Here is a 65,821-nt window from a genome sequence, read left to right as displayed (position 1 = left end):
GTGCGTCTCTCGAGGCCGGAGCTTGGGGCCCGCTCCGGCACAGCCCGACACAGCTGTGGCGCACAGCAGCTCGGTTTCGTAATAAACCGGTCTTTTAATTGCTATGGGGCAGGAGGAGGGAGGATTAAAAAAAAAAAAGAGGCCAAGGTTTGTTGGCGCGGTTGGCGCCGCTGCAGAGAGAAGAGGCTCTGTTTCTGCAGGGGAGCCGGGCTGCTCGCAGCGACTTAGGTAACACTTCCTGGTGAGCCGGCGGAGGCGGCTTGGGGGGCAGTGCAGCTGGGGGGGGGGGGGCGGGGGCGTGCGGAGGTCCTGGCGTCTCTCAGAGGTGGCAAAAACACAAGCACCCAGAAGCTTTAGAAGTTTATTACGAGGTCATCCTAGAAGTAAAAATGTATGTATCTGTAAGCCTCCCAGGTCTCTCAGTGGTTCAAGTAACAAGTGCAAATAACAAAATAGATGGTCCTTGATGTTCGCAAACTGGGAGTTCCCGGGCACAGAGCAAGGTCAGCCCCGGCTCCCAAGTCCTCAAGTCTCGTCCTGGCAAGGGTGCAGACCCTCGTGCCTGCGAGCCCCATGCAGATGGCAGCGCCGGTCTCAAGAAGGGTGGGGACGCCGTCGGTCTCACTCCACCCCGGGTGTGGAGTCCGGGCCCTCCACTGTGGGGGAGGCCGCCGCTCCCCCACTCCAGCTGCTCTGTCGCAGAGCCTGAGCTCCAGCTTCCCCTCTCCTGCTGGCCCGGGTCCCCCTCTTCTCCTCTCACGGGGGGCCGCAGCGGGCGCTGCTCCCGGCTCACCGCCCTGGGGGCGGCTGCGTGCTCCCCTCTTCTCCGATGATTCTGCCCCCACGGTCTCACAGGTTGGGTTGTTTTGGGGGGTTGTTCTGGGGGGGAGGGGTCAAATATTTATTTTATTTTTATTTTTGGTAGCAACCCAGCAGGTTCCGAAGCTGGGAAGGGTCTCAGCGCTCCTGGAGGGAGATGTAGGGAACCCACTGGTTGTTCCCCCGGCTCTCTTCGCAGTAACTGGCGACCTCCACCAGGCCGTGGCTTTTCCAGGCATCTGTGTGAGGGTTCTGCGGCGGGGGGGGGAAAGAAGGGGTTCAATGGGAGCCCCAGGAGTGGGCAGGGAGCCTCCCTCTCCCAGGGCCCCTCTGGGGAAAACAGGCCAGCTCAAAATAGCTCCCCCGGGAAGGAGGGCCGGCGGGGCTGCCCACGGGACGTTCCGATCGTGGCTGAGCGCTGAGCTGGTGCAAGGCCGGCCAGCTCAACTTTGTTGACAAACAGACCCAGGTGCCTGGACAGGGTGGGGCAAGTCCCAGGCCCGACTCACCGTGACCAAGAGGCAGTGCAGGTCTCGGGGCTCGGTGGTGCCCTGGGTCTCCGCGGGCTCGCCCAGCAGCTGGGCCAGACGCTGCATGCCTGACACCCGGACGATGTTAATGTCGTTGTCACAGCAAAAGGACTGGATGAGTGTGAAGTGGATCTGCAGGGCGATGTCATCCTCCTCCTCCTCATCAATGGCCAGAAGGCACAGGACCACACTGTCAGGGTCCCTAAGGGGGCCAGAGGAAGGAAGGAGATGGGTCAGCTGGGGGCTGAGGAAAAGCCACTGTGCGCAAGGGAGTTTCGAAAAGCAAAGAGAAACCGAAGGCGCCTGAGGGATCGCGTGTGCATGCAGGGGGAGGCGAGGGGGGCAGATGCCCGTTTCGGGATATGTGGGGGGAGCCGCGGAGGCAAATATGGTGGCGGGCACTTGCAACGCTGCAGTCCGGATTCTGCAACCCACCTCCCGAAGCAAGCGCAGAGGCCCTCGCTCCACAGCGGGACGCGTGGGGGAAATCCTAGCCCTGTGCGCGAGAGGGGTGCAGCAGGGGGGGGGGGTGCAGAGCGGAGGGGGTCCCCACCCGCGCCCAGTCCGGGGACGGTGTGTGACTCACACATTCATCAACTTGGCTGACTCGTACACCCCCACGGTGAGGCGGTCCTGGCACTGCGCGGCCACCAGCAGCTCCTCCACCGCGGCGCTCACGGTCTGCATCCTGGGGTCAGGAGAGAAGGACGGTCAGCGCTCCGCCCGGCCGGCCGGCCACCGATCCATCGGGACCCCGCCCGGCCTGGCTGACCTCAGCGGGCCACAGCCCGGGCTACTTACTTCTGCGCCGCGTTGTCGCACGCCACGAGCTCTTCCAAAGTCATGTTGCAGTTATAATCCACAGTGGAAAGCAGCCCAGACAGTCCCAACCGAGAAAATGCACGATCCGAGGCCGCAAAGCCCAAAACCTTCCCACGGAGCCCGCGCGCTCGTTCAAGACCCTCGGAAGGCAGCGAAGTCCTCCCCCAAAGAAGGGGGCGAAAAAGGCAAAATCCTCAGCGAGAGTAATCCGCACCGCCGCAAGCAAACAGACCGCGTCCACGGCTCCAGCGATATGAGCCCGCAGCCGCCGGCGCGGACTTTTATAGACTCGAGCCAGAGGCGTGGCCTCGGCGGCGCGTCCGCCCCTCCTATTGGCGAGCCAACAAAGGCGAGAGAAAGGCCCGCTGTGGTTGGCCGGCGCGGGCAGGGGGCGGAGCGCCGCGCGGGGGGGCGCCCACGTGGGGGCGAGAGCCGGGAGGAGGGCGCGGGGGGGCGGCGGGGAGCGTGAGTGCCAGAAAAGAAAAAAAAGCAGAAGTTTTCCTCCTGATTTCCCGGCAGCTGCACCGCGTTTCGGGGCGCGCGCGGGATTTCCAGCGCGCAAGGCCGGCGCGGACTCCCGGGGGGGGGGGTGCCTGGAATCCCCTCCTGGTCCCGGGAGAGTCCCCGGCCCGCGCCTTTCCCAAGTTCTGCTGAGGGTCTGCAGGAGGAGGGGGCCCGGCTTGCAGTCCGATCCCTCCCAGGCGGTGTGTGTGCGGGGGAGGGGGAGGCTGACTGCGGGGACCCCAGACCCTGAGAGACTTAACCTCTCCGGGACCCTGTGCCCCAACCTAATGGCCCCGCAACGCCGGCCTCACCGGTTTGGAGGGAGCGTTAAGTGCAGTAAACGGTACGCAGTGATCGATAGACGGCGGTGGTCGCAGGAGGCCGCTTCGAGGCCCCCCAAAACTGCGAGCTGCGAAGGCGGCCTCTGTGTCACCTGCCCTATGAGAATGCATCCCGGCCACATGGGGTTGCAGGAAGCATGACATAAAATGAGGGGTACACAGCAAGCGCTCAATAAATGTCAGCAGGCGGCACCGGCTGGCCGCCTCGCGGTCCGCAGAAGAAAGGGCGGCACAGCCCCAGGCACTCTAGGGACCAGACGGTCGCCCCCTCCTCACCCCCCGCGAGTTTCAGGGTGGGGCGCGCGTGGGAGGCGCAGGTGGCGGGGCCGCGGCCGGACCCGCGCCCCCTGGCGGCGACTCGCGCTTCACCCTCTGACCCGCCTCCGCACCTGACGGCGCTGAGACGCCGGCGGCGGAGGAAGCACGGGCCGGCGGTTAGTGCTTGCGCTGCACGCGGCCACATGGCGCCCGCTGGCAGGGACGGTGGCCGCTCTTGCTCCTCCTTCCGGAATGGACGCTGGTAAACACCGAGCGCGTACCGCGCACCGGGCTCCCGGCATCACGGTTCATTTCTTTGTCAAGACCCAAGAAGCAGGGTCCACACTTATCTGCATTAAACAAAAGGGGAAACTGAGGCTTGGGGAGATCACTACGTCCCCAAGCCACTGGCCAGTTGGTGTTGAAGCCACACGTGTGCGACAAGCACGGCCGCACTCAGGGACTGCCGCCGGCCTCCCGGTCTCCCTGGGAAGGCAGTTCACGAGCCTGGCGGGCAGGCCAGCGTGGGATTGCCTCCCACGGGCGATCGGGGGCTCCCGGCTGACTCACAGCTGCGTCCCCTCCCCCGCCAGCCTGGGGTCTGGCCTCAGCCCCGCGACTCGGTTCCCCCGACTCCCGGGCCCGCGGTCCGGCTGACGCATCGCGCCGCCTCCGCGCCGCCCACCGTGGGGGCGCGAAATGTCCCGGGCGCCGAGAGGCGTTCGGGCGCCACCTGGTGGCCACACGCTGTCTCTGCGCCCGACGCGCCGGAAGGGACGGACGGGGGAGGGGGGAGGGGAGGAGGGGGAGAGGAATCAGGCCTGGAGTGACAGTTACGGCATTTTGGATACACAGTATCTTCCATGTGCAACACATGACTTCACAGATGCCGTGTCTCTTAAAAACGGAAAAGACCCGCTACCGCTCGGGGGCGCCTGGCTTATCTTTTACTGCGGAGAACTCATTGTGATCGTTTGTAAACGTGCCATTCAGCGGCCGTTGGTCTGTTCTCCCCGCTGTGAAACCGTCATCACTGTGTAGATCCGAAACTCTGTGCCCACTCAGCAGGAACCCAGACCCTGGCACCCACCATTCCGCTTTCTGTCCCCGTGGGCTTGCCTGTTTTAGGTGCCTCCTATAAATGGAATCAGACCGTGTGTGTCCTTCTGTGTCTGGCTCGTTTCCCGGAGCGCAATGTCCTCAAGGTTCATCTACATTGTAGCAGGTGTTGGGATTTCCTTCCTTTTTTTTTCTTTTTTTCTTTTTTTCATTTTTTTCTTTATAGTAAGCTCTAGCCCCAGGTGGGGTGGACTTACCACCCCAAGATCAAGAGCCATATGCTCTGTGAACTGAGCCATCCAGGTGCCCCAGGATATCCTTACTTCCTTTTTAAGACTTTATTTTTTACTTATTTATTAGAATGAGAGAGAGAGCAAGCACAAGCAGGGGAACGATCAGAGGGAGAGGGACGAGGAGACCCCACAGTCGGGGAGACTCTGACCGGGGGTTAATCCAATGAGCATCAGTGAAATCAGGAGTTCGCCGCTGGACCAGTGGAGCCTGCCAGGCGCCTCTTAACGCTGGGTGATATTGCAGGGTCTGGTCGGACCACAGTTTGCTTATCCATTCATCCGTCCATGGACCCTTGGGTGGCTTCCACCTTTTGGCTATTGTGGACGCCTGTTGACCTCAGTAAAGTCTTAATGGAACCAGGACATGGGATTGGGGTAAAGAACCTGGGGCACTTGCCTCAGACACAACTTTTAAGGGAATGCCACAAAACTCAGTCATCAAGATCTACAGTATTCTAAAGCAGAATTCTTTAAAAAATCAAAACGGATGCCAAATAAAACACCCCACCTATGGCAGACAAAATATCAAGATTTTATTTTATTTTTAAATTTTTTTAAAGATACTTTTAAATTTATTTGACAGACAGAGATCACAGGTAGGCAGAGAGGCAGGCAGAGAGAGAGGAGGAAGAAGGCTCCCCGCTGAGCAGAGAGTCCGATGCGGGGCTCGATCCCAGGACCCTGAGATCATGACCTGAGCCAAAGGCAGAGGCTTTAACCCACTGAGCCACCCAGGCGCCCCAAGATTTTAAATATCCAGTAGGGCGAGGACTGGGGGCAGGGCAGGGAAATGAGCTGTGCAGATACAACATCAGATCCTCTGTTTATGTATAATTTTCCTTTCTGGTTCACCATAGGGGTTTTTTTGGCACTGATTTTCATTTTTAAAAATATGTATCTTGGGGCGCCTGGGTGGCTCAGTGGGTTAAAGCCTCTGCCTTTGGCTCAGGTCATGATCTCAGGGTCCTGGGATCGAGCCCCACATCGGACTCTCTGCTCAGCAAGGAGCCTGCTTCCTCCTCTCTCTCTGCCTGCCTCTTTGCCTGCTTGTGATCTCTCTCTCTGTCAAATAAATAAAATCTTTTAAAAAATATATGTATCTTGATGATTGAGTTTTTGGTGCCCTCTTCAATTTTGTTCCCAAGGCAAGTGGCTTACTCACCTTACCTTTGACCCAGGTCTTGAAGATGTCCCTCTCGGCACCAAGAAGTGGGTCTGTTGGGGATGAGACCACAGCCCCGCCGTGGGAGAATACATGAGTCGGGGGACTTCCCCAGCAAGGGAAACGGGCACGTCCATACCCACCTCAAAAATGAGACCCTTTGGGGCATGTGCCTTGAACTCAGGTCATGATCCCAGGGTCCTGGGCTCCCTGCTTGGCAGGAAGCCTGCTTCTCCCTCTGGCGCTCCCTCTGCTTGTGCTCCCGCTCTCGCTGTGTCTCTCTCTGTCAAATAAATAAATAAAATCTTTTTATTTATTTATTATTTTTTAAAAGAATTTATTTATTTATTTGACAGACAGAGATCACAAGCAGGCAGAGAGGCAGGCAGAGGGGGGCAGGGAGCAGGCTCCCTGCTGAGCAGAGAGCCCTATGCGGGGCTCGATCCCAGGACCCTGAGATCATAACCTGAGCTGAAGGCAGAGGCTTAACCCACTGAGTCACCCAGGCGCCCAATAAAATCTTTTTTTTTTTTTAAGTGAGACCCTTAAAAAAAAATGAGACTCTGTCTCAAGAATCAATAAATGTAACGACATTTTTAAAAGATTTTATGTATTTATTTGTCAGAGAGAAAGCGGGCACAAGCAGAGGGAGCAGCAGGCTCCCTGCTGAGCTGGGAACCCCAGGACCCTGGGATCATGACCTCAGCCCAAGGCAGATGGTTAACCAACTGAGCCGTCCATGCACCCTTGGAACCCCATTTTTTGTAATGTTGCATTGGGTTGAAGGTACTAATAAGACCGAATTTTTATCAGGTGCTTACTACGTGCTGGGCATTTGGTAAGCAGTCTCTCTGCTGGGGGCTCACTCCGCGTTCCCTGCCCGCTAAGTGGCACTTGGCAGCTGGGCCAAGTTCACAGAGGAAGGAATAGAGACTTGGGAAGACAGTGTTATTCGTTCAAGGGCACAGAGCTCAGAGTTCCCTGAGGATATCTCCAGATACTCCAGATATCCCAAGACCCCAGGGGTTAGGACTGGATGTTTGGAGCCTAGAGGGAAAGGACAGGGAGCAGCGGGGGGCACAGAAGAATGGAGGAAACCAGACTGGGAAGGAGAAAAAACAACGGGAGTGCGGAAGGATGAGTGGGTGTTTTCCTGGTGAAGACCGGAGGAGGCCCGCCAGGCAGAGGATACAGCCTGGCCGTTCAGGAAGAGGCTGACTCCTAGGAAGGGTCTGGACATGGATTCTCTGAAGCTCTGCTTTGCTCTGGCTAAGAGGGCAGGCGCGAGGGGGCAGAGAGCATTAACATTCTGGGGTACAAAATTTAAGGGAGCGACAAAAAACTCGGTCACCAAGATGGCTAGTCGTTTCTTCTCTCCTTTAAAAAAATTGAGATCTAATTCTCGTACCAGAAAACTCGCCCTCTTACAGTGTCCAGTTCAGTGGGTTTTGCACAGGGAAAAGCTCCAACGGCTGTCACCGCTCGTCCAGAATGAGATCAACGATTCAATACGATAGTTTGACTCCAATGACTGCTCCCTGAAGTCCGGGCTGGATGGGAGGGTAAAATCCCACGCATCGAGGCAGGATCATTTATGGGAGGCCCAGCCAAAAGGGAAAATCAGTATGACTGATCTGCCCTGATGGAGAATTTTGATTCCGTGTACCCATGGGTTTCTTTCTTTTCTTCCATTTGCTTTACTTTCTTAAAAGCATCAAAATCTCACTTCTTGTCCTGAGTTTCTGCCTCCCCGGTCCAGGCCCTGCTTCTTGGGACCCCGCCTTTAAACCCTCCTCACCTCCCCCTACCCCAAACCCTCCCACGTCCCCCCTCCGTGAAAATCTGGGAGCCACGGGGTTGCTCTTAGTGGATGAAGGAACAAAGCAAGGAGGTTGGGGAGTCAGCCTGCTGCGGGGGGGTGATCCGGGCCCGAGTGCCCCAGGAGGGAAGGCGGGCCTGGGGTGGATGTGGGGACAGGGGTGCCGCCTGGAGGCCCCCATCATTACAGGAGGTGTTAGGGTTCCCTGCACTGAGGCCCCGACCTCCCGTGGGGCGGTACTTGGAGGCGGGGCCTCTGGGGGGCGGTCCTGAGGGTGGAGCCCCGCGGTGGATTAGTGGCCTTATAAGGAGAGGAAGAGAGATCCGCATTTTCCAGACCCTGGAGGGCGTGGTGAGAAGGTGGGGACTGCAGCGGGTGCGGCCCACCCTGCCCGGGGCCTAATCCCCCACTTCCAACTTCCAGGATCTCGAGCGGCTGTGGCTCAAGCCCCCCTAGCCTACCGGGTTTTGTTATGGTGTCCTGAGCTGAGCCGAAGGGGGTGTGAGGGGCGTGGGGGATGGACAGAGCCTCCCGAGCAGCGGATGGAAGGGATGGGATGACCAAGGAGGCTTCGGGTTGCTTGACTTGGAATCCCAGCTTTCTTCCCGTCCAGCTGTGGGAACCTGGGTACGCCATTCCCCTGCTCCGCTCCTGTGCCTCAGTTTCCCTCTCTGCTAACGGATATCATAGCATTACCCAGAATTGTTCCGAGCACCGAACGAGTTCCTTGTGGCCCACACTTAGAAGAGGGCTCCTTGAGCGCTGCATCTTCCTCTCAGTGGGGTGCTTTCTAACTTTGCGGCCCTGATCGAAGGCCCAAGGGATGCTGCTATGGTGCTGGGGGTGGGCACCCCACTTTGGGTGAAGAGGTCAGGGGAGATGGCGCTTGAGCTGAGACCCGAGTGACGTGAAGAAGCCAGGCTGGGGAGCAAGAAGCACGAGTGCTTCCAGCACAACACGTGCAAAGGTCCTGAGGTGGGACTGGCCTGGAATGTTTGCGGAGCCCCCAGGAGGCCCTGGTGGCTGGAGCAGAGTTAGTGAGGGGCAGAGGTGGGGGAGATGCGATCAGAGAGGCGGGCCCTGGGATCTGCGGCGGGGGTGGGGGGGGGGGACTGGATGTGCCAGGAAGTCTCTGGCAAGTTTGAAGAAGGAGAAGAGCTGGCCTCTGACATCATGGGTTTGTTTTTTGTGTTTTTTTTTTTTTTTGCAGAGATGAACAAGACGTGATTCCTGTCCCTAAGGAGAGGCTTCCGGGTGGATGTGAGTCATCCTCTGAAGCTGGAGATGTTGGTAAGACAGGATGGGCTGCAAGGAGGTGGGGCTGATCCCGCGGGTGGTGCAGGTGACAAGAGCAGAGGTCAGGAGGTAAGGAGGCCTGGCAGGTTTGGGTGCTGCTGAGGAGGAGGGAGGGCGGGGTGGGGGAGGGGCGGGCTGGCCGGCAGCAGGTGGCCTGGACGCCTGCCAGCTGCGACATCCTAGGGAGGGGTTGAGGGGGTTCTGCTCTGAGGTCACACTCACCTGGATCGAACCCCATCTGCACCCCTGTTGTGTCCTTGACTTGAGGACATAACCTCTAACTCCCTCTTTTCGGGGAAAGATCCGGCTAGTGAAAGGGTTGCAGGAAAGGACGGCCTAGAAGATGTGTGGCACACGGGAAGCCCCCTGCGTACCCCTGCCCTGCCCTGCCCTGCCCTGCCGGGGTGACCTTGCAATCCACCGGCGGCCACCCTCTCCCTCCCCAGACTCCCATGTCCCCCAGCTGGCCCCCTGCTGCTGCGCTCAGGTCCCTCCTCTGGTCGCCCTCCCCAGATGGAGCACCACCGGGAACCCTTCCTGCTGCCCTTCGAATGTGCCAAACCTGGTCTTGCACACAGACCTTTCCCCGTTCCTCTCCCTGGAGCCCCCTTCCAGCCCGGGGTCATCTTGCCCCTGCCCCCGCTCAGGGGGACTTCCCGACCCCCCAAGATGTTTCACACGCCCCTCCCCGGCGCATTCCAGGCCCCCCTTTTTTCTTCTTAGCAGTTAGCGCCCTGGAACACGCTATGTGTCTTCCCTTCCCGACATCATTGTGTCTGCGCCCTAACGTGGGCTCCGCGCGCCGCAGCGTTCCCAGCACACAGCAGGTGCGCAGTAAAGCTGTGCTGGTTGGAGACAGAAGGGGTCCCCGCCGCTACTGAAGGGAGCAGTGAGATGTCCTGCCCCGCGCAGAGGTCTCACAGGACCGCAGAGCGGCGAGACCATCACCGACATGACCTCATTGGCTGGAGGGCTGGTACTTCGTGGGTGCTTAGCCAATCGCTTGGCTGGAGGGCACAGTCCCCAGAGACCTCCCTCAACTCGGACCCCAGGGGCGAGCGGGGGCAGCGGTGGGGGTGGGCCGTGACCCCCAGAACCTGGGGGGGGGCCTCGGAAGAGTGCCGGATTCACACCCCTAGTGTAGCCGTCTGTGGGGAGCCACGAACAAATACACCGTCCTGGGCAGCTTCCAAGGACAGGGGTCCATTCTCTCCGCTTTCTGGAGAGCAGAGGTCCAAGGTCAAGGTGGCGGCTGGACTGTGGAAGTTCCCAGGGAGAATCTGTCCTGGGCCCCTCTGGTGGTGCTGGTTCTCCTTGGCTCACGGACGCCTGGCTCCCACCTGCCTCTGTCTGGACCTGCACATCTCCCTGAGTGCCTCTGTGTCTTCACAAGGACGCCAGGCACCGGCCTCGGGGCCCACCCGAATCCCAGTGACCTCCTCTTAATTTAACCAATTGTATCTGCAAAGACCCTATTCCCAAACGAGGTCCCACTCATGGGTTCCACTCATGGGTTCCAAGTGGGCAGGAGTTTGCCCAACATTTGCTCCAACACACAGCAAAGATTCGGGGCTCACAGGCCGGAGGAGAGCCAGACATGCAGACAGGCCGGGTGGGCTGGGGGTCCCCTCCCCTCCCCACCCCTCAGCAGCTAACTCCTCAGCTCCAGCTCGGGGACAGATCTCAAATCCATCACTTCCCTCCAGCCTCCAGGGGCACCACCCACGAGCCTGCTTCTAATGTTTGTGGGACCCAGCAAGAATTCGGGGGGCACGCCCAAAACCCACCTCTCAGGGTTCAAAAGCCTGTGCACCAAATAAGAAAATGCCACCCAAGCGGATTCTGTCCTCCCATCGGGACAGAAGCTCCTGGGGATGAGAGACGCGTGTTGGGACCGTCAGCTTCACGGTCACGGGGACAGTTACCATAGGAAACACAGGTGATAACCAGTGCTGGTGAGGATGTGGAGACAGTGGGACCCTCGCACGCGCATGTCCTGGTGGGAACGTAAAGTAGCGCAGCCACCGTGGGAAAGTCTGGGGGTGCGCCTGGGGGGCTCAGTGGGTTAAGCCTCTGCCTTCAGCTCGGGTCATGGTCTCAGGGTCCTGGGATTGAGCCCCACATAGGGCTCTCTGCTCAGCCGGGAGCCTGTTTCCTCCTCTCTCTCTGCCTGCCTCTCCGCCTGCTTGTGATCTCTGTCTGTCAAAGGTTGAATAAAATCCTTTAAAAAAAGAAGGGAAAGTCTGGTAGCTCCTGCAAGGGGTGAGTGTGGAGTTACCATCTGACCTGACCTGTCCACCCTGGAGAGCTGAGAGCCGTGTCTGCGCGAAAGGCTACTTACGAATGTTAATAGCAGCAGCGTTCGTGATGTCCAAAACGGGGAATCAAACCAGACGTCCATCAGCTGATGACGGATGAAAACGTTGTCATTCACCCACACCCCAGAATTCAGGCACCCACGAACAGGGGCGAGGTGTCCATGTGCTGCCCCAGGGACGGACCCGAGCCCACGACGCTCAGGGAGGGAACCAGACACAGAAGGCCACACGGGGTGTGAGTCCACGCGTGTGACACGCTCAGACCAGGCTCCTCCATGGACGGGAGTGGGGCTCGTGGGGGTCGGGGGCTGGAGGAAGGGAAGGAATGGGGCCTCTTTTGGGGGTGACGGAATGTTCAAACGTTGATTGTGGTGAATATAGTACAGCTGTGAATGTGGGAAAAACAACCCCCGAACTGTGCCCTTGAGGGTGTGAGTTGTCTGGTATGTTAATTATATCTCGATAAAGTTATTAGGAAAAAAGGAGAACCCAGCCGCAGCGTCTGGACATTCGTCCCGTGGGCGGACCCTGTTTCCCCCTCCCCTTCAGCACATCTGGGCTGCATCTGAGACTCGCTGACCGAGGGGGCACGAGGGAAGGGGCCCTGCCCACGGCAGGCCTAACTCTCAAGAGGCCTGGAGCTCCTGTCCGGTTCTCGGGGAGTCCTGGGATCCCACCTAAGACGTCCCACTGGCTGCAGCCCTGGGGACATGCGGCCACACAGAAGGGGAGAGAGGCTGCCTGAGGCCCCAGCCCAGCCCACCTGCGAGTTAGACGCCACCGTTGACTCCTGTCACCCCTGCATGGGACAGAAGAACCACTCGGCTGAGCCACGTTCCCGGCTCCCAGAACCGTGGGCAGTGATAGAGTCTGGGGCCGCTGGTTACACGGGGCTAGCCCAGGACTCACCCCTTCAAACCTTCCTGGCAAGTCTGCTCCACAGTTAAAGCTCTCCGTTCCTCGCGGCTCTGCCCGGACCCCGGGGCCTGGAGAGAGCCTGCCCTAGATCCCTGCGGCCTGCCTCTGTTTCTCTCCCAGCAGTTTGTTCGCTGTGAGAAGGGTCCTCACCTGCACACAGGCGGCATCTCCGCGCACGCATCCTCTCCCTCTCCCCCAACAAAAAACCGCCAGCGGCCCTTTGCTGCCGGAGTCCGGGGAGTGTGCCCTTGGGAGGCTGCCCGAGAGGGTGAGAGCCGCCCGGTGCTGGAAACAGGTGATTCTGAGTCCTGGGTATTGGGGTGAAGTCTAGAAGAGGAGGTGTAGGGAGAGGTCCAGAAGGGGACACCAGCCAGGTCTAACTGCACCACCAGCCACCGCCTGGGCCGCCACAGGCCCTCCCCGGGGGGCTTTCCCAGCCTCCGAGTCACCTGCGCTGGCCAGTGGCGAGTAGCTGCGTGTGGCTACTGAGCCCTTAAAATATGGCTGGTGTGACTGAGAAACGCCTTTTTTTTTAAGTTTCATTTTTTAAAAGATTTTATTTATTTATTTGACAGACAGATCACAAGTAGGCAGAGAGGCAGGCAGAGAGAGAGGGGGAAGCAGGCCCCCCGAAGAGCAGAGAGCCCAATGCGGGGCTCGATCCCAGGACCCTGAGATCATGACGTGAGCCAAAGACAGAGGCTTTAACTCACTGAGCCACTCAGGCGCCCCAAGTTTCATTTTTTTAAGTAATCTCTACACCCAACATAGCTCAAATGCATGACCCTGAGATCAAGAGTCGCATGTTCTCCCAACTGAGCTGGGCAGCCATCCTGAAACCAAATTTTATTTTATTTTATTTATTTTTAAATATTTTATTTATTTTTAAAAAAAACATACACCCCAATTTTTTTTTTTAAAGATTTTTGTTTGTTTGTTTGTTTGACAACAGAGATCACAAGTAGGCAGAGACGCAGGCAGAGAGAGAGGGGGAAGCCACGCGGGGCTCGATTCCATTACCCGGAGATCAGGACCTGAGCCGAAAGCAGACACTTAACCTACTGAGCCACCCAGGCGCGCCTATTCTTTTTTTTTTTTTAATTGACATATAATTGACATATAACCATTGTGTAACCTTAAACAACGTGTGCTGATTTGATACATTTAAATATCGCCACGTGCTTAGCACCGTAGTTTACGTAGCACCTCTGTGAGCTCACACAACTACCATTCCTCTTTTGTGGCAGGATAGTCTGTTTCTACTGGGACCACATTGCTCTGCGTAGCAGTCCCAAGGAAGCTTTTTCTTTCTTTCTTTCTTTCTTTTTTTTTTTTTTTTTCATTTTTGAAAGATGAAATCTGTCAGAGAATCACCATCTATAACTTGTATGCCCAGCATATAGAACAGAACGTTCACGACCAGCAGGCTTACAAAATCGAATGTGACCACCAGGTTGAAGCCCCACCCTCTCTCCCCGTCCCCGCGTACCACCACCTCCGTCGCCAGACAAAACCGCTGTGTCCACTTTTCCTTTCAATTTTATCGTGTTTGTAGGACCCCTACATGACACACCGTCAGCCAGCTTCGGAATTCTCATAAACATGGTAGAATAGTGTTGGATTTCTTCTGCACTTTGCTTTCTTTGCACGATCTTACGTCTGGGGGGCCATTCTGTGGATGGGTGTCCCCCGAGGCGCATGCCTCTTCGCCGCTGTATAATATTCCATGGTATAAACATACAAGGAGCTGTGGTTCCATTGTTGGATGGATATTTGGGTTGTTTTTGGTTTTTGGTTCCCTATTACGACAAGCAGTGAGGGTTTCAAAACCCAAACGAGATCCTCTGTTATGGGCTGAGGACTTGAGACAGCCCTCGGACAACAGCCTGTAAGACCCTGACACTCTCAGGCCTATGGATTGCAAGGACTCGAATCCTTCCATCAACAGTGTGAACCAGCTGGAAGGGAATTTTTGTGAAGCCCCGGCCAGAAGACCCGGCTAAGCTGCATTCGGATTCCTGAGCCCTGGAAACGGAGAGAAGAAATGGGAGTTGCTTTAAGCGTCTGCATTTGGGGCTACCTGTTACACAGGCAGTAGCTAGCTACTACGCCAATGTCTGATTACATGTTCGTCTCCCTCTTTAATATCTGTCCCTGAAGCCACTTAAAAGCGTCAAGTTGAGCAAAAATAAAATGGCTGCTCCAAGGTTCGGTGAAGCTTGGTTTTAAAGCAAGCTTTTCCTCTCTTCTGCAAACCTTCCCTCCTCCCTCCTTATCCTTCTCTTTCAGGAACGCAGAACTGCCACGAAAAGGGCTGATAGCACAAACCCAATTCCTGCTGCAACCGGCTAGATCCTGTGCTTCCCCGCAAACACCCCAGCACCTTCTTTGGGGAGGGCCCAAGGTTTCTGAAGGCTGCCGCCAGCCGTAGCCTCCTTTGCCGGGCATCGCAATAAAGTTATCGTCCCTCTTTATCCCAAACTCTTGGCTTGGTGTTACTATGGTGGCCGGAAGCTCCCAGGCTGATTTTGGAGCCTCCACCTGCTGGAAGTTCGCCCCCAGGGCCCTGACCTGCAGGCCTAGACTCAGTGCTGGCCTGGTCCCTTTCCATGGGAGGCTTTCTCTCCGCACGTTCAGACCAGCAGGTTGATCTCCTCCTTGTCTCTGAGTCCTGGCTTAAATGTCAGCTTCTCCAAGACGAAGTCCAGCCTTCTGCAGAGGGACAATTTTAAAACGCATCCCCACATACCCCACTGCCCCCAAACCCCTTCACCTTCTTTCCCCCATTTCCCGTCTTCCCATACTCTATGTCATTTGCTTATTTGTGCTGTGTGTGTCTGTGCCCTGTCTCTGGCTCCCCCCGTGCCCCCTGCCCCTGAGCAGGGATCTTTGTTGGGGCCGAATTGTCCCAGCGCCAGTGCCTGGCTCGGGGAGAAGTTCGCAGTATTCGTCCCTGTCTCTAACGCAGTCCGCTCCCTAAACCCACGGCTGCCTGCCAGCCTCAGCGTCCCCCTTCACGCCCAGATTCCGCCTGCGATCATGGGTTCCAGCCCCCAGGTCCCCGAGGTCGGCTCCTAGACGCCAGGGTTAGCGCAGGGCTCTGGAACCAGGGGTCCGGAGCGCTCAGTCCCCTCCGGGCTCGGGAATACGCCGCAGCGCCCAGCCAGGTCCCGGCGTCCCGCCCTTCCCCGGGCTCCGGAATCCCGGCCCCACAGATCCAGGCTCCGGAATTCAGGATCCGGTGCTCGAGCCGGGCCCGGAGCCAGCGGCAGCCGTTGGACGAGGTTTTTGAAAGGTGTGGCGCCAAACCTGCGCGGGCCGGGCGCGGCGGCGGGAGGGGCGCGGAGCGAAAGGCCGGGCCGGGGCCTGCGGGCGGCACGGGGCGGGGCGGACCCTCCTACCCCGTCCCCGCACCCCCGTCCCCGCAGCAGACCGTCATCCACTCTCTTGCGCCCCGCGGCCGGCGGGTGGGGGGTTCGAGTCCCGCCTGCGCCCCGCCCCGCTGGGGGTCCCGTGCCTTAGTTTCCCCCGCCGGCCTTGCCCCGAGCGTCCTGCTGCGCGCCTGGCGGGGGCAGCCGGCGCAGGGGGCAGCCCAGCCTCGCGGGGCGGCGGGAGGGGGAGCCCGGACCTCCTGGCAGCCGCCGTCCCCGCCCCGCCCGTCCAGCGCCAAAATTTGAAAATTGCGGTCACCTCCCAAACCACGCGGGGGAGGGGAGCCCGGCCCGACCCAGGGGAAGCGCAGGGCTTTCTGGGACTTGGAGTCCAGCCCCGGGGGGCGTCCCGCGTGTGTGTGTGTGTGGGGGGGGGTGCTCCAGGCACCCGCACCCCGCCCAGCGCCGAGAGGTCGGGGTGGGTAGCAGGGGCCAGACTCGTTTTACAGACGCGAGGGCTGAGGCCCAGGCCCGTCCGTGCAGCCCGTGCCGCCGGGAGGGGCCTGGCCTCCGGGCCCGGGAAAGACGGGGAGGCGCGGAGGGGCGAGGGCCGTTCGCGGCGGGGTGGGACCCTGCAGGGCCCTGAGCCGGGGGGGGGGGGGGGGGGGGGGGGGGGGCAGGTCGGCCAGGGCTCTGGGCAGCGGTCAGCGGAGCTCTGGTGAGGAGGGGGCTGCAGCTGGGTCTGGGGCGGGGAGCGTTGGCAAGGTGACCCCAGGCCACCCTCAAACCTCTGTCACTTTCCTCCCGCTCCGGCCCTGCCGCCTGCAGCATCAGGGATTCGTTCTCCCCTCTAAATGCCCTCCCACCCTGCATCCCAGCCACCGGCTCCTCTGTGTCATGACCGCACAGGCAACGGTACCCGCTGTCAAGCGCAAGGTCACTTTTGAGAAGGCAGCTCAGTGACAGTCTAGCTGGGGACTGTTCCTGCCTGGGTTCTAAGGTGGGGCCCTTGGCTTCTGGTAAGAGGGGACTACAGAGTGAGTTTCAGGTGTTGAAGGCAGGTGAGCATCCCGGCCCTGTGGGGGCTGGAAGGGCACTCACGTTCTCCGTGTGACATTTGCAGGAGTCCCCAAGAGAGGCTGTTTCAGCTCAACTCCCCAGGGTGGGATGTCTGGGAAGGAGGAGTTGTCCCCGCAAGTTCCAGGGTGGAGGGGAAGGAAGTGGTTCTCCAGTGGGGGCGGTGGCAGGGGTAAGTGACTAGACATTTGGTTATTGGGACCGGAGTGGGCCAGTGGTGCTGCTGGCATCAGGTGGAGGGCTGGGGCGCCCACAGGGGGTCCTCCACATCCTACCCCACCACAGAGAACAGCGGGGCCCAGGCCGAGCGCCGAGACCGGCCCTATAGATTCCCCTCCTCCGGATGTCTCATATAAGTGGGATTGGGCAGTACGTGGCCCTTTGTGCCTGGCTTCTTTCAGTGAGGTGTTTCTTTTCTTTTCTTAAATTGAAGTGTCATTGACGTGTAACGTTGTGGAAGTTGCAGGTGTACGACCTGCTGATCTGATGTTTGCTACATTGTTGAAATGTTCACAGTAGGTGCGGCTGGTATCCGTCAGCGCACATAGTTACTTTCCGATCTACAATACAATGTTATTAACTATAGCCACCGCGCTGCGCCTCTCATCCCCAGGACTCACTTATTTTATAACCGGAAGTTTGTGTCTTGTGACCGCTTCGCCTGTGTTGCCCACCTCCCACCCCTCCACCGGCAACCTCCAGCAACCTGTTCTCTGCATCTGTGAGCTCAGTTATTTTTTTTTAAGTTAATTAATTTTTTTTCGTAATCTCTACAGCCAAGCGGGGGGCTTGGACTCACAACGCTGGAGTCGTATGCTCTTCGGGCTGAGCCAGCCTGGCGCCGCTGTGAGCTGTTACTTATCTGATCTTACCATTATTTTATTTCGATCGCACATGGAAGCGACATCCCTGAGCGAGTTCGCGAGGTCCCTTCACCTTTAATTTTAACAGGACTCCAAGGAGGGAGGGAGGTCGTACAAGTGGGGAAGGTGTGCATTGGAAAGAAGCCCGCTGTCCCTCGGGGGCGAGCTGGGAGTTGCAGTCCGGGGGTCTGGCCCTGAACGCTAGCGGTTTCAGGAACCGCAATGGACAGAGCGGGAAGCGGAGCGGGAGGGGAGAGGAGCCTTGCGGGCGCGGGAAACTACCGCTCCCGGCTTGCCCCGCGCAGCCGCGACAGACTACACGTCCCAGGCTGCTCCGCGGCGGCGGGCGCCGGGCGCCATCTTGGTCGGCGGCGCGGATTGAATGAGCCCGCCGCGCCGCGGCCGCCGTCCCGAGCCGCGCGGGCCCCGAGCCGCCGCCGCCGCCGCCACCGCCGCCGCCGCCGCCATGGCCACGCCGCTGCCCGGCCGCGGGGGCGGGCCCGCCACGCCGCTGTCGCCCACGCGCCTGTCGCGGCTGCAGGAGAAGGAGGAGCTGCGCGAGCTCAATGACCGCCTGGCGCACTACATCGACCGTGTCCGCGCGCTCGAGCTCGAGAACGACCGGCTGCTGCTCAAGATCTCCGAGAGGGAGGAGGTGACCACGCGCGAGGTGGGCGCGCAGCCGGGGCTCCGGCCTCGGAGGGGCCCCGGGGGTTCCGTGCGCGAGAGGGGACGCCGGGCAGGCCCCGCCCACCGGGGGTCCCCGGGGTTTCGGGGGGGTCCTAGGGGCGCAGGCGGGGCTGGGCCTCGGCCTCTGAGGGTACCGGGGGGGTTCGGGGACCTCCCGTGGGTGGGTGAGGCTCGGAGGCCGGGCGGGCCCTGCCGGCCGAGGGGATCCTCGGGGGGCCCCAGGCGAGTGGTGCAGACTGGGGCAGGCCCCGCCCACCGCGGAGTCCGAGGGAGTTTTCGGGGACCTGGGAGCGAGGGGCGCGCCCTGGAGCAGGCCCCGCCCACCGAAGGTTCCCCGGGGCTTTTCGGGGACCTGGGAGCGAGGGGTGCGCCCTGGGACAAGCCCCGCCCGCCGAGGGGCCCACAGAGGGGTTCGTGATCCCACCGAGTGAGGAGCGCAGTCTGGGGTAGACCCGTCCTCTGAGGGATCCCCCAAGGGATCAGGGGCCCCCTGTGCGAGAGGGGCAGGCCCGAGCCCTGAGTGGTCGGGGGAGATCTGGGGATCCCTTGGCCGGGAGGGTGTGAGCCAGAGAAAGCCCCGCCCCTGAGGGACAGGCGGAGAGTCTCGGGGCTGCGTTAGGGTTTCCTGGCGTCCCGGGTGGGGTTCTCTGGTCTCAGAGGACCCTGGGAGTTCAAGCTCTCTGAAGGGGCCCCGAGGAGGGGTGGAGGGCCTCGTGGGGGAGGTCTCTGGGGGGAGTCACGGTGCTCTTCTCTGCGGAACTCTCCAAGGGTCCTGGGATGGATTCTGGGAGTTGAACTGGGGAGGCATCAGGCTGTAGGCTCCATCTCTTACTGGCACCTGGGGTGGTGGGCACGGGAGGGGAGGGGGTCCGATGCCCCGGGGTCCCGTGGGAAATTTGAGAGGTCCTCAGCTGGGCCCTGGGGCACCCGCTTGGCCGATAGGCTGGAGCCCGGTGGGGATGGGGAGCCGTCTGGTCTTGGGGATCCAATGGGAAGTTTGGGGTTCCAGGTGGGTCCCAGGGCTTCGCTGCAGACTGAGGGAGAAGGGGCTGGGTAGCCCCCCCCCCAGGGGCATGGGAGTGCCTGTGTCTGGGGGTCCTGGGTGGGTTCTTTCCTTGCTTGGGGACTGTGGCTCCAACCCAACTCTCCCCCGTTCCCACAGCCCCAGGCTCTTTTCTCACTTAGCTGGACCCCTGCTGGCCCCTTTCCAAACCCAAGTGTGATTGCTGGGAATCAGGGTGGGGGGGGGAGAGTGCTCACCTTGTGGTTCCCCCTGAGGGCCCCCTGGGAGAGCCAGGCCCCTATCCTGACCGTGGGCCGTGTGACAGTCTTGTGGGGGTCATTTTGGGGAGCCACTTGGGTGACCCTGGGCAAGTCATTTAAACTCCCTGGGTCTCAGTGCCTCTTCTGTAACACGGAGACGACAGAGCCCCGTTTTGTTCTAGCTGGCTGCCCGGGCGTGTTAACGTGCGTTTTGTAGAAGAAAGGACGGGGCGCCCCGGGAACCGTGGGTTCTGTCGCCCCTGTTTAACAGCCAGGACGGGGAACGGCTCAGAAAGTGGCCTGGGTGACGACGGGGAGGAAGAAGTTTCGCTGGAAGGTGGTGCTCTGGGCGTTGCGGGAGTGGGGGGGGGGGGACTGGACCCGAACTCTGATGCGAACTTGGGGAAGTGTTTTCAGGCCGTGTGGCCGTGGGCAGGTTTTGTCATCAATCCAGTGAGACTAGAATTGTCCGCACCCCCCACCCCAGGTGGCCACCTGCCTGAGCGGCGCGGGGGTACTCAGGGTGCTGTCCGGTTCCTGCCTGCTGGGGCACCTCGTCTTCCTCCTGGCCTCGCTCGTGCTGCCTGCAGGTGCGCAGCGCTGAATGCCGAGCAGCCCTTTGAGGGTGATGGGCCTGGTGGGAGCCCCCAGGCGCTGGGTGGGTGTTCAACCTAGAGTGCGGGCGGGAGGGCCTGGGGAACCAGATCCCGCCGTCTGGGGAGGGGTCGTTCCCTTCTCTGCTGGGGAGGTGAGGTCTCCCGGTCTCTGACAGCTCCTGGGAACAAAGGATGTGTTGCCGCCTGTGGTGAACCTGCCCCACCCTGGGCTCAGGGGCTGGCCAGGGGCTCCGGGTGTCCCCGGGCTGAGGGAGGGGCTACCAGCTGGAGCTGGGGACTTGTCACCAGCAGGTGCTCCGGGAGCCCCCAGCTGCCCCTGCGGCCAGGGGATCGATGGAGGGAGCTGGCGCCTGCGGGCGCTGGGCAGTGGGCGTGGGGCTGGGGGTTTCCAGGCTCTTCAGAGTGACCTGGTCGTGGCCTTGGCTACAGGGGGGCCCAGGCTGGAGGGGCCTTGGGAGGTGGGTTGGGCAGAAGCAGGGCGGGTGCTGGGACAGGACGGTGGCTCCAGGAGGAATGTGGGCGGAGCCGGGTGCCTGGTGCCCCCAGGAGGACGGTGGTCATCACGCCCCGGGGCGCTCCTGGCATGGAGTGGGTGGGGGAAGGGGAACTGCTCACTCCCATCCCCCCCAGTGCTCAGGATGGCCCCATCCCAGAGACGTCCCAACCCCAAATCCCATTAGGAGAAGCCACTTAAGGAGCCCTTTGAAGATGCCTTTCACGGTGTCCTAAGTGTGCCACAAGCCTGTAACAAAATCCGGACAGTGGAGGTGCACGCGGGAAGACGGAAGCTTCCGAGCCCTCGCACGCTCTCGCACGCGCCCGCATACGGTCCGCCGGCAGCTCTGTGCTGAAGAGCCACGTGCTCGTGTCGCTTGGAGGGCTTCTGGAGGGGCTGGGGCCAGGCTCGATTTCTGTTTGAGCGGGGTCTTGGGTGCTGGCCGGGAGAGGGGGGAGCCAGGAGGGAGAGGCAGTTCTCCAAGGAGCCTCCCCACTCGGGTGTTAAGTTCCTCCGACCTTCGGTTTCTTTTCTCTCACCTGCCCGGGTGTCCTGTTGCTGCTGGGGGGTGGGGGCAGGTAGGGGGCCCCCCAGGTGGACCCTGGGAGCAGGGGTGGGGTGCGGAGAGCTGGGTGGGAGAAAGTAGCCCTATGGGCTGTCTGTGTCCGGGGATTGCCTGCAGAACCGTGGTTCTCGGCGGGAAGGTTTCATCCCCCGGAGACGCAGGAACAGGGAAAGGCCACCTCGGGTTATCTGGACACCCCCTACCGCCATGCCCCCCCCCCCCGCCAACACATGCTAACACATTTGTTCATTCCTGGCACTTGAAGAATGCCATAAAAGACGAAACAAAAGGCCCAGCCATCGGTCTCCCGTCGGCTGTGGCCGGGCTTCTGCAGGGGCTGTCTCAGGGGCCGGGCGGCTGGGGCCTGCCACCAGAGCACCTGTTGGGGCTCTGACAGACGCTCTGTGTGTGTGTCCTCCGCAAGTTTTCGGACCCGTCCCAGGGCCACACAGTGGGTTGGCAGATGTTCTCTGAAGAGGGCAGGCGTCTGCATTTTCAGCTCTGTCTCCGCCGTGGCTACTCAACTCAGCAGTTGGAGCGGAAGCTGCCACAGACACTATATAAAGGAACGGGCCGGGCTGTGTGCCAATAAAACTTTATTTATAACACTGAGTTCTTGTCATCAGCCTGTGTCGCAAAATCTCTTTCTCCCCCGCCACGTACCGATGTAGAAACTACTCTGGGCTTGCAGGCTGGACACACGCAGAGGGTGGGATGGTTTCCCCGCGGGCCCGAGTGTGCCGGCCCGGCTGCGGATGAGCGCCTCCTGAAGACAAAGGGACGTGCGCCCACATGTGCGCGCCTGCACGCGGGGGCGTGAAACACTGCGTGAACTTAGTACTGGTATCTAGTAATCTCTGTGCCCATGCGGCTCGAACTTCCTACCTGAGATCGAGAGCTGCAGGACAGAGCCGGCCAGGCGCCCCAGAACCTGGGACTTGAACTGGGACACTTGAGGTGACTGCCAGAGCGTGGCCTCGGAGCCCAGAGCAGTCGGGACGAGCGAATCCAGGGGGGACCCAGAAGTCTCAGTCGTGGAGACAAACAATACGATGTATTTTTACTTACTCAACCTTGTCAGGCCAGTATTGGATTTACAGGAAAATGGCCAAGGACGTGCAGAGTCCCGGGTCCCCCAGCACAGTTCCGTTAGCGTCTCACGTTCGTGTCTGTGTCACAGTGGTTTCACCAGTGTTGGCGCCGTAGCGACATCATGGACCAACAGCCATGCTAGTTGGATGTCCTCAGTTTCCCCCACTCCTCTGGCCCGGGACGCCCTCGGGACCTCCCACGGTGTTCAGGTGTCACGTTGCCTTGGGCCCCTCTGGACCGAGAGATTCCCCGAGGTCGACGTCCCCCGGGAGCCATGAGGAGCGCTGGTGGGGAGCTTGGGGTCGGTCTGGTGTTTGCTCGTGGTGAGGCCGGGCAGTGGGCCCGATGATACTTCAGTGGGACGTTTACGAAGTTAAAGTCGGAGGCGCGCCTGGCTGGCTCGGCCGTGGAGTGTGTGCCTCCTGGTCTCAGGGTTGTGAGTCTGAGCCCCATGTTGGGGGTAGAGTTTACTTAAAAAAAAGATAAATGCAGTTAGTGCAGACCCCCCTGGGAATGAAGCTCAGAGAACTTACGTACACTGTCACGACTGCTGGCTTCTCCTGCCCCATGCCCCAGCCTGGCTCAGGGCTTGGTGGCCTTGGTGACTGTCGTGTTGGTCACTAGTCATCCCGGGACCCCTGCCTCGTGAGGGGAAGGTGTGAGAGAAGGGCTGGGGGTCAGGGCAGGGGATCTTGCGCGTGCCCTTCCTCAGGCTCAGGAGAGTTCTGGAAGGTGGCAGGAGGCAGAACGAGGACACGCATAAACCCAGGTACGCTTGGAGATAGGAGCAGTCACGTTTGTGAACTGAGCCTGATTCCAGAATCCAGTTCCCAGAGGTGCAAACATCGGGCGTGGCCACAGGCGACCAGCTCTGTGCGGGGGAGGAGCCTTGCTTTGGGGGGGGGGGGTGGCCGCAGCCGGGACGGGAGGGAGAAGGTTGTCTCTGCTCCCCCATCGCGTGTCCTCCTCTTGGAACCGCCCCAGTGGACATCCTCTGCCCTGCACGCGATGGGTCAGGAGAGACCAGTTTCCTATTCCATGCCTCAGTTTCCCCATCTGTGAGATAGGGCCAGGAGCCCACATCCGGTCTCACCTATGAGATGAAGTGACTGGGAGCTGCTGTCTTGAGGCCCAGGATGCCCAGGCCAGTGGGGGGTGGTGCTCAGACTGGCTGTTAGAACCCCAACTTCTGAAGAGTCCCCGCTCCTGGAGGCCCCTTGGTCCCTGGGCAGCGGGTGCCGCTTACCCGACCGTGCAGCAGGTCGTGGGCCGCTCCCGGCAGCCCCCTCTGCTCTGGGGCCTTCCTGTGGGAGGAGGGGTCCCGGCCTCCCCCGCACCCCCCCACCTGCTGGCTTTGTGTGGTTTCGTGGGAGGGGACGAGCGGCGGCTCTGTGTCGTCCTCCGTCCGCCTTCTCCACCTGCAGGTCACCGGGCTGGAGTTCCCAGCGCCCGTGGCTCGGACGCTCCGCAGGTCAGTGGCGGGTGCGTGGGGGGAGGTGCACAGCCGAACATTGCCGCTTTCCCAGAAGAAGCCCCGTCCCCATCAGTCGTCACCCCCGCGCCCTCCCCAGCCCCCACGAGCCCCCTTCCCGTCCGTGGAGGAGCCTGGTCTGGGCGTGTCACACACGTGGACTCACACCCCACGTGCCCTTCTGTGTCTGGTTCCCTCCCTGCGCGTCGTGGGCTCGGGTCCGTCCCCGGGGCCGCGCGTGGGGGCCTCGCTGCTGCTGGGGCGGGGGACGTCGGGCTCGTTCACACCTCCGCCTGCGGTGGGCTGAGCCACGAACACGCAGCTTCGTGTGCACGTGCGTGCTAATTCTCCGGGCACGGAGGTCCCAGCCGTGGGGTCGCTGGGTTCCAGGGTCCGTTGCCCAGCTGGCTGCCCGGCGCCGGGCCCGTTTCCCACTCCCGCCCGCTGCCCGCAGGGGCCTGAGGTTTCCCGGTGTCGCCGCCTGCGTTTACTACCCTTTGTCTCTTTGACTCTGGCCACCCGAGGGGGACGGAGGGGCTCTCTCATGGCCCTCGTTGGTTCCAGATGTTGTAACACCCGTGCCGGGCCCTCTGCAGCAGACACGGGGGAGGGTTGGGGGCGAGAAGGCGGCAAGAAGCATGAGCTGTGCGCGCAGCTGGCGGGGGACCGGGACCTGGAGAGCTCGGCCGGCTGGGGTCCCCCTGGGGAGGGGGCGGGGGGCCAAGGGCTCAGGAGGAGCCGTGTCCAGGCCGGGGGCGGCCCGCTGTCGGTGGGGAACGGGGTCTGTCCTTGACCTGGGCCTGACTGCAACTCGGCAGGTGAGCGGCATCAAGACACTGTACGAGTCGGAGCTGGCGGATGCCCGCAGGGTGCTGGACGAGACGGCGCGGGAGCGGGCCCGGCTGCAGATCGAGCTGGGGAAGCTGAAGGCGGAGCTGGAGGAGGCCAACAAGGGGTAGGCGTGCGGCCCTCGGGCACCCCGGACACCGTCGTGTCAGGCAGGTCGGGCGGGCTGGCGGCTGGCGGGGACGGGCTCTGTGGCCTGGGCCTCAGCCGGCCCTTCCCACCACCTTTGGTCCCCAGCATCACTCGGCCCAGGGAAGCTTTTAAACCTGAATGGCCGGGGCGCCTGGGTGGCTCAGCGGGTTAAGCCTCTGCCTTCGGCACGGGTCATGATCTCGGGGTCCTGGGATCGAGTCCCGCATCGGGCTCTCTGCTCTGCAGGGAACCTGCTTCCCCCTCTCTCTGCCTGCCTCTCTGCCTCCTTGTGATCTCTTTCTCTGTGTCAAATAAATAAATAAACTCTTTAAAAAATAAAAATAAAAAGTAGACCTGAGCAGCTCCCCCCACTCCCTCAGGGAAAGGACGGCCCCGGGCCAAGCAGCCCAGCCTCCCCTCTCCGCCCTGAGTTCGGGGCCACTGGTGTGCTAGCCCTCCCCACCGCCAGGCCGCGGGTCCCCGGACACCTCGGCGCGCTGCCTCACGTGCGGCGTGGGGACCCTCATCCTCCAAGGCTCCCGTGGGGCTGTGGGGCCGCCCGCCTCCGTCCCCGCCCCACATCCGGGCTGCGCTCCCCGCTGGGCCGGGCTGGCAGCCTTCAGGCTGGGCCTTTTCTCTCCTTCCAAAGCGCTCCTGAGAGACAGGCCCGTGCACTCGGCGTGGAGAGCCACAGGTGCTGCGGCGGGACGGCACCAGACTAAGTGCGGGTAGAGGCCGCCATGACACCACGATGACACCAGGCGGCCACACGTGACCAGGGCGGGACTGTCATTGTCCCCACCTCGGTGTGTGGGGGGTGGTTGCAAACCGGACCAGGGGCCAGGCTTGTCCACGGTCCCTCGGGTTGGCAGTGACCTGGACGGAGGCCTGCCTGGCTCCCAAGTCCCCGTCCACAGTCCCAGCCGCTGACAGAGTCTCCTTCACGTTTCTGGGATGTTTTTTCTTCTCCTCCATTTTTGGGTTTAGGTAGTTTTATGTGTCTAGGAAAATAGGGGGAAAGGCCAGAGTTTCCAAAGTCTCTGCTCTGGTTTCCCCACCCAGTAGCAGGCGAGCTCCGCCGTCGTAACCCACACGCGGCACCCAGGTAACGGCACCAGCCGGAGCCCGAGAGGACATGAGGCTTCTCTCTCAGCAGGGGGTGCCTTCTGCGAGCTCGGACGCCTGCGTCATGAAGACGTGTCCGCCCTTACGGCTTCGCTGCCCTAAAAATCCCATGTTCCCCGTCCCTCCGTCCCGTCCCGGCCACTGCGGTCCTGCCCTTTCCAGAACGTCCCAACCTCGGAGCCCCACAGTATGTGGCCTCAGCCCAGCTGCTCTGGCTCAGGGATGCGCCGCGGGGGTCCCTCCGTGGAGAGCCACAGGGGCGGAAGCGTGCGCGGGGCGGCCCCATGGGGTCCGGAGCCTGGTCCGCCGGGGAGCGACGCTAGACCCGGGGTAGACTGTAGCCTGCCAGTTTCATAGGATTTTTGTTTTTGCTCTTGTTTTTTAAAGATTTTATTTATTTATTTGACAGAGATCACAAGTAGGCAGAGAGAGGGGGAGAGCCCCGATGCGGGGCTCGATCCCAGGACCCTGAGATCATGACCTGAGCCGAAGGCAGAGGCTTAACCCACTGAGCCACCCAGGCGCCCCATTGTAGGTTTTTTAATAAAAAGGGATTTGTACTTCTTGGGGAAGACTGAGGGAATTCCAGAGTCGGCACTGCCCGGGACCCCAGCTGCTTTCCCTGTGGCCACTGAGGATTCCAGAAGCCTCCCCAGGCCTGGGACTCTGGGTGTGGCTCCTTGGCTGGGCCAGAAGTGTTGATTTTTCCTGCTTCGCGGTCCCAGGTGCTCACTGGTGAGAAAGTGGGAAATGCGAGCTGGTTTAGAGAGAAAAGCGAAAGTCTGCAGCAGTCTTCCCCCAGACAGACCGCGTGGCCGGTGTGAGCACCCACACGGCCTTCCGTAAACTCACAGCGGCTGCCGGAGACACCGGCGGGGGTGGGCTTTGGAGGCCACGAGCCTCTCGTGGACGTCCCCCCAGAGTCGTCAGATGTCCTCCGTGCTGGGATTCCGTCCCAGACACCGGGATGTTCCCGCGCCCGGGACAGGTTCACCAGGGGAGCCGTGGCTGTGAGAGGCCGGTCCCATTGTTCTGTGACGGCTTCTGGGGGTGAAAGCTGTGCCCACTGTCCGCCGCTTCCCTTGGCCTGATGCTGGGTGCGGCGGGCGGCAGACAGGACAGGGGAGCGGCCAGTGCAGCGGGGCTGGCGGTAGGGGCTCTGCACGTCTGCGCCGTCACTTTCACCGGAGGCCCCTGCTCCCCTGGGAAGGCCTCCTGTCCGGCGGCCGCTCTCTGGCCAGCAGAGGCTGCAGGCCACACTCCGTCCCCTCGCTTCCTGTCCCACCGCAGGAGCCCTTCCCGGGCAGGGAGCTGGCCGCACGTAGGTCGAGTGGCTTCTCTTCCCGACCCGTTTATCAGCACATCCCGGCGAGGACGGGAGCGCGGGTGGCTGCATAGAGGACCCGACCGATAGGTCAGATGCTCCCACTCACCCCTCTAGGACTGTCCCACAGATGAGGAAGCCGCGTTCAGCCTTGATGGTCGGGACACGTGGCCCGTGGGAGCCCCCAGCACCCCTGCTTTCTGGGCCGTTCTGTGTAGTTTTGCAGAATGCGAATATTGGATGAAGGTGTTGATTTTCCGCATCAAGGCGGCTGGCTGACCCCAGTGGGAGAGCGTGTGTTGGGCTTATTTGTTCAAGCCCCACGGTGGGTGTAGAGATTATTCAAATGAACTTAAAAAAAGACATTTTCCACATCACCTGATGCCTCTGTTCCTCTCAGCCTGGCTTTACGGCTGCTCTTAAACGCGTCGGGTGCGCCTGACCCCAGAGCCTCCGTACTTTTGCTTCTTCTGCCTACGAGCTCCTTCCCGGAAATAATGGATCTGGTTTGTTCTTTTTTTTTTTAAGAGTTTATTTATTTATTTGACAGGCAGAGATCACAGGCAGGCAGAGAGGCAGGCGGGGGGGCGGGGAAGCAGGCTTCCCACGGAGCAGAGAGCCCGATGCGGGACTCGATCCCAGGACCCTGAGATCATGACCTGAGCCGAAGGCAGAGGCTGAACCCACGGAGCCCCCCCGGCGCCCCTGGATCTGACTCGTTCTTAATGCTCCCCTCATCCAGGTCTGTTTCCAGGGCGGCCCCAGGCAGGGCTGTGCGCCTTGAAAGCGGGGTTCCCACGTGGCTAGTGCTCCTCCCTCACTTCCCGCCCCGCTTCTCTGCCCTCCTGAGGTGGGTTCGCGGGCTTCACCGTCCGCTCCACCCATGAGAAAGTTCCACATCAGGAGAGCCCAGTGCTCCCTCTGGTGCGAGGGGGGCCGTCCCCACAAAGCGGGCTCTCGGTGACGGGTTCAGACGAGGTACTCATCTTCCTGAACCCCTGCAGAAGCTGCTCGGGGGGCTGAGGGTTTCAGTCCCACCGTGGGCAGGAGAGCCAGGATCGTGTGGTGCAAGCTCAGGGGTGAGGACTGCGGGGACCCCGTGACCCTCATGGAGGGTGGCGGTCAGAGGCGCGGCTGGAGCTCCGTGTCCCAGGGCTGCTGCCGAGGACACAGCAGCTTGGCGGCCGAAGCCACGGGTCCCTATGCCACCCCCCGCCTCGTGCAGCCAAAGCTGCATCCCCAGCAGTTCTCACTGGGTGTGCGGTTGGGGGGCTGGCCCAGGGATGCTGCTTGGTCCCCATAGCGCCTCTGTGTGAGCAGCGCTTGGGGGAGACTGTCCCCTTGCTGGGGACGGCTCCCTCGGCTCCTAGGTGGGGGGTGGCGCGCATTCAACTCCTGGAAGGTGGTGAATTCCTTTGAGAAACGTCCAGGAGCCCCAGGCCTGTGCTGCAGACAGCTGGGCGTTCAAGAATCTGTTCGCCTCTTTGGTGTCGGGGAAATTGTCTCCTGGGGAGTCAGCTGAACCTGCCTCGAGGAGTTTGTAAGCGAGATCGACTTTTCAAAGGGCAGCCTTGTAACCTGCAACTTTACTAAATTATACGTTTTTTTAAACATCGTTCTCCCCTTCGTTGATTCCCCCCCATGTCCAAAAATTACACAAAAATGACATTAAAGGGGTGTGGCCCCGTGGGTAAAGCCTCTGCCATGGTCTCAGGGTCCTGGGATCGAGCCCCGCGTGGGGCTCTCTGCTCGGTGGGGAGCCTGCTTCCCCCTCTCTCTCTGCCTCTCTGTCTGCTTGTGATTTGTCAAAAAAAAAGAAAAAAGAAAAATGACATTAAAGCTCTTTCCTTGAGGTCTTTTTGAGCGCTCGTACTTGTCGGCTGGTGGAGTCCTGATGTGCAGAGCGGGTCTGAGGAACGGACGCCTTTTGTGCCACCGGCCCAGGGCCTGGTTACCTCAGGGGAGGTGCCCGTGGCTCAGAGGCCGGAGGGAGCCGGTTCCGGGGCTTCCTGGCGCCGCTAGAGGGGCGATAGGGATCCCCCCCCCCCCACGGCTCGCCCCGCCTGCTCCTGGCTAACGCCCGCCCTTGACCCGCAGCTCCAAGAAGAGGGAGGGCGAGCTCGCCGCGGCTCAGGGCCGCGTGAAGGATCTGGAGTCCCTGTTCCACCGCAGCGAGGCAGAGCTGGCCGCCGCCCTCAGTGACAAGCGTGGCCTGGAGAGCGACGTGGCCGAGCTGCGGGCCCAGCTGGCTAAGGTGGGTTTCCAGCGGCCCCAGTGGCGAGTGCCGGGGTCTGGGGTGGCGGCCGGACATCCCGTCGTGGGGGAGCGGCCCAGGGCCAGGATGCCGGTGGCCGCCGGTCTCCAAGCCCTTGACACCCCCTGTTGTGTGTGTGTGTGTGTGTGTGTGTGTGTGTAAGGGGATCTCCGGCCCCGAGAGGCCACACGGTGCGACAGACAGGCTGTCGCCCCAGCTTCTGTCCTGTGTCCCAGGCGGAGGACGGTCACGCAGTGGCCAAAAAGCAGCTCGAGAAGGAGACGCTGATGCGCGTGGACCTGGAGAACCGCTGCCAGAGCCTGCAGGAGGAGCTCGACTTCCGCAAGAACGTCTTCGAGGAGGTGGGCCCGGCGCGTCCTGCCACCTCCTGGAGCCCGGGCCCATGCGGGGGCGGGTCCTGCTGCCTCTCCCAGCCCCCGGGGGGGGGGGGGGGCGGCGGGGGGGGGGCTGTAGGTGCCCCGTGTGGCTCCGTCTTCACGTGCTTCTCCTGTCTGCGCTCTCCTGTCTCTCACGAGGATACTTGTTGGTTTAGGGCCCACCGGGGTGATCCAGAAGGTCTGATTTGGAGACTCTTAACAAATCCCATCTCCAAAGCCCCCTTTTCCAAATAAGGCCACACTCCCGCTTCTGGGGATTCGGACGTGGACACATCTTTTGGGGGTGCCGGCAGACCCTCTCTGTGACAGGGCAGGGGAGGGTCCATCTGCGTCCCTTGCTTCCTGGGTCCCCCCCACCCCTCAAGCTCGGAATCCCTGGCCCCCAGCTCTGGGGTATGGTGGGCCCGCCTGGGAGTGAAGGACGCTCCTGGCAGCGAGAGCTGGGGTTTCTGTGTCTTCCGGGAGGGGATGTGGCGTCGGGACCCCTCCCAGCTCGTCATCACAGAGCTCATTGTCCTGTCACGTCCCAGAACGGAACCCTGGGGCGGCAGCTTCCTGCACTCAGTGCCCCGGGGGCAGGCCGGGGGGCTGGCGGGAACATGCCCATACACCTGAGGAGTGGGCTCCAGCTCCAGCCCGGCCCCCCGAGAGCCAGGGCCAGGACAGCTAGGGGGGAGTCCCTGCGGGAAGCCCCGAAGACATCCACTGGAGACCCCGAGCCTTTGAGGGGGTCCGTACTTGTGAGGAAGGATCCCGGGAAGAGAGCCATGCGGGGACCTTTGAGGGGAGCCCGCAGGACACCCTGGAAGGGCTCCCGGCGGGGCTCCCTGAGGCTGGTGGCCAGGAGCTCCTGGCGGGGAGCCAGCATGGGGGGCGCCGTGAAGGTGGGTGTCCTGGTCCTGCGTTGCCCGAGGTTTACGGGTTCTTTGAGAACAGGACTGGCTTCCTTGAGAAGCATTGCTCTTGGTCTTACACGCTGATGGCGCAGTGTGAGAGGCGGCTGGCTGTGCAGAGCGAGTTTCTCCTTCCCTCGGAGCCCAAGGCTGGGGAACGGCGCCCTCCGCGGGCACCTGTGTCTGGGGCAGCTGTGCTCCGGGCCCAGCCCTCCTGCTGGGTTTAGTGTCGCTGTGGTGTCCCCACGCTGTCCTGATGCCTGGGTCTCTGTGTCTCTGTCCCCAGGTTCCTGGGATGGGCTCAGCAGGAGTTCTTACTTTAAGATTTTATCCACGGGGTTATTTGAGAGCGAGAGGAGTGCCTGAGTGTGCGAGCAGGGGCGAGGCAGAGGGAAGGGGAGCGGGAGAGACTCAGTTTGGGTCCCCACCAAGCGCACAGCCGGATGTGGGGCCGGACCCCCCCACCCTGAGGTCACGATGTGAGCAGAAACCAAGAGTTGGGTGCCCGGCTGAATGAGTCCCCCCAGGAGCCCCTTGTCAGGCGTTCTTTTAACAGTAGCTCTATTGGAGCGTTCCTGTTCTGCGACGCTTGTAAAGTGTACAGTTGGGCCGGCTTTAGTAGTCTGCAGAACCGCGCAATCTTCATCTCTAACCCTAGGCTTTCTGTCGGCCCCAAAGCAGCCCGGTCCCTGTCAGCGTCAGCCCCCCTCCCCCCAGCCCCCAGCGGCTGGATCCCCCTTCCCATCCCGGTCTGGGCGGGTCACCCGCGTGGACTCACCCCCCCCCCCGTGTGGCCTCCTGTGTCTGCTTCCCGCCCTGCGGCGTCGGCTCGGGCCGTTCCGGGGCCCTTCCCGGGGCAGTGCGTGGGGGCGCCCGGTCGCGGCCGGGTAGTGCCCCTGTGGGGGGCGGGGGCACGTTTTATTTACCTGCTTGCCAGTGGGGGACGCCGGGGCCGGGCTGGGGCTGCTCCGCAGCGGTGCGGGCGTGTGGGCGCCCACGCGGACTTGGGGCTCGGGAGGGGGAGAATCGGGGTCGCGGAGGCGGGGGTGCGGGGCCCTGACCGCGGCCCCCCGCGCAGGAGGTGCGGGAGACGCGGCGGCGGCACGAGCGCCGCCTGGTGGAGGTGGACAGCAGCCGGCAGCAGGAGTACGACTTCAGGATGGCCCAGGCGCTGGACGAGCTGCGCAGCCAGCACGACGAGCAGGTGCGCCTGTACAAGCTGGAGCTGGAGCAGACCTACCAGGCCAAGGTGCGGGCCGGCGGGGCCGGCGGGGGCGGCGGGCGGGGGGCGGGGGGCTCCGTGCCCGCGGCCGGCCCCTCACACCGCTGTCCGCGCCCGTCCAGCTCGACAGCGCCAAGCTGAGCTCCGACCAGAACGACAAGGCCGCCAGCGCCGCGCGGGAGGAGCTGAAGGAAGCGCGCATGCGGCTCGAGTCCCTCAGCTACCAGCTGTCCGGCCTCCAGAAGCAGGTGACCCCCGGGGCCTGCCCCCGCGGGCGCGCGCCCCCGGCGTTGGGTGTAGGCGAGCCGGAACGGCATCGTGGGTGACGCGGCACCCCTTCCCCCGGCCCGCGGGGCTGTTGGGCCCACCGGCCTCCGGAGCCCCCGGCCCCACTCCACCAAGGCCGCCTGCCCGCCGTCGGTGCCCGCCCGCGGCCGCAGGAGGCGGGGAAGAGCCCCGCATCCCGGTGCGCTTCTCTGCGGGACCCGCAGAGGCCGGCCTGACCCGGCTGCCCGGAACCCCCCCCGCCCGCCAGGCCAGTGCCGCAGAGGACCGGATTCGCGAGCTGGAGGAGACCATGGCGGGGGAGCGCGACAAGTTCCGCAAGATGCTGGACGCCAAGGAGCAGGAGATGACCGAGATGCGGGACGTGATGCAGCAGCAGCTGGCCGAGTACCAGGAGCTGCTGGACGTCAAGCTGGCGCTGGACATGGAGATCAGCGCCTACCGCAAGCTGCTGGAGGGCGAGGAGGAGAGGTGGGCGTGCCCTGGGGCGGGGGCGGGGCGGAGGGGCGGGGCCGGGCGAGGAGCGCGCCCCCCCCCACCGCGGTTAGCAAATGTGTCCGCGGCCGTCCCCTCCGTCCCGCAGGCTGAAGCTGACCCCCAGCCCGTCGTCGCGGATCGCCGTGTCGCGGGCCACGTCGAGCAGCAGCAGCAGCAGCGTGTCCACGGCCGGGCGCGCGGGCCGCAGCAAGCGCAAGCGGCTGGAGGCGGAGGACTCGCCGGGCCCGGGCTCGAGCGGCATCGGCACGGGCACGGGCAGCAGCAGCGGCAGCAGCACCAGCTTCCACCTGGCGCAGCAGGCCTCGGCCTCGGGCGGCGTCAGCATCGACGAGATCGACCTGGAGGGCAGGTTCGTGCAGCTGAAGAACAGCTCGGACAAGGTGAGGGGCTTCCGGGGACGGGGTGCGGAGCTGGGGGCGCCGTCCCCGAGCTGTGCGTCAGGCGCCGTGTCCGCCGTGCCAGGACCAGTCTCTGGGGAACTGGAGGATCAAGAGGCAGATCCTGGAGGGGGAGGAGATCTCCTACAAGTTCACGCCCAAGTACGTGCTGCGCGCCGGCCAGACGGTCACGGTAGGTGGCGGTGGGAGAGTGGCCACTGGGGGCGGCGGCGCGGGCTGGGATGTGGGGGTTCTCGGGAAGCAGGCAGTGGTTTAGGGTGGGGTGACTTGGCTCTGAGAACAGCTGTGTCCGGTCACTGGTCACCTGTGTGCCATTCTGTCCTTGGACTGTCCCTGGAGCCCTGTGGAGCCCTGGGGTGACCTGTCAGCCTCCCACGCTGGAGGAGGGTCTGGGCTGGCGGGCGCTGGCGGAGACAGAAGATCACAGGTGTGGACCCCTGAGGCTGATGGGCCTCTGGTCACCGCTCAGCCTACATTTACTGACATGAGTCCTTGGCCACCGGACCTCAGTGTCCCCTGTACCCTGTCAACTGTCCTCCATCAGCGGGACCCAGGGGGCAGGGACCGGGAGCTGACTGGTGGCAGGTACCGGGCCCAGAGCCAGCACTGATGGGGAGGCCCTCCGGTGTCCCCAGGTGTGGGCAGCTGGTGCAGGAGTGGCCCACAGCCCCCCCTCAACGCTCGTGTGGAAGAGCCAGGACAGCTGGGGCACGGGCGAGAGCTTCCGCACCGTCCTGGTCAACGCCGACGGGGAGGTAGGTGCCCGAGCCTTGCTGGGGGCTTACCGCCTCCTTGTCCTTGGGTCCCTCCTGGAGGCTCCCTGCCTCACCCTCACTGCACCCCAGGCTGGGCAGGAGCTCTGGGGTGCAGCTTTGGCCCACAGGCCAGGGACCGTGCGACCCGGGGTTCGGGAGGGATGTGGCTCTCGGCCGGAGCATCCCACCTGCCCGTCACCGAGACGGGTGGCCCCCGCTACCCAAGGGGTCAAGCGCTCGTGGCCTTTCTCTGGCGCAGGAGGTGGCCATGAGAACCGTGAAGCAGTCCTCAGTGGTGCGGGAGACGGAGAATGGGGAGGAGGGAGAAGAGGAGGCCGCGGAGTTCGGCGAGGAGGATCTCTTCCACCAGCAGGTAGAGGCCCCCGGGTGGCTCACGTGGACGCATGCTCGGTGCACACGTGCACGCCTGCCCGCCAGGTCCCCCAGGGCTGCCCGCCAGCAGCTTGGCCACCGCCCAGGCCTCCCCCGCCGGCCGACCCCAGGCCGCACCGCCCGCCACCGGAGATGGCCTGTGGGGGACTACCCTCGCCTCTTGGCTGTTGCCCCCGTGTGGACCTCAGGGTTGTGGCCCGGGGCCCTCAGGAGTGGGGTGCTGAACCCCAAGTACCTCCAGGCGGCACCGGTGTAGCCCCGAGGGTCCCCAGTGAGCGGGCTCTGAGACCACTGCTGCTCCTGCCTGGGATCCCCCAGCTTCAGTGATGGTTTTCGGGGGGTGGGGGGTGTGCTCCTGAGGCCTGGGGACGAGCCGCAGCCCCTCTGCGTGGTACGACTGGTGTCTGAACGTTAAGTTGTGATGGCCCGTGGGCTCGGAACAGAAGCAAGGCCGACGTGGAAGGTTGTGGAACAGGGACAGTTGAGGCTGAAGCTCCATCAGCTTGCTGGGAGCTGGTGTCCCTGGGGTGGGGGGTGCAGGCCCTGGTCCCCTCCCTCCGCGGCCGGGATTGGGGGAGCTGCGTGGCCCAGTGGGCTTGCGCGTTCCTCTTAGGCTGCGGGCCTTTCTTTCCAGGGGGACCCCAGGACCACCTCGAGAGGCTGCCGCATGATGTGAACGGAACGCGCCTCATCACTCGTCCTTACCCAGAGCCACTGAAAACTATTTTTCTATCATTGGCTGTCTTTACTCCTTGATACATTTCTAGAGGGTTTTTAAGCGTATACTGCCAGAACGCGGGCGGGTCTCTGGGGTCTTCCTGCGGGTGGGCGTCCTCGGACACGTCCTTCACCGCCACTGGCCAGACGTTTTTTTGGTGCCCCATTTCACCATTCGGTTGAACTCGAGGCCGAGGACGGAATGGCTGACGGCTTGGGTGTGGAGGCAGGAAGGCTGGGCCGGGCTCAGGCACTGCGGTCCCTCTGCCTCCCCCGCACGCTGCCGCTGGGGGCTGCCCTGTGGGCCCCGAGTGCACGGAGAGCAGGGCTGCCCTGTCCAATGAAGCCCCTTAAGATCCCAGTCCAGAAGCCAGGTTCTGACCTGGGGGCGGCAGGCGCATCCCCTGTGGCCTTTTGGTGGCCCGGCCGCAGGTGTGGCAGGGGCCTGGGTGCGGGTTTTGGCTGCTCGGCCTGGGCTCAGGGGCTCTGGTGTACTTCCTGTGTGATGGAAAGCTGCCGCCGGCCACACTGGGGCACTCGGCTGTGGGCCCCTTTTCCCTTCCTGGCTGTCTGGCTCTTGGGTTTCTGGAGCTTTCTGTAGTCCGGTTCCTAAGCTTGCAGGACCACGAGGCAGGAGAGTGAGCTGGAAACCCAGGAACAGGGACAGCTCCGTTTGGAGACTTGTCACCAGGTAATTGGCCAGGGGACAGGTGGAAGGGGAAGCGGGATCACCTGGGAAGCAAGTGTCCCCCTGTCTCAAAGCCACTGTCCACGGGGCACAGCCACGTCCCGCCCTCCCTCGGTGAAGAGGGGGACTCGACGGTGAGCTACTGGGCCGCCCACAAGCTGTTCTCCCACTCTGTGCCTTGTGCATGGGGCTGAGTCCTGACCCCCACCATGTCCCGTGTGCTCTGTGCGTGTCTCGCTGTCTGTCCTAGCTTCTGTGGCGACCTTGCTGAAAGGCTGGTTCTCTGAGGCCAGTGCTGGCTGATTCCACAGGACGGCTCCACGTCCCCCCACCCGGCCGCCGTGCTGCCGCGGCGGTCCCTCGCCGTGTGTACCCCTCCCACACAGATACACAAGTTATTTTTTTAATGGATATTTATTTTTTTACATTGGTCAGTACTCAGATTGCCGGATCCCGCTTCAGGCCTCATGCCAGCGTCCCTGGGACAGCCCCCTCCCAAGGGGCTGGCGTTGAGGGGGGCCATCTCGGTAACCTCAAGGCCCCAGACGGCAAATTCCTTCAGAAAGCGCAGCTCAAGTCTTAAAGACGTCACACTGAGCCACGGAGGCAGCTGCCCCAGAAGGCAGCCCGTTTACAAGCAGTCCGCGTCGGGCCCTTCCCAGCGCGCCCGACGCCGCCCTAGGTCCGCAGCACGCCTGCCTCCTTCCCTCCGAACCTGCTTGTGGCCGGAGGGTCGGAGGCTTTTGCACCAAGAATCCGCCCGCAGCCCCTTGCTTGAGGTCTAGTTCTTCCCCCGGCCGCCCGGTCCCCAGGCCACGAGGTCGGTTCTCGTGGACGAAAACGGCTCACCACCACTCCCCGCCTTCCTGGGGGGCCCTGGGGAGCTCGCCCCGCCCCACGCAGGGCCTTTCCCAGGAGAGCCGCAGGCGGTGCGTCCCCCACCCCCATCCCGCCTCGCACACTGCGGGCCTGGCCTGCACAGGCCGAGGCCGTGGAGCGTGGGGCGGGGGTCGTCCAGACAGTGCGCCCTGGCCTCGGCCGCGTCCCGCGACGTGTCTTGGGAGTGCGGATGGGGGGCTCGTGCGCGGGGAGTGCGCCCCCGGTGCGTGGGTAGGGCTCGCTCCCAGCAGGTGGCTAATGTGCTCCTCCGGCCGGTTCCCCGCCTTACGCCCGCCCCGTGGTGGCCTGACCGGGGTGGGGGGTGGGGGCGCCGGTGAGCCGTGCGGGGTCCCGCGGTCCGCGCCGTAGTTGTTCGCATTCTTAGCTTTAAGCCGCTTTAAAGGACGCGGGGTCGGTTCCCTGGGCCGGGGCCCCGCGGTCTGCCCCGGCGCGCCCCGCCGGAGCACCAGCACGACCGGCCGGCGTCCGTGAACTTGCATGCCAAACGTGTGGTCTGTCCCCTCCCGTGTTTGTAATACGCGTTTTACGACTGGACACTTTTGTACAACACCCAATAAACATTTGGTTTTACTGCTGCCCGCGTCCACTCTGACCACGCGGCCCCGGCCCCGCAGGAGACGCGCGTCGGACACCACCGCGGGTCGGCCGCCGCCTCGGGTCACGTGACGCGCTTGCCGGCCCGCGCGCATGCGCGGCACCCCCTGCAAGGGGAGCGGGGCACGACCTACCGGCTCGCGTAAATATTCCACTCTGCGAGGCTACCCGCTCCCTGCGCTTGCGCGCACGGGTGGAGGGCGCACGGCCTTGTGGTAGTTGTGGTCCGGCTCCTCTACCAGCACACCTGGACTCCATTTCCCGTGGTGCCCTGGGCGGCAGACTTCCGGCGTGGGTACGGGTCGGCGCACGCGGTCACGGTTCGGTTGACTCTGCGGAGCCATGGAGGGTGGCTTCGGCTCCGATTTCGGGAGCTCCGGCGGCGGCAAGCTGGACCCGGGGCTCATCATGGAGCAGGTGAAGGTGCAGATCGCCGTGGCTAACGCGCAGGAGCTGCTGCAGGTCCGGGGTCAGGCCGGGGCGGGCGCCCAGGGCGGTGGGGTCCGCTGGGGGCGGCTGTCGCGGCTGAGCTCGCATGTCCCCACAGAGGATGACGGACAAGTGCTTCCGGAAGTGCATCGGAAAGCCTGGGGGCTCCCTGGACAACTCGGAACAGGTGAGACCGGCGGGGCCGCGGGGAGGCCGCTGCGCGTGCGCAGCCCGCTGCCCTGGGGTGGGGGCGCGGGGTGGGGGCGCGGGCCGGGGCCGGGGCCGGAGCTGAGCCGCGCGCCCTCCCCGCCCGCAGAAGTGCATCGCCATGTGCATGGACCGCTACATGGATGCCTGGAACACCGTATCCCGCGCCTACAACTCGCGGCTGCAGCGAGAACGAGCCAACATGTGACCCCGGCGCGCCGCGCCCGGCCCTCACCCCCGTTCCGTTTCCATAAACGCCCTTTGCGAAGCGGGGCCGCTCGTGCGTCCTTCCTGCTCGTGCTTTTGCGGAGGAGACCGGCGCCGCGGCGCTCGGGACGCTGCTCCCCTCCCGCCTGCCAGCGAGCGCGGCGTGGGTCGGGGGGCCTGGGACTGCGCCAAATGCCGGCAGCCCGCCTCGTGCCTTGCGGAGAACCCGCATGTGGACCTCGCGGGGCGGGGGCGGGGAGAACCCGGGCGGTCCGCCCTGCAGGAGGTCTCTGCGGGAGGGGGTAGCGCGTGTTCCTGGGCGCCCCGCCAGCCTGAGCCTCTTCCTCCCGACCCCCCACCCCGCTTCCCCTCTGCGTGGCTGGGCTTCCGCGATGACCCATGACCGGGAACACAGTGCTTGCGCCAAGGGGACCTTGGAAGACGAGGCTGGCCAGCAGCCAAAGCCTTGGAGGGTGGTCCTCGCCCCAGGAGGCCTCGCTGACCCTCCTGGCATCTTTCCTCCCACCCCGGGCCCGGGCTGAGGGGCGGGCAGGGGCTCCTTGCTGGGACATGGAGGTGCTGAGCCGGCAGGCTTGGGAGAGGGGCTGTTTATTGCAACAAAATACGCAGTAAGACTGCACCCGGTTATCCGTGGCCCCTCACCTCCCGCTCGCGCCCCAGACTCCCCTCCTGGAGCAGAGGGGTCAGCCGCTTCCTGCTGCCTTCACCTCTCTTGTCCACCGGCCGGTCACTCCTGGATGTTCTGCCCGATCCAGCCTCTCACGGCGGCAACCCGGGTGTAGACACCGGGGAAGTGGGGCCGTCCGCAGCCATAGCCCCAGCTGGTGACCCCAGTTAGCACCCACCTGCCAGAGGGCTCCCTGCAGGCCAGGGGTCCCCCAGCGTCACCCTGGAGGAGAGGAAAGGCCTTAGAGCAGCCCAGCACCTCCCCCACCGCAGCGCTTGGGCCAGGGCCCCTTCCGCGGGAGCCTCCTCGTTCCGGAAGTGGGTTCTGTTAGGACCACCTGCTCCTTTGGCTGGGAGACCGTTCTGGACACTGGGCCTTGGTCCCGGGCTGCCCCTGCAGGGCCCAGAAGCAGGATGCCCAATAAACGGTGGTGGACTGAGACTCTGAGGCCAGGATCGGTGCCCTACTTGGCGGACTGCAGAAGCGGGCGCTGGAGGGTGGCACCTGGCTAGTAGGGCCCGCGGCGGTGAGAACTGCGCCCCCGCCCTCCGCTTTGGCCCCGTGCGCTCACCGAGCAGCTGTCCACGCCGCCCTGCGGGAAGCCGGCGCACAGCATGCGGCTGCTGATCTGCACCGGGTAGAAACGACGGCACGTCTGCTCGCTGAGGAGGCGCACAGCCGCCTTCTGCAGCTGCCGTGCCATCGAGCCTGCGGGCGACACGGAGCCGGATGGGCCGGGGGCGTGCTTGACGCCGCCGGGGCCGCGGGGTTGGCTGGGGGTGGGGCGGCCGCACCTACCTCCCTCGCGCACCGAGCCCCAGCCCGTGATGACGCAGCGCGCGCCGTCGGGGGGCCGCGTCGTGGGCTCGGGCAGGCAGATGGGCCGCACCAGGCGGCTGCGGCGCACGGGCCCTGCCAGCTCGAGCAGCGCCACGTCGTAGTCGAGCGTGTAGAGGTTGTAGAAGGGGTGCTTGAAGATGCGCGCCACGCGCTCCAGCTGCCCCTCGGCGCCGCTCAGGAACGGCGTGCCCAGGAAGGCCGCCCACTGCTTGGGGTCCCCGTAGCTGTGGGACGCACGGGACAGGCGTTGGCCGGAGCCCCCGCCCGCTCCCACACACTGGCGGGACCCCACAAGCTGTATCTGGGGGTCTTACATGCCAACCCCCTTGCACCCTGACCCCGGGAGGTGCACAGTGCCCCCTTCTGCTGGCCGTTCCCCTGGAGGATGGGGGCCCTGCCCCTTTGGGTCTGGTGCGAAGTCCCATTGGGGTGAGCCAGGGATGGGAGGACCCGATGGTTCCCCAGAGATGCCCCCGCCCCACCGTGTCCCCACTGGCCTGACCCCAGCTGTTGGGAGAGGCTGTGCCCAGCGTTTGGTGGGGGTCTGGCTCGAGGTGGTTCCTGAGCGGGGGAGGGCTGTATGAAGGGGGAGATGGCCTGGGGCAGCAGGTGCCCGGGGGTTGGGGGTTCTTCATGGCCAAGGCATGGAGGGGTGACTCAGAAAGTCGGCCCGGTGAACCCCACGGGCTGGCCCGACTCACACGTCAAAGCAGTGTGCCGCGGACAGCAGCCACCTCTCCGCCACCAGGACGGCCCCGCAGCGGTGTTCCCGGCGCCGCAGCCACAGGCTCACCTGCCACGGCCACTCCCCCCGGCCCGCGGCGCTGCCGCCCACGATCCTGGTCATCGCTGACACGGGTGCCAGGCCGCAGTCTGCGGGGGAGTCGGGGCACTGCTCAGCGGGGCTCAGAGCCCGGCTCCGATCCCCTGCCTCCCACAGTGCACGTGCCTAGGGCAGGACTAGCCGGCAGAGGGTTGGGGGTCCTGCCGTGGGTAAACCCCCCGGGCGCTTGGTCCTGCAAATGAGCCCTCTCCGGGCGCTTCTGCAGGAACACCTGGACTGCACTTAAACTGGCCGCCTTCCTGGCTGAAGGTCCGGCCCGCACTCCTGTCCCTCTCCAGCCCACGCATCTCCGCGAGCTAGGAGCCAAGTTCCCTGCACTTCTGTGCGCCCTCGGCTGCTGCCCAGCAGGCCCCTGTCCTGTCCCTGCAGCTCCTGCGCTGCCCGGTCTCCCTGGATGCCCTCCCCAGTTCTCCCTCCCAGGGTGCTGACGCCCGCCCAGCCACAGAACAAGGCGCGCTCAGAGCACAGCAGCAGAAAGAACAAAGCGGTGGTTTCAGCAGGTGGGGACCTGCCCGGTCATTCCCACAGGGAATCCTCGTCCTCCAGGATGGCCCCCCTTCCCCAGCCTGCTTTCCCACTCCCCACGTGCCTTCCCTGCCCCCCAGCCGGAGCCGGAAGGGAAGAAGGGGGAGACGAGAGGCCACCCGCCCGGTTCCCTCTCCGTTCCCAGGGCCCCGGCCAAGAAGCCTGGAGGGTCTAATGAAAGTGGCTCCTTTCTGGAAATGCCGCCCCCGCGGAACGAGGCAGCCACGTGCGCCCCTTGCAGGGGCTTCCTCCCCTCTTCTGGACCCCAGGTTCAGAACTGGCGGGCTGTAGCTATGGGAACGGTACGTCACCAAGACAGGAGGCCAGATGCAGAGCCAGGGACACACACGCCTGCTCTCGGAGCGGCTCTGCTGGAAACCGCTGCCGTCTGACCGGCAGCACCCGCCGCGGGGAGTCAGTGGCGGGGAGGGGGGAGCTGCCCCTCTGGCGGGGACGCTGGCCCCGGGCACACTTGCTTTCCAGCCCAGCTGCAGAGCCTCAGGGGGCTCTGGACCAGACGCTCTGCCTCCACTTCGCGGCTCCCCAGGAAACCCAGCGCAGACCCAAGGCCCGCGGTCGACTTCACCCCTAGCCAAGCAAGACGCTTCCTTCCGACATCTCTGTGCACCCAGACCCCGCAGCGGCCTGCCTCTTGCTGTGGCTCTGAGGGCGCACGGGCTGCCCTGAGGCAGGAGCCCGTCCGCCTGACTTCGTGGGGACTGCAGGCCCGGGCGGCTCCAGCTCCTCGGGCCTGGAAACCGGACACACGCGCCAGGGGAAAGAAAGACAGCCTCGGGGACACATCCTAATGGCTGGGATGGGCCAGAGGACTGCGAGCACGTACCCCTGTGTGTCATGGGTCCGCTCACACACACACACCCTGAACACGAGGACGACGGGGACCGAGGGAGGCTTGGGAGGGGACGCTGATGGAGGAGGACAGCAGGGGAAGGTGCGGGGTCAGAGTCTCTGGAGGGAGGCGGTGAGAATGTGGGCGTGGGGCTCGGGACAGTGGGGGATTCTGGGAAGCTCATCAGCAAGAAGGGAATCAGGGGCAGCAATAGACCAGCAGCCCCGTGCGCTGAGCACCTGCTTCTGGGGGCGGCTCCCAGAAGCACGTCTGGTCCCTGCCGACCCGCCTCCCCACCCGAATGAAGCCAGACCAGACACTGTCCCTCAGCTTCCGGGTGAGAGCGGAGAGCTCGAGTCTGCGGGAGCGGGCGGGGGCCGTGTGCACGGAGGGGCCAAGCTGAGGGGTTCTTGCCGGGGCCTTCCTGCTGCTCCTGCCCATGGCCCCTGGTCCCCACCCACCTTCCTGCAGTCCCCCCAACGCCTGGTCCCTTCCAGCTGCCCGTGCCCAGCCCCTGGTCCCCACCCCACCCTGCCTCCCCTTTCTCTGGAGAGCCCGTGTTTAGCAAAAGCACTTGCTTCCCTGAGTCCCGCTCAGGTGACCCTCCCATCTCGCTGACCCGCGCTGGGTGGGAGGAGCGGGCTGGTCGCTGACACGGCTCCGCTATGTGCCCCGCACGAGTTCCCCTGCAGCCAGCGCCTGGGGACGCGTCTCAGCCTGACCTCCAGGAAACGGGCTGCATCCGACGGGTTTTATCTGGGGCCCGTGAACACGTTCCATGCCCTTCTGCTTAATACTCAGTAAAACCTAACTCGGCCCTTGAGAAGCTGAGCTCTCCCGGGCGCGGGGTTGGTCAGCGTCCCACGGGCCAGCTGGGCCGAGCAGGGCTGCGCCTTGGCCAGGGTGTCCCCTGAGGCCCCGCGTGGGAGCCCGTGGGCTGGGCTTGCTCTCCTCACTGCTGCTGCCAGTCCGGTTCCCCACGGCACCCCAGACTTAGCACCAGGCCGCACACGGGAGGGTTTTGTGAACGCCGGTTGGATGGGCAGAGCGGTGGGGACCCTCCCGTAGGGCTGTCTGACCAGGGCCCGTGTCCCCGGCTTTCAGGGCCTGTCGTGGGCTGACTCGTGTCCTCCAGAATCCGACGGCGAAGTCGGAGCCCCCAGGAGCTTAGGATGGGACATGGGGACGCGGGTCTTTAAAGAGACCATGAACAAGGTCCCAGGCGGGCCGTGACAGTGCGGACACGAGACAGAGGGACAAGCCCGTGAGGACAGCATCTACCAGGCTTCTGAGCGCCAGCGCCGGGAGAGAACAAATGTCTGCTGTTGTCACAACGGACGCAAAACCCTGACACCCACAGGTCCCTCCGTCCCTCCCGCTACCTGGTGGCTGGAAGCCCACGGTGGTGCCGGGGACACTTGGAAGCGGCGTCTGTCCCCCTGCGGTGGCACTCGCGGTGGTGGCAGTCCTGCTGGTAGGTTGGCTGATTGTCGGGCTGGTGGCCCGCGGGGTGGCTCTGCTGGCCAGGACTCCTGGGACCGTGGGGACAGCCACCGTCCTGGAGGAAGGTCTGGTGGCGGGCGGGGGTCCTGTGGTGGGCGGGCGAGGGCTGGGCGGGGGGCCCGAGGACATGGTGTCCAGGATCCAGCCCTTCAGCCTGGTGATGCGAGTGTACACGCCCGGCCTCCTGGCCTGGGCGCAGCCGACCCCCCAGCTCACGATCCCGGCCAGGTAAAACACGCCGGGGGCCTCCTCGCAGGCCAGGGGTCCTCCCGAGTCACCCTGCAAGGGAAGGGAGGAGGGGGAGGGTGGGAGCCAGCCCACCGCCATGCTGCCCGCCCAGCGCAGACACGGTGACTGAGGTGGGGAAACCGAGGGCAGGGCTGGCTATGACCGCGGGCCCCGGGTGCCCTCTCCGCCCCGGGCTCTGCCAGGCGCTCCTGTTCCCGCATCACCGCGGTGGGGGCCTAGGACACCTGGCTTCAGCCCCACACCCGCCTGGGTGACCCTGCGTGACCCTGATCCAGTCACTTCTCTCTTTCAGTTGTTCTTGCTTTTGTTTTCCAGACGTAAAGAAAAACGCAGAAAACTCTAAAGACGATCCCGCTCACAGGTATTCCCACCGCCCGGAATTAGTCGCTGCTCGTTCCTGCCAGCCTTGCTCCTGACGGCGGCGAAGGAGGCACACCAGTGACCCAGGGCTTTCCTCCGAGAATTTGGAAGCTTGGGCAAGGCTCAGGCCGCATCTTCCCAGAGCTCAGGAGGGCCTCTCTCTACCCACCTCCCATTCCGCCCGCAGCCCCAGACCGTGGGGACAGCGATGCCGGGTGACTTCCAAAGTAAGGTCAGGCAAACGCTAGCCCCCAAGCTACTTGCTCTTGGAAGCCCACCGCCGCATTTGGAGAGTTCCAGGCAGAGACCCCGTGGGGAGGCCACAGGCAGGGTGCTGCGAGACCCTCGCCCACGGCCGGCGCCCGCAGCGCCAGGGGACGCACCTTCCACTGCTCCGGGCCCACCAGCCTCGGAGCCGCCCTGGCAGAGGCCGCCCTGCGTGGACACCGCACTTGGAAGCCGGCGCCGGGTCGGGAGGAAGCCGGGGACGCCCAGCCCCTGCCGCGTGAGTGCACCCCGGAGGTGGACGTTCTGGCCGAGTCCCCTGGTGACAGCTGGGAGAGCCCGAAACCGGCAGACCCGGGAGCCCGACAGCCCGCGGCAGGGGCTATGGACACCGCCGTTCTCCCCGGGGCGCTGTTCCGTTGCTGTTCCTGGCGGCACATGCAGTCCCCCCATTCTCCTTTATCAGATCACCCGCCCGCCATGTGCGTAGCTTTGCCGAGTCACGGCAGCCGCTGCTGGGACCGGCCTGGGGCTGCACCGGCCTGCAGGGAAAACGGGGAGAAGCGGGTCTTCGTGACGCGGGGTGTTCCAGCCGTCATCATGCTGCTTTTCTATCCGTTCAGACCGTTTGCCTTTCTTCCGCGTATCGTGATTTCCTCCGTGAAAACCCTGAACACCTGGTAGAGGTTACTTCTGGACACCAGCCGGATGCTGTTCCCACCGTCAGCGGGGCCCTCGTCCAGGCCGGCGCTTGCGGGAAGGACCGCTCTCGACCTCATGTGACGCCCTCGCGCAAGCCGGGCGGCTGCACCCGCGAGTCGCCATTTCTCCGCCGGCCCCGTGTGTTTCCAGCGTTTACGGTCTTCCGTTGGGGTGGTCAGATATGTTCCCGCGGGTCACATTCTGTCTACAAACGCCGTCTCTCTCCTTTCCTTCCTCCTGACTTTCTGGGTGAGTCCAGACACGCCTGGCAACAGCAGGCGGCCGTGTCCGAGGAAAGCTGCTTCGCCGCCAAGCTTGGTGTCTGCGGTGGGTTTCTGTTCTCCCGCTCTCGTCGGGCTACGACTGTTTAAAAAGTAATTAGAAATAGTGGCTAAAAACTACCGAGTGCTGGGGCACCTGGGTGGCGCCGACTCTTGGTGCGGCTTGGGGCCAGCGGTCCGGGCTGCGGGATCAGGCCCCGCGCGGGGCTCCGCGTTCAGCAGTCTGCGTGAGTCTCCCTCTGTGCCCCCAAACGTGTACATCTTTTAAGTAGTCAATAAATTATTTTTATTAGATAAATCGCTCTAAAATAAGTCCTTTAAAAAATCATTGAATGCCTTTCTCTGGGGCTGTGGAGACGCCGCCGCGTCTCCCCTTGGGTCCACTGGCGTGATGACCGGCGGTACTGGGTTCTCCTGCGTCCGACCAGCCTTCTTAGGAGACAGACGCACCACAGCTGATTTGTTTTCCTTCTAGCGCCTTCCCAGAGTTCATCTGCCAACGTCTACCGAGGGTTTTGTACTGGCGTTTCCAGGTGAGCCTGTAACCTCTCACCCGGGGACTCCCGGCTCTCCCTGCCGCCCTGCGGCCGAGAGCCGGCCCATGCCGCAGCCTGCACCGGCTGCGCCTGCAGGGAGCGCAGGATCGGGGCGTCTCGGCTTCCTGTGCCTCGAGCACACACTCGGAAAGTGCGTGGAAAGGACATTTCTCTGAACCAACGTTACAGACATCTGGGTTCTCCGCAGGGTTTCCCTGTTCGCTGTGTCCCCAGACAGTTCCTTCCCTGCTGTCCGTGTCCCCCGCCGAGCGCTGTGGAAACCTGGATGGGAGCAAGGAGGAGGGGACCGGCCGGCCGGAAGGGAATGGGCACCTGCATGGCCGCTCACCTGGCAGGAGTCGACCTTGCCCTCCAGGAAGCCCGCGCAGAGCATCCGGTCCGTGAGGGAGAAGTTGTAGAGGGCGCTGCAGGCCTTCTGGTCTATGATGCCCACAGACGCTCTCTGCAGGATGTCGGGCTTGGTGGCTGCGAGGAGAGGAGAGCCCCCCAGACACCGTTCAGCCAGCAGCACCCCCGAGGGGACGCGCCATCCCCTGCCCGTGGACGAACCTGCAGGGGTGCAGGGATTCCTGCCAAGTCACGGGGTGAGAGGGAAGCTGACCCAGGCCCTCCCCACCGCCCCCTGCACTCTCCCCAGCGCCCCAGGTGACCTGCAGGGCGGCCATTCTGAGGCTTCAAAGCTGGCACAAGCTGGGGGAGCTCGGGGCGCTCGGAAGGGCCCAGCACCAGTGAGCCCAGGCTCTTGCGGCAGGAAAGCCCCAGGACGGCCGTAAGCAAGTGGGCAGGGCCGTGGGCGGGCATCCATGGGCCCCGGAGGAGGGGGGAGGCGAGGGGTCTGCAGACGGGGGACCGGGCATGTGGCCGGAGCTCACCGTTGCCCTCCTGCGTGCTGCCCCAGCCGGAGACCACGCAGCGGCGGCCCACCGGGAACTTCTGGATGGCCAGTGGCAGGCACACCGGCTGGATGAACGGGTTGAAACCCAGGGGCCTGGCCAGCTCGAGCACGGCCACGTCGAAGTCCAGGATGCTGGGGTTGTACTGGGGGTGCAGCACCGCCCTCCTGAGCCCCACCTTCACCGGGGAGCCGCCGACGCCCGCGAGGGACGCCGTGCCCAGCTGGGCCCGCACCAGCTCCACCCTCGAGCTGCCAACAGGGGCCGCTCAGACACCCGCCGGCACCCCCGCTGCCCCAGGGAGCTGGGCGCCCCACCCCCGGGCTCTGGGCAGGGCACCGCGAGGACGAGGGCCCACGGGGCTGCTCCCCCAAAGCGCCGGGGCTGGGGGCCAGGCAGGGCAGGAAGCCCTTCCCTTGGGCTGTGACGAGAGCGGGCGGCTCCTGGCGCTCTGGGGCGTCAAGCACAGATGCCGGGAGCCCGGGGGGAGGGGCCCTCGTCCCCTCCTCTACTCAGCCCCCCTCTGTCCCCAGAGGCCAGTTCCACACTCTCCTCCCTAGACGGCCCCCAGAACCCCTCCTCCCGCCTGCTCCTCATGTTGCAGCTGGATAGTCAGACCTCCGTCCTCGAGCCCAGGGCCCCCCAGTGCACAGGGGCAGGAGCTGCGGGGGACACCTGGCCACGGAGGGGCGGGCCTTACTGGTTGAAGCAGTGGGCGGCCGACAGCAGCCAGCGGTCGCCCACCACGGTCGCGCCGCAGAAGTGCCGGGAACCTTCCTTCAGGCTGACCTGCCAGGGCACCTCCCCGGAGGCGGCCCCCAGCCCGCCCACGATCCGCGTGGGCTTCTCCATGGCCGGCCTGGCCCCACACTCTGCGAGGGACGAGAGAGGAGGGTCTTGGCATCGCGACCGGCCCAGAGTGGGAGCACGGGGGCTCGGACCCCAGAGTGCTGCCTCCCATTATATGGATGAAGAAACTGAGGCCTAATGGTGGGCTCGGGTCTTGCAGGAGGAGGTGGCACGGCGGGCACAGGCGGGCCCAGGAGGCGACATGGTCATGAGTGTCTTGGGCCCAAGCCCACCAGACACAGACCTGCGGCCCACGGGGTCGGGCTGACGGCTCACTGCGAGGAGGGAGTGCACGTGGGAGGACCCGGGGGAACTGTGCGCTGCGGGATCTGGGGACAGGGTCGGGGAAGTGACATTTAAACGAAGCGGGGCTCTAACAGGCTCCGCGTCGCGGATCTGGGGGACCATGAAGGCGGACTGGCATCTCGTCTGGGTCCTTGGAGACCAGAGCAGACAGACACAGACCACCGGTCACCGGCGCAGAGGCCGCTGAGGGCTGGAGGCAGGGCGGGGCGGGCTGCGGAGGGCACGGAGCTTCAGGTGGAAAGTTCTGGAGACTCGCTGCACCAGGTCGGCCCGTTTTAGGCGTCTGACGCGGCAGTTAAAAGATCAAATGAAAATTAAAAACCAGATAAGCTGACGTTGCTCCTCTCCTGGAAAAGGAGCGCGCAAACGTGGGCAGGAAAATTGGAGGAAAAAAAAGAGAAACACAGGTTCTCGGATGTTAAAATGTCCGTGTGCACATACGTGTGTGGTGTGTCTGGAAGGACCCGGAGGGCTCCAAGTCACCAGCCCCTGGCCGCCGCGTGAGGACAACCCGTGGGCACGCATCCCCGTGCACTGCCTGACTTGGCCACGCAGTCTAAGGACCCGGCACGCCTCCGCCTATGGCCACGGCAGACGTCACTGGCCCATCCCCCATCTGCTCCCCAGTACCAATCGATCCACCCCTGCAGGGAGTGGACATCTATGGCCACCTGTGTCCCCAGCAAAGACCTTGTGGCTTAGAGGCGGTCACCGGATCAGGAGGCGCCGTGCTGGGACCCCGTGTGGGTCTGGCAGGGGTGTGGACCACCGGGCTCTCGGGACTGGTGCGCCGGGCCGTGCTGGGGGTGGCGGAGGCGGGAGCCACGGCGGGGGCCAGAGGCTCGCTCGCCGCGGCGATGGCCTCCAGGATCCAGTCCCGCAGCCTGGTCACACGGGCGTAGACCCCGGGACGCCGGGCTTCCGCACAGCCAATCCCCCAGCTTACGATGCCGGCCAGGAAGAACCTGCCGGAGGGCTCCTCGCAGACCAGGGGGCCTCCTGAGTCACCCTAGGAGACAAAGGGACGCCTTCAGGGGGAGTCGGGCTCCAGGCCGCAGCCAGCCTACAATCCCAGGCCTACAGAGTCGGACTTCTGAGAGCTGCCTGCCTATGAGCTCGCGGAGCAGAGTTGGGCCGACAGTCCCCAAATCAGAACGTGCTTTCTCTTCTGTAAAATTCAGTGGGCTGCGACTGCTTCCAGTTCCACCGCGGGCAGTTAAAGACCCACCCCAGATAAACACCCGTCCATCTCCTTAGGCCACCAGATGCGTGGCGACGGACAGTTGGACAGGACGGCCGCTGCACTTCCCCAAGGGCCTGCTCCGTGCTCGTGCCCCTGTCCTGCTGTCCTTCCCCTTCTCTGCACCCCTCCGTCTTCCCCAGCGCTCTCTCCGGGCTCCGTTTGTCTGTGGCTTCCTGGCCACCTGCAGCGACCTCCCCCACCTTCTCCCCGTCTGGCAGCTGAGACGAGACCAAGGCCATGAGCTAAAACGAAGGCAGTCCGCAGCCGTGCTCAGAGTCCGGCAGGGGGTGTCTGGGCAGTGGACGGGGCCTGGGGCAGGCGGGGCAGGTGCGGGCCGCCGGCTCACCTGGCAGGAGTCCACCTTCCCGTCCAGGTAGCCGGCACACACCATCCTGTCGGTGAGCGAGTGGCCGTACAGGCTGGCACACAGGCCCTGGTCCAGCAGCTCCACAGTGGCTTTCTGCAGGGTTTCTGGCTTCACCACTGCCCGGGACAGGGAGAGACCGGCAGCATGAGCCTGGGGGACACGGGACGTGTCCGCGCCGACCCCGCGTCCCCCGCTGGAGGGGACGTGCTGCAGCACCCGCTCAGAAACCGGCGGAGGCCACGCGCTACAGTGCTCAGCAGTAACCTCCGGGCCCAGACGGCAAAGAGGCATCCGACTGGACACCTCATCGCCCTCCGAAAACGCCCGCCCGAGCCTCCCCTCACCCGCCTCTGCAGCTCCTCTTGTGCTACTTCGCAGAAAGCGTTCCTCGGCCTGACCCTGGCTGGTTCACCTCTACTAAACGTGAAATCGTTGTGTTGCCCCTCCTCAAATCTCCCGGGGCGCCCCTCCCTCCCCCGCACGAACGGAAAGTCCAAGTCTGACCACCGACCCCAGGGCCTTTGCATATGCCACTCCAGCTGCCTCGAATGTTGTCCCTACAGAATCTGCCGTCTTCCTCCCTCATCTCCTCCCTCAAGAAGCCCCTCCTGACTGCCTCTCTGCCACCACCCCGCCCCTGCCTTACTCTCCTCTGCTGTCTTTGTCCCCATCCGCACTCTTTACAACCTACGTCCCTCTAGAGCTATGCTGTCCAGAACGGTGGCCGCCGGCTATACGTGGCTACTTAAACACAGATCTAAATGCGTTCAAAGGAAATAAAACACAACCACATTTCTGAGCTGCACGCTGCAGGGGCTGGTGGTTAGGAGAGCACGGCCACCCCAACGCAAGCGCTCCTGCATGGCGCCGGTCTGGGCTGAGCCCCACGCAGGGAGGCTCTCTGCTCTGCTCCCGGCCCGGGCCCCGGACCAGTGCTCGGTGAGCCGGGGAGGCCCGAATGTGTCTGGATCGTCTCCTCCTCACAAGGTCCACGTGGCCAACACCTTTCCTTCCCGGAAGGTGTAAGAATCACCCAGCACTTTTCCTTACCTTTACGTCAGGTAGAAAGGGACCCGGGAAAGCCCCAGAACGCAGGCAGCGGGCCGTGCGAGGGAGGTCAGCCGCGCTGGGTCCCCAGAGCCTTCACACAGGGCAGAGCTGCCCCAAACATCGGGGGCCCCAGGGAGCCCCCACTCCCGTGCGCTGTCCATGAAAACCCACACGGCCGCTGAGCCGCTGAGCCGGCCCGTGGCTCGCGGCTACTGTGTTGGCCGGTTCACTCTGGAGCGCTCCAGACGGCATGGGCCGTAGCACGTGCCACCACGATGGGCGAGCTCGCAGCGGGACACCCTCCCGTCCCGCAGTCCTGCCGCCTCTGCCAGCTTGGAGCTGGGGCGTCTGTCCGGGGTCTTCCCTCCAGCGGCCCCCCAGCCCGTCTCGGGTTCCCCACGACATCCCGCCATGTGACACTCGGCTCTCTCCCAAGGCCGTTCCCTTCTGTGCAGTCACTGCAGAGCCCGGGTCCGGAGGCAAGAAGCAAGGCTCGCGGGGATCATGGAGCAGGTTCCTACGAGCCTCTGGTCCCCACGTTTTCACGAACCAATACGGAACCTCATGTTATGCGGTTTCTGCCTAAACGCACCCTCGTTGACGCACACCGGGGGTCGCCCACCTGCACGCGGCCCCCACTCGGCCACGCACACTGACGGCGGCGGACGTACCGCACGTTTCCGCACAGACACACCCCAGCCTCCTCGCACTTCCGGACACCGGCAAGCACCCACCTCTACTCTAGGGGCCCTTTCAGAAGTCACCCTCCGAAAGCACAAAAATGCAAAGGGCATTGCCTTCTGGCCTGAGCTGAAACAGTAGGGTGGCATGATGCCTGGCCAGCCTCGGCCACGAGCACGCTCCTTGTGTACACCAGTGACCCCAAGGGCGCCGCGAGGACCCACCTGGGGCTGTGAACGCACCTCACTGAGCAGGGCACTCCGAGGGCCGAACCGGGACCCCGGAGGCGGCCGGCTGCCGGCCCAGCCGCGGGAGCGCGGTACTTACGGAAGTCCTCCCGGAGGTAGCCCCAGCCAGAGATCAGGCACTTCCTGCGGGGCGGGAAGACGTGCGTGGCGGCGGGCAGGCACACGGGCTGGACGTGCCTGCCGAAGGCCAGCGGCCCGTCCAGCTGCAGCACCGCCACGTCGAAGTCGGCCGTGTCCGGGTTGTACAGCGGGTGCGGGGTGATGTGGGCCACGCGCGCCCGCACCGTGCCGGGCTCTGCGCCGCTCAGATACGTCGTGCCCGCATAGGCCACCCACTCTCTCGGGTCTTGGAATCTGCAGGACAGACAGACCCCGGCTCAGGGGCCCACTCCCGGGACAGGTGGCGGTGGGAGGTGCAGGAGGCGCTCACCCGGGGAGGGGGGGGGGCCGAAACCCAGTCATCACCGCCGGTGCGTCCACGCACACTTGTCAACAACAAACAGACGCAGAAGAAACCCAGCCGGCGCCGACGGTCAACACCCCGGCAAGCACGGCTCTGGGGACAACATGCTAAGGGGCGCCAAGACCACAGACCGGCTGGAAAACAGCCAAAGGCACACTGCAGGCCCCGGGAACGAAGCAGGGACGTCTGACGCAAGCCCGGTGGGTGCGGCCCGGCTCCACTCACCGCCTCGCCCTCCCCAGCCCCAGCCTGCCGGGTCAGCGCTCGACTTCACAACTGGATATTCCGTTCGCTGACTTCCGACCTTGCACTCATTTTGGTATTTCTTGCCACAGAACATGAAATATTACTTGTCACCATGGCGGTTTCTGGCGACCCCCTACGCTTTGCCCTCCCTGGCGAGTGCCTTGCTCTCCTCACCCTAATCCCGGCCCCACGAGGCACCTCTTGGGCCCCACGGCCGGTCACCGGAACAGCGAAGCCCCTGGCAGAAACCCGGGGCACGGCTGGGTCCGCGTCAGAGACCGCCCCGCTTTGCCCACCCTCGCTCAGTGTCTTTACAGACCGTTCTGCTCAGCTCCAGCCCAAACTCTCACTGCCTTAAAAGTGGCTCAAATGGTAAATCTCACATTATCCGTATTAGAGTAAAAAAGAAAAAACAATAGCTGGAACACGCCCTCGGAACGACCGGGGCGAGTGGGATGTGGACCGGGCGCTGGCGGACGGCTGCGGGCGTGTGACCGCATCGCGGGCGTGCGGGGCCCGTCCCTCATCCGTGCAGATACGAGCAGCAGAGTCGGAGGGGATGCCTTGTGGTTAGAGGGAACAATGTCAAATGGTTTGGCCAAGAAAGGCGCCCACACGTCTGTGCGCACAGGTCCAGCTCCGGCCCAGGCCGCAGGTGCGAGCGCTGACCCAGCAGAACGAGGCCACTCGCCGAGATCGGGGAGGTCACATACGTGTTTCCTCCTCTTCTGTTTGCCTCGACAGTGTCGTGACAACCCGTGGGAGGAAGGAGACTTCAAGGGGGAAACTCCCAGCTCCTACTGCCCTGAGCTGTCCCTGTCTCTGGCCTCTCTCCCCCAGACCGTCACCTCGAGGCAGACAGCAGGGCGCACTTGGGGCTCTCCGGCACCCCACGGGAGAGGCCACGGTCTCTGGGAGGAGCTGGACTGCCGCCACCCTGCCCTCTCCCAGGACTCCCCAGACCGCAGCTACCAAACAGCAATGCCTGGGGCAGAGACTTCTAGAACCTTCTCCCACCTCTGACCAGTTCCTTAAAGATTCTGACCATCCCCAACAACAACAAAGCACAACCCAGTTCAAAAACGGGCAAAGGACGCGAACAGACGTTCCTCTGAAGGAGACCTACAGAAGGACGCTCCGTGTCACTCAGCGTTAGGGCAGGCAAATCCTGACCACGGTGCGACCCCGCTGGCTTGAGTCAAAATGGCAGGCGGTAGCAAGTGCTGGCGGGGGCGTGAAGCCGGAGCCTCCCGCGCAGCTGGCCGCGACTGGAAATGGTGCAGCCCCAGGAGAAGAGGGTCCTCGAAGGTTAAACACAGAATTACCCGATGACCCAGCAACCCCACTTCTTGGTCTATACCCGGGAGACCTGAAAGTGGGCCCCTGCCCACAGCCACAGGACTCACAGGAGCCAGCAGCTGGGAACAAGCCACGGCTGCCACAGAAGAGTGGACACCATGTGGTACATCCACATAAGGAGTGTCCCTGCCCAGACGGAAGAAGAAAGGACGGACCCGAGGACACGGGGCTCCGCGAGAGCGGCCAGACCCAGGACACAATCCCGCAGGACCTCACTCCTAGGAGGACCCCAGGGGAGTCCTGTCCGCACAGGCAGAGAGGAGAGGGTGGGGGCTGGGGCAGGGGTGGGGAGTCCGTGCTTCGTGGGGACGGAGTCGCCACGTGGGGAGAGGGAAGGTTCTGGAGACGGAGGGCAGGGATGGCGGCAGGACAGTGTGAGTATGCTTCGTGCTGCTGAGCTGTTCCGGTTAAAGTGGTAAATTCATGTTGCGTACGTTTTACCATGATTTCAAAAATTAAATAACAAAAACACATTTAGATTCAACAACAAGAAATGAAGGAAGAGAAGAGAGCTCCCAGAGGCTCTGAGAATGCCAGGAAAGGTGGTGCCCCCGAGTGGGAAGGAAGATGGGACCAAGGGGTACGGGGCTCACTCGTTGAAGCAGTGGGCCGCAGACACCAGCCACCGGGCCCCAACGACAGCGGCCCCACAGAAGTGTTCATTGTTTTCTCGAAGGCTGACTTGCCACGGGAACTCCCCGGGGGACGCTTCCACGCCGCCCACGATCCGGCCGGCCGTCTTCCAGCCCGGCTGCAGCCCGCAGTCTGCAAGACAGACGTCACCAACCAGGAGCCGCAGAAGACACAGCTGTGACTGTTCCCAGCGTGCCCATGCAGAACCTCTCATTCGAAGACGCGTCCTAGATTCTTGGCACTTGGCTTTGCTGACTCCTTCGGGGTCTCCCCGCCCCTCCTCTGCCCCATCTCCAGCTGCCCGACAGAGATCGGACACCCAAAGGCTGCACGAAGCGGGGAGTGGCAGAGAACGCCTCCGACCAGGACCCCGTTCTCCGCCTCGTGCACAGATGGCCTTCCGGCAGCTGTCACTCTGCCACGCTACGTGCCGCGTGGCTCACGGCCACCGCCAGGTCACGGGGACTCACACTTCTGAGTTGATTCCGGGATGTGCTAACTCATAAGCCAAAAGGTCAACTAACTCCGTGCTTTCTTGTGCTCCTCACTGCCTGGTGGGCATTTCCTCCTTCTCCTCCTGCCAGGGGCCCCTGCTTCTGAGGTCTCCACCGCAGCTCACGCGGCCACGCAGTAACTTGAACTCAGCGGCCCCGGCCTGTCTAAATACTCACATCTCAAAGACAGTCTGGCCCTTGACCACCTCCTTGGGGGGCACCTCTACACCCCTGGAATACTGAGTGCTAAGAGCGGCTTTGTCCTGGGGCGTTAGGTCATGCAGGAAGTTTACACTACAGCGTGACTGACGGACTGACGGCCTGGGGACACGTGGCAGCCGCCTGGTGTCTGGAGCCGCTGCGAACTGTTACGGGCTGAGTTGTGATCCACGAAAAGATGCTGAAGTTTTAACACCCGGTACCGGTGAACGTGATTTATTTGGAAACGGGGCCTTCACAGATGACCCAGGTAAGATCGAGTCATGAGTGAGGGCCCAAACCAATGACTAGTGTCCTCATAGAAACGGGAAATTTGGACTCCGGCACCCGGGGAGAACGCCGTGGGAACATGACGACAGAGACTGGGTGACCCTTCTACAAGCCAACAAGAGCCAGGCATCCCACAAACCCCAGAAGCTGGGCGAAAAGCAGGACCCCGATTCTCCACCAGCTCAGGAGGAAATAGACCCTCGGACACCTTGAACTCGGGCCTCCAGCCTCCCGCATCGGACATTTCCACTGTTCCGGCCAATTCGTTTATGGCACTTTGTCCTGCCAGCTCTGGGACTCTCCTCCATAAAGCGAGCTGGGCCGGGGCTACATGGCCATGGGAGTAATCCCTAGGATAGACCCTGGACACCAAGGCACTGCGATCCGCCCTGCTCGGAAACACTTTGTGTGTGTGGTCACAGGGTGCCGCCGCGACAGCTCAGGGCAGTCCACACCGCGCCACGGGGACAGGACAGCTGGACGCTGGCTCACTCCCACTCTCGCCCACACTCTGCCTGTGCGCCTTTTCCTTTGAGGACCTTTTCACAGGAAGACGCAGTCACCGCCATCGAGCACCCAAGTTCTGTGAGAGCTTTCAGTGACCATGGCCCCCCGGGGGGCCTGGTGGACCCCGACCACAGCCCCCACAGACCACCCTTCACAGCCACAGGGGCCACACGCAGCCAGTGCGTCCTTCATCGTGGGTTTTGCCAGTTCCAAAATTCTCATACTCCCTCTCTTCGGGAAACCTCGGTCTCAGCTGGTTTCGCCCACTTCTACGTCCTTCGGCCGAGTTTTAAAACTCTATGACGTCACAGGCTTGACACGGTTACTTCCTGTTGCTACTGGTCACGAGTGGGGTTTTCTGCCTTTTCTCTCCTAACCTGTTGTTACTTGCATCAAGCAAAGCAACAGCTTTCGTGCGCTGGTGTCCGTCTCCCTCCCTCCCGGGGGACTGACCTAGCAGCTGCTTAGTCAATGTATCCATCCACTCACACAGTCACGCCTGCTGTTAGGACCGCTGTCCCCCTTCCTCTCCACGCCTGCGCGGCTGCGCTGACCCTAGCGCATGGGCTAGCATTGCCAGAAAGCGTGGCAAAACCTCGCCGCGCTCCGACCGCCAGACTCCTTTGCTCGAATCCCACTGCCCGTCGGACAGAGCTCCGGTCCTGCAGCTTCCACAGTTCGGGGACCACCTGCCTGGGCCGCCATGTCATGGGTGCCCCCCTGCGTGCTTCTCAGCCAACTCCAGCGACTCCCGCGCCCGGGTGCCCACAGGTAACGTGCGCAGGGGGCCAGAGAGCAGAGCCAGCCGCTGACCCTGGGGAGGGGACACGGCCCAGAGACTGGCCAGACCAGACACTGACCACACTGAGCCTCGTCAGATCCGTCCGAGCAGTCTGTTCTGTCGTCGCACTCCGGGTTCACTTTGGTCACACACTGGCTGTCCCGGCAGGAAAAGGTGTTCTCAGGACAGTGACCTGAGGGCAGAGAAGAACCAGGTTCTGCCTCCCCACTCTGTCTCTCCCGGCTGCAGCAAGAGGTCTACTCAGAGCCTCTAGAGCACGGAAAACATCTTTTTTACTTTTTTAGCCCTGAACGTTCCTGAAAGAATTTTCTCAGCATCGGCACAGAGACGTGACACAAGAACGCTGGCCAGCACGAAGGCGAGGGCTGTGCCGCAGAAACTCGGGCACGCCACCCGCGTTCCCACGGTTTCCAGCACGCTCGCTTTTCTAAAGCAAAATACAGACGAAACCGAACTTCTCAAGTTGCAGTAAAATACGTACAACATACAATCTGCCGTGCTAACCGTTTCAGGTTTCCATTTCACACCTCGGGGCTGTGCCTTGTGGGGGCTGGGCGGCACTCCTGGTCCTGCCCACTCGGTGCCAGGAGGCCCCAATCCTTACAACCACAGAAGTGCCCGGACGCTGCCCAGCATGCCCTGGGGCCTGGATCACCCCTAGTTGAGGACTCTGTGCGGCGAGTGCCTCTCTTCTTTTTTTCCAAACTGTTTTTGTCCTTTAACAGCAGATTTCCACCGCTTTCCAAAAAAAAATCGTTAATGTTTTCTCTCCCTCGTGTCCAGCCATGTGTCATTCAGACTGTCTCCTCTTTAAACCCTTTGCCCACACAGGACTATGAACCTGTCCCCTCCGGCCCCTGGAGGAGACTGGTGCGCAAAGCAGCATTCACTGCGTTCGAGGGACTCCTCTGTGTGCTGGGAAGAAGTCTCCCTTTCCCAAGCCTGCAACCAGAGAAACTCTGCAGAGGGCGGGGAGCTCCTTGGGAGAGCGTAAAACGTACCTGCCTTCCAGTCTCTTTCTGTCAGTGGCCCTTTCCGGCTTCCTGCGGGGAAGCAGACAAGAGCCGTAAGCGCATTCAGGGAGCTCTGTAGCTCTTTGCAAACGTCGGACTGCAAAGCCGAGCGCTACACTACCTACCACGGGAGCCACCTAAACTGTAAAAGTCAAATCGATTTAAGTCAAATCCAATGAAACAATCTCTTGCCCGGCCTCACTGGCTGCATGACACGCGCTCAAGAGCCACCTGGGGCTGGTGGTCCCCTTCGTGGGCCGCGCAGGCAGGAAATGGAGGAGAATTCAGTCAGCGTTGGTGGAGAGGCTACCCGGACTCAGCTGGCACGTCAGGGCTGGTGGGGAAGGAGCGTCCCGTCCTCCAGGGCAGGCACGGCCTGTGCGATCGGTGTTTAACCGGGCGACACACCGAGCTCGTGTCTGGCTCGCAGATCGCGATGCACGCGTCATCGGGTTTTATGCGGTTCTGGTACATGACGGGAATCTGCAGCATCAGATTTTGGGGCGTAATAGCGTTTACTCTTCACCTACACCGGGGTGGCCAAGCAATGGCTACGGGCCAAACGCAGCCCGTTTGATTCAGTAGATACAGTTTTACCAATACACGGCTGTGCCCGTTTGTTTATGCACCGTCTGGAACCTTCCCGTTACAGCAGAGCCGACTGGTCTCAACAGAGGTCCAGAGGGCGGCAAAGGCAGACGCATTCACACTCTGTCCCCGCCCGGTTACCGGCTCTGTGTCACGGAGAGTAAAGTGCCCTGGGGGCGTCCATTTGTCATCGGAGGGAGCAACCCTTGAAAGCCTGAAGTTTAATGCAACTTTCAGCTTCCTCTCCCGCAGCCGCCTCCCAATCCTTCCAGCGTCCGCAGCCTACTTGCCCGTGAGCTCGGCGGACAGGATGGCGCCGTGGGCGGCCAGGGGGATGCCGGGGCCCTGCAGCCGCGCCCGGAGTCCCTGCTGCAACAGCTCCTCCTCCAGGCCCAGACTCAGGGACCGCAGGCCTCGCAGCAGGAAGTGCAGCCGGAAATGCACGAAGACACTGGAATTCCCGTCCCTGTGGGGAGACGGGAAGCCCGTGGAGGGGGGGCTCCTGCTGGAATCTTCTGGACTCTCTCGGGAGCCCACCAGGGTCCCTTCCCCCGGAGGAGGCCCTGACTCACCTGTAACCCAGCACAGTGCAGCCCACACAGCTGGCCTCCAGCTCCGTCTCCTGAAAGCTGCTTGCGAACTGCGACAGAAACAGAGCGGCACACGCTGAGGCCGCGGGGCAGACGCATCCCACGGGGACCTGCCGCATGCGCAGAGCCAGAGGGCGCGGGAGAGCGCCCCTTCTCATGGTACACACACCGGTCACAGAGCTGCGGACCTTGAAACTATCTGCATGAGAATACCGGCCTATCAGCAGATGCCCGGACAAGATATGGTCCGACCGCACCAAGAGCGAGGTCCCCCGTGCTGCTCCCGGGACGGACCCCAAGCCCAAGGCTGCAGGGAGGGAACCAGACACAGGAGGCCACACGGGGTGTGAGTCCACGCATGCGACACGCCCAGACCAGGCCCCTCCCCGCACGGGAAGGGGGCTCCTGGGGGCTGAGGGCGGGGAGGGGGGTGATGGCCGACGGGGACCAGGTTGCTTTGGGAGTGACGGAATGTCCTGGAACTAGACAGAGGTGACGGCTGCACGATTTTGTGACTACGCTAAGTGCCACTGAATTGTTCACTTTAAAGATGGTTAATTGGGGGCTCCTGGCTGGCTCGGTCGGTAGAGCATCTGACTTTTATTTTTGAAGATTTACTTGTTAATTTGGCAGAGGGAGCCAGCATAAGCAGGAGGAGCGGTAGAGGGAGAAGCAGGCTCCCCGGTCCGCAGGGAGCCCCAGGACCCCACGATCATGACTCAAGCCGAAGCAGGTGCTTAACCAACGGAGCCACCCAGGGGCCCCAACCATCTGCCTCTTGATTTCGGGGTTCTGAGTTCGAACCCCACATTGGGTGCAGAGATCACTTAAATAAAGAAACTTTTAACAAGTGATTAATTTATGTGAATTTTACATCAAGAAAATCCTATTTCGTGCCAACAGATGCTACTGGAACTTGCTTATCCTTCGTGTGCTGTTCAAGTGACCACTGTCCACCTCTCCGGGAACGGTATCAGGCTGAGCAGCGAGAGGCTCCCGCCCTGGGAGCTGGCGTGGCTGCTGCGCCCGGTGCTGCCCAGCAGTGCCAGGCCGGGGGTCCCTACAGTCCCCCCGGCACCTCACGTGACCTGCACCGAGGGCGACAAGACATCCCAATTAGCTGCTCTCCTGGGGAGTTACTAACGGCGGCCCCGGGCGCGGTCAGTGTCCCGGCGTGGCTGTTAAACCCGGCCGCCGACCTGCTCCCGAAGACCGCAGTCCACGGCTCTCCCTCCTAGCACTCCCTCCAAGCTCTTTCTCTCACTTCCGCTCTCCAGTCCCTGTCCCTGCGGCTGCACCCAGACCGGCCCGCACGCAGCCCGTGGCTTTCAGGGCAGCTCTCTGCTGCCCTGGCCACGGGCCCACCACTGGCCGCACTGGCTCCGGCGCTTCTGAAACACGGCTGGTACCACAGAGGAACTTTTTCCACTTTCGTTAATTCATGCTTAAACTCCACAACAGAGGGGCGCCTGGGGGGCTCAGCGGGTTGAGCCTCTGATCTTCGGCTCAGGTCATGATCTCAGGGTCCTGGGATCGAGCCCCGTGGCAGGCTCTCTGCTCAGCGGGGAGCCTGCTTCCCCACCCTCCTCTGCCTGCCTCTCTGTCTGATCTCTGCCAAATAAATAAAATCTTAAAAAAAAATAAAATAAAAAAAGAATTTAAATTTTCTTTAATCCTCACTTTACCGATGTCAGTGACACGGAACAATAATATCTCAGATGCTCTGAGTTACATAAAAAAAATTGTTAAAATTAAATTTACCTTTTTCCCTTAACGTAGCTGCTAGAAAATTTTAAATCATGCACGGGGCTTGAGTTCTATTTCTTGCGGACACTGCTTTAGGGTGTGGGGCTGACAGCGGTAAGCCGACACCCATGGGCCAAACTCAGGTCACCGCCTGTGTGTGTACAGCTCACACACTCAGAATGGTGTTCCCGTCCTCAAAGGATGGGAGAAAAATCAAAAGAAAAGAAAGACCTAGGATCACGTGGAGGCCAGCTGCAGGGTGTGCTTCAGGGCCCACAAATCAGGCATCAGCCGTCCCCGGCACTTCTCCGGCTGCCTCAGGCCAAGCCGAGTCGCCCAGTCGTTGGGCCAGACGGTCTGGCCCCGCGAAGCCCACGACCTTGCCCGTCTGGCCTTGGAGGAAAAGCAAGCCGGCCCGGGTGTGGACCGTGGGACTCGGCAGCGCCGCCCGGCTTCCTCATTCTGCCTGGAGCCCGGCGGAGGGGGCTCCTGTCACACCCCGACTGCTCAGCCAGTGACCCTCCAGCCCCGCCCAGCAGGAGGTTGGGAACACTGTTGCGTGGAGATGTAACCCCCCGCGTACAACGCACCAGACGGGTCTCAGGGCCTTCCCGGGGTTGTCCCGCCATCCCCGCAGCCCAGTTTTGAACAATCCATCGGCCCAAAAGCAGCCCCGTCTCCCCCCGCAGTCTCCCCGCCCCAGCCCCTGCCCTGCGAGCTCCTTCCCGTCTGCGGACGAGCCTGCTTGGGACGTGTCACACGCATGGACTCACACCCCGTGGGGTCTTCTGTGTCTGGGTCCCTCCCTGAGTGCCATGGGCTCGGGGTCTGTCCCCAGGGCCGCGCGTGGGGACCTCCCCGTGCTAGCGCAGTCGCCCACCGGTGGCCATTTGGGCGTTTCCACTTTTTGGCTCTCGTGAGCGCTGCTGCGTGCGTGTGGACGTGGGTGTGCGGGCTTCTGTGTGGACGTGAACTCTCACTTCTCTGGGGTGGACACTACACCCGGGACGGCTGGGTCCTGCAGAAACCGCGTCTGGCCGACCGCCGCCTGTCTCCTTCCACATCCCAGCAGCCCCGAGTGCGGCTTCTGACCCGCCACTGGACTGCGACTCACAACCTCACACTCCCCTGCGTGCCAGAGCCCACCAGCGCCGGGGACAGCGGCCTCATCCTCTTCGCCCCGCGTGCCCTCATCCCTGCCCGGGCGTCCCCCCTGCTTGGCTCCGCCGGTGCGGTCACAGCCCCCGGCCGCCCTCACCAGCGTCTCCAGCGCGGGCGTCAGCGCGCGGTAGTAGTCGGAGCTGGTCTGCTGCAGGCTGCCGGCATACCGGACCCCTCGCAGCTCGGCCGTGTGCTCCACGTCCACACCCTGTGTAGAGAGGGAGGCTGCGGACGAGACCAGGGCCCCGTGAGAGCGCCCCACTTCGGGGTCAGCGTGCAGTTAAGTCAGCCTCCCAGGCCCCCCCCCCCAGGGGCCATCACCCCAACAGCTGGTGGGCCGACTTCCCGGGAGGCCCTGAACGATCACCCACGGTGCCCCCTTCCACCCCCAACACGTGTTCCGGGTTGGAGGACACTCTACGGTCACCCACCTGAAGGTGCCCGGTGCCCCCCGGTTTTTTGAGGACAGGACTAGCTCCTCCTCACCCCTGTCTCACCAGGCGTGCCTGGCTCAGGGCCTGAAGCTGGCTTCAGCCAAAAGTGGCCGAGTTGGCCTCAGGAAACCCTACCTCCTGTCTGGAGCAACTCCCACCAGATGCCGCAGGGGCCTGACCACAGCCACCGCCCCACGATGCCACCCTGCGAGAGAGCACGGGTTTCCAACTGTCGGAAACACCGTGTCCAAAGTATGCAGCCGCAGAGACTCGGACCCACCAGCATGGGGGGGGGGGGGGGGGCAGAGCGGCTGTAGAGGACCCGGTGGGCGGCAGGGATCCCGCGGGAGGGCTGCGTGGCCCGGGCGGGGAGCCCGGCACCAGCGCGGATGTGCCCAACCGCAGGCCACACGCCTGCAGACGCCCCGCCCCGCGCCCGCGCTGCCCGTCACAAGGAGTACACCACAGCCAAGACTAGGAGCCGCGCCAAGTTTCAAGACAAAGAACACGGCAGCAACCATTCGGAGCCAGTCGCGAGCGCAGTTTGTTTTCTCACTGGGGGCACGAATGGAAGAAACGAGCACCCGCCGTGGGACCGAGTGTTCGCGGTCCATACCCCACCTCCGCCTCTCCTTCCTCCCTCTTGTTTCACTACACCCGACCCGGTTCTGGAATTCACGCCCAAGGTCGAGTCGCTCCCTCCCCTGCCCAAGCCCGCCGGGCACCGCGCACGAGCCCGTTTTCCCTCTGAAATGATGACTGGCCCACGGGAAACTCAGACGTGTGCCCGACGCCCAGCCTCCCCCAAGGCTGACGTCCCCAGCTCAAATCGTGAGCTGGGTGGGAAGGGGATGCGTTTTAATTTTAATTAAAGAAAGTTTAAAGCGTGTGTGCTTCCTAAAGCCTTCCTCAGTTTCAGGGGTCCCGGGGGGGGCGTGTTTATGCTGTTGTTAACGTGTGCGTGCTCCCAGGATGCCCACGCCTCCCCCTCGCGAGGACACGCACAGTGGCTCACACGTGCACATTCGCACGTTCACGCACACCCAGAGCACCCACCCTCCTGCACCTGCCCCCGCGGCCACTAGAGGGCTCTGCCAGGCACGCTTGGCGGCAGGGCACTCCGGACGCAGGGCAGTCCGGGCGCTCCGGTCCAACACGGAACAAAGATCACAGAAACCCACGGGGGGTTTCCCAGCTTACTGTTTCGCCACAGGAGACCCTTTTCTCCCAAACTGCCACTTCCTATCACTACTTCGAGGTGGCAAGGTGACCTTCACACCTCAGCGGAAGCTGCAGGAAGCTCACCAGCTCAGAGCAGGCCCGCCCGGCAAGCTTCCTGTGATGACAGAATGTTCTAGACACGCACCGTCCAGGCAGTGTCCTCCATGAGCTGCCCATGCAGGTGGCCGGTGGGGACGAGGAACTGACTCTGTTTTCAAGGAGGCTGCACGCTGGGCGCAGAGTACCTCACCACCCGGAGACAATCCCCGCCACTATTTAGTGTTAACTTTCACTGCAACCAGCCCCGGGCTCAGCGCTGCCATCCCCGGCCCCATGGCGGCAGACACCACGGGAAGAGCTGCCCTTTGTGGAGGGAGGGATGACAAAGGCTCGCGGTCTCACCGGGAACATCCGTAGAAACACGGCCCAGTCGTTCAGCGTCTGCCTTCGCTCAGGTCATGATCCTGGGGTTCTGGGATCGAGCCCACATCGGGCTCTCTGCTCCGTGGGGAGCCTGCTTCCCCCACTGCCTGCTGCCCTCCCTGCTTGTGCCCTCGTATTCTCTCTCTCTCTCGCTTGCTCTCTAGTAAATAAGTAAATAAAATCTCCTAAAATAAAAGAGACAGAGAGAGAGAGAGAGGCATGCAGGGGGATCCAGAACACTCGGTGGAAGGAGCGGGCAAGTCCCCGAAGGGCATGCAGGCCCCGCTGTCCCCTCACGAATTCTCACAAGACAGCAGGAGAGCTCAACCCCGGGAACGCGTGCGTGTGGAGACCTGCGGGGCCGTGAACCACAGAGACGTCGCAGGGAGACCCAGGGACGCCGTGGCCAGCTGCAGTGATCCGTCTTGCACCTTACAACAAGACGACGTTGTGAACGGATCCACAGGTTCAAAATCAGAACCCGCCGAAGGGCATCTGGTGACAAACTGCCCGCTGTGCTGGCCCCTGGGCCGTCCCTCCCCGGAGGTGAGCCGGGTCTGGACCCCCCCAGAAAAACTGATGCACACAGGCGGACGGGTTTATCTTTCTTGCTATTCGGCACCTCTCCCTCTGTTTCTAACGTGGGCGTCTCTAGGTCATTCTGCTGGGTGAGCCGTACAAAATCGTGGCCTCAAGCTGCCGCCACACCGAGCGCAGAGCCTGATGCGGGACTCGATCTCCAAACCCTGACGTCAAGACCTGAGCTGAAATCAAGAGTCGGGAGCTTAACACTGAGCCACCCAGACGCCCCACTCTCATTCTTTACGCTTCAGAAAGTATAAGCGCTTCTCAAATTCCTCAATATTTAAAAAAGTTCATTTCACTCTCCCCATTTGTCTCCTTTTTCACCCCGTGGTGAAAACTTCCTGGGAGAGCCCGGTCCGTGGGAGACGTGAATGCCCGGTGGGCCCGCACGCACCCACCCACCCACCCCCCCACAGCCAACCAGTGCACGCCAGGCCCCGGCTCCCGGCCTGCCTGCCTTTTCTGCTGGGGACCTGAGGGCCAGCCTTCTCGTCCATGCCTGCACGCTCAGGCCGCTGGTCCTGGAGTCAGAGCATGGGTACCACTGAGCCACTCAACATCTCTGTGCAAGTCGCCCAGTGTGTGAACCCGTGCGAGTTCACAGCCACTTACCTGCGAGGACTGCCAGGGTGACCAGGACAATACCAGCGGCCACCACAGCGGAGAGGCCCACACGGCAGCACGTGGCACCGGGAGCTGAGACTTCCTTTGCTGGCCCAGGCGCAAGCTGTAGGTCACCAGCGGTGGGCTCCATGGCTCCTGGACACGCGGAAGGCGACCTGGATCCCAGCAGGAAAGGACGGAAACACAGGGTCAGAGCTGGAGGACGCTTTCTGTCCCCTCAGTAAGGGATTCACTCGTGCAGGCGTGGTGGCCTTCCACAGCGCCCTAGGTGCCCGTCTCCCTGGGGACGCATGGGTTCAGGGACGCCGGGGGGGGGGGGGGGGGGGGGGGGGGGGCTCGGGTTAAGCCTGTGCCGTCAGCTGGGGTGGGATCCAGCCCCGCACGCAGCCGGCTTCTCCCTCTGCCGACGGCCCCTGCCTGAGCTCTCTCCCCGTCTCGGCCTCTCTGACACATAAACAAGTAAGTAAAGTCTTTAAGGAGAGTCAAAAACAAAAAAAGCAAAACACGGGTTGGACGGGAGCTGGCTGGGGCTGTGCGTGTGGGCTCTGCGGCCGGGCGGCAGCCACCCGAGGGAGGCGCGGCTTTCCTGCGACCCTTGTAACAGATCGTCACAAACCCGGCTGAGAAGGAACCAGATTTACTGCTGAGCAGTGCGGGGCTCGAAGTCCTAAGACCTCGGTGGGGGCAGGGCTGGTCCCCCCGGGGCCCCAGGGAGACCCGGCTCCCGCCCTTCCCCGGCCCGCGGCCCCCTCCGTCCTCCCCGCCGGCAGCGCGGGGTCCGCCCGCCTCCGGGACCCCCGCCCTCTGCCGCCCTCTCGTGAGGACTGAGGTCACCCCCAGCTCGCGGCCCTGACAAGGTCCCTTCTGCCGCGGGAGGGGACACGCCCGCAGGTCGAGGACGGGGACGGGCACATCCTGGGCCCCCGTTCGGCCTGACCACACAGAAGCCGCGGACACCGAGCGAACGAGACGGAGCCAGGCCCTGCGCTAGCTCGGGGACCCGCCTCGTCCTTCGTGGCGCTGCGTGGTCACCCGCGGCCGCCAGCATCCCCCCCGGAGGGACAGGCCGCTGCCCCCCCGGCTGCCCGCTTGCCGGACACTGGGCCTCGCTAAAGCCTCGGCACCTCAGGGCCCGGAAGCAGCCATGTGCGCCTCGCGCCCCCTCATGGCAGTCTCGCGAGAGACCTAGGTGGGGACTCACTAGGCCAAGCCTCGATCGCAGTCTCGCGAGAGATTCCGCGGAGGCCGCCCCTGGATCATGGTCCCGTGAGAC

At 63.2% G+C, this 65,821-nt stretch overlaps 5 protein-coding genes and 1 long non-coding RNA gene across 7 annotated transcripts; 4 read left to right on the top strand and 2 right to left on the bottom strand.

The window, feature by feature from the left end:
• Window positions 1–347: 347 nt before the first annotated feature.
• Window positions 348–2,414, bottom strand: GADD45B (growth arrest and DNA damage inducible beta). Its single transcript, XM_045991233.1, has 4 exons — window positions 2,151–2,414; window positions 1,936–2,037; window positions 1,329–1,551; window positions 348–1,071 (listed from the first exon to the last, which is right to left on the bottom strand). Exons 1-4 carry the CDS (start codon window positions 2,192–2,194, stop codon window positions 958–960), a joined length of 483 nt encoding a protein of 160 aa, XP_045847189.1. The 5' UTR covers window positions 2,195–2,414; the 3' UTR covers window positions 348–957.
• Window positions 2,415–8,054: 5,640 nt separating this feature from the next.
• Window positions 8,055–11,050, top strand: LOC123932927. Its single transcript, XR_006816485.1, has 3 exons — window positions 8,055–8,582; window positions 8,818–8,897; window positions 9,627–11,050. It is a non-coding gene; the product is annotated as an uncharacterized LOC123932927 (long non-coding RNA).
• A 6,767-nt stretch (window positions 11,051–17,817) lies between these two features.
• LMNB2 (lamin B2) lies at window positions 17,818–37,975 on the top strand. Its single transcript, XM_045990028.1, has 14 exons — window positions 17,818–18,120; window positions 24,463–24,599; window positions 29,169–29,325; window positions 29,562–29,687; window positions 31,695–31,865; window positions 31,961–32,086; window positions 32,374–32,594; window positions 32,707–33,001; window positions 33,084–33,191; window positions 33,655–33,774; window positions 34,034–34,147; window positions 34,802–37,483; window positions 37,614–37,682; window positions 37,812–37,975. The coding sequence occupies exons 1-12, from the start codon at window positions 17,833–17,835 to the stop codon at window positions 34,841–34,843; spliced, it is 1,905 nt and encodes a 634-aa protein (XP_045845984.1). The 5' UTR covers window positions 17,818–17,832; the 3' UTR covers window positions 34,844–37,483; window positions 37,614–37,682; window positions 37,812–37,975.
• TIMM13 (translocase of inner mitochondrial membrane 13) lies at window positions 37,387–37,975 on the top strand. Its single transcript, XM_045990030.1, has 3 exons — window positions 37,387–37,528; window positions 37,614–37,682; window positions 37,812–37,975. Exons 1-3 carry the CDS (start codon window positions 37,409–37,411, stop codon window positions 37,908–37,910), a joined length of 288 nt encoding a protein of 95 aa, XP_045845986.1. The 5' UTR covers window positions 37,387–37,408; the 3' UTR covers window positions 37,911–37,975.
• Window positions 37,976–38,118: 143 nt separating this feature from the next.
• Window positions 38,119–62,028, bottom strand: TMPRSS9 (transmembrane serine protease 9). Of its 2 annotated transcripts, XM_045990027.1 has the most exons (18): window positions 61,831–62,028; window positions 61,359–61,469; window positions 58,337–58,553; window positions 58,055–58,230; window positions 57,165–57,206; window positions 56,222–56,335; window positions 53,832–54,003; window positions 51,250–51,524; window positions 49,171–49,307; window positions 48,272–48,590; window positions 47,127–47,298; window positions 46,406–46,677; window positions 45,862–45,998; window positions 43,039–43,438; window positions 40,139–40,310; window positions 39,396–39,661; window positions 39,169–39,305; window positions 38,119–38,819 (listed from the first exon to the last, which is right to left on the bottom strand). In XM_045990027.1, exons 1-18 carry the CDS (start codon window positions 61,979–61,981, stop codon window positions 38,658–38,660), a joined length of 3,432 nt encoding a protein of 1,143 aa, XP_045845983.1. In that variant the 5' UTR covers window positions 61,982–62,028; the 3' UTR covers window positions 38,119–38,657. The 2 variants fall into 2 exon arrangements, with proteins under 2 accessions (XP_045845983.1, XP_045845982.1); XM_045990026.1 differs by having other exon boundaries at window positions 39,169–39,661.
• On the top strand, window positions 42,992–45,274 carry LOC123932265. Its single transcript, XM_045990029.1, has 3 exons — window positions 42,992–43,130; window positions 43,724–44,273; window positions 44,617–45,274. Exons 2-3 carry the CDS (start codon window positions 43,977–43,979, stop codon window positions 45,064–45,066), a joined length of 747 nt encoding a protein of 248 aa, XP_045845985.1. The 5' UTR covers window positions 42,992–43,130; window positions 43,724–43,976; the 3' UTR covers window positions 45,067–45,274.
• Window positions 62,029–65,821: the final 3,793 nt, after the last annotated feature.

The sequence above is a fragment of the Meles meles genome, chromosome 20, assembly GCF_922984935.1.
Source record: "Meles meles chromosome 20, mMelMel3.1 paternal haplotype, whole genome shotgun sequence".
NCBI classification, from domain to species: Eukaryota; Metazoa; Chordata; class Mammalia; order Carnivora; family Mustelidae; genus Meles; species Meles meles.
The sequence above is the reverse complement of the archived record's forward strand: the minus strand, read 5'-3'. Positions and strand labels throughout refer to the sequence as shown.

Bases quoted from the DNA above. Each gene is read 5' to 3' on its own strand.
- GADD45B (XM_045991233.1), bottom strand. From the start codon at position 2,194: ATGACTTTGGAAGAGCTCGTGGCGTGCGACAACGCGGCGCAGAA. The intron at 2,038-2,150 runs GTAAGTAGCCCG...TCCTGACCCCAG, and splicing joins TGCGACAACGCGGCGCAGAA to GATGCAGACCGTGAGCGCCG. The intron at 1,552-1,935 runs GTGAGTCACACA...TGGCCCCCTTAG, and splicing joins TCAGCCAAGTTGATGAATGT to GGACCCTGACAGTGTGGTCC.
- LMNB2 (XM_045990028.1), top strand. From the start codon at position 17,833: ATGAGCCCGCCGCGCCGCGGCCGCCGTCCCGAGCCGCGCGGGCCCCGA. The intron at 29,688-31,694 runs GTGGGCCCGGCG...CCCCCCGCGCAG, and splicing joins GCAAGAACGTCTTCGAGGAG to GAGGTGCGGGAGACGCGGCG. The intron at 32,087-32,373 runs GTGACCCCCGGG...CCCGCCCGCCAG, and splicing joins TGTCCGGCCTCCAGAAGCAG to GCCAGTGCCGCAGAGGACCG.
- TIMM13 (XM_045990030.1), top strand. From the start codon at position 37,409: ATGGAGGGTGGCTTCGGCTCCGATTTCGGGAGCTCCGGCGGCGGCAAG. The intron at 37,529-37,613 runs GTCCGGGGTCAG...ATGTCCCCACAG, and splicing joins ACGCGCAGGAGCTGCTGCAG to AGGATGACGGACAAGTGCTT. The intron at 37,683-37,811 runs GTGAGACCGGCG...CCCCGCCCGCAG, and splicing joins CCCTGGACAACTCGGAACAG to AAGTGCATCGCCATGTGCAT.
- LOC123932265 (XM_045990029.1), top strand. From the start codon at position 43,977: ATGCCGGGTGACTTCCAAAGTAAGGTCAGGCAAACGCTAGCCCCCAAG. The intron at 44,274-44,616 runs GTGAGTGCACCC...CTATCCGTTCAG, and splicing joins GGACGCCCAGCCCCTGCCGC to ACCGTTTGCCTTTCTTCCGC.
- TMPRSS9 (XM_045990026.1), bottom strand. From the start codon at position 61,981: ATGCTGGTGGGTCCGAGTCTCTGCGGCTGCATACTTTGGACACGGTGT. The intron at 47,299-48,271 runs GTCTTTGCTGGG...CGTCCCTCGCAG, and splicing joins GACCGCCTCTAAGCCACAAG to AGTGTGGGGCCAGGCCGGCC. The intron at 39,662-40,138 runs GTGAGTCGGGCC...TGCGTCCCACAG, and splicing joins GCGGCACACTGCTTTGACGT to CTACGGGGACCCCAAGCAGT.